Here is a 72,089-nt window from a genome sequence, read left to right on the forward strand (position 1 = left end):
TTTTGTAAACGCCAGGGAAAAACTTGGAGGTCATGTGACGTAAAGTATGCCCACAGAAATGACTAGAGAAATAAAACATAGCCATGCTACAATTTCAAAGCCCTTTTTGTGAAATGGCTACATTTTGCAATGTGGACAAATGTAGGTATTACACAATTTGAAGTGAGATAGCTTGTGAATTCAGACGCAGATCCAGAACAGGACTTAGATGCAAGGCAATGGTCAGAAACAAACAGGAACCAGGGAATCAGTCTGGAAAGGAATACTGGAAAGACAGGCATAGGAGCAAGGAGAAGTTTGTAGAGCATGAGTGAAATAAGTCTGTCTCTACACTGAGGTAATGAGATGGAAAGCAGTTGTTGTCTGCAGGTGGAAGCAGTTGCACTGATGAGAGGGAATGGCCGAGCCAGAAAGTGTGACACCATCTTAGTTTAGACATGCCTTCCCATTGGATTTAAAGGAAAAGTGTGTATAAACTTTCGACTGGTAGTGTATAGACATATATATATATATATTCATTCATTCATTCATTTTCTGAACCGCTTATTCCAATTCAGGGTCGCGGAGAAGCTGGAGCCTATCCCAGCCGGCTTTGGGCGACAGGCAGGGTACACCCTGGACAGCTCGCCAGTCCATTGCAGGGCCACACACAGAGAGACGAACAACCACACTCACGCTCACACTCACTCCTAGGGACAATTTAGAGTGACCAATTAACCTATCATGCATGTCTTTGGATGGTGGGAGGAAGTCGGAGTACCCGGAGAGAACCCACGCATACACGGGGAGAACATGCAAACTCCACACAGAAAGGCCATATATATATATATATATATATATATATATGTATATATATATGATTTTTTTTCTTTCTTTTTTTTCACCTTACAAGCACCTTACTAGCCATACAGAGCACTTATTTTATTGCTAATTTTAGGATGCTTTGTCTGTAGAGTTATTAAAGCTCTAAATCCTTAACCGTACTGAATGACTGACACATTTTTATGCTTTTCATGTATTTAACTCCCCCCTGAAGGCTCAGATATTTTGTGGTCAGCAAATAGCCCACACAATTCCATGTGTGTAATATTTGACAATATAATGACAAATTTAATCTGTTGAAGTGATCATTTTTGTCAACCACACCCAACAGCAGAACGTGAGTTTGATTTAAAAAAAAAAAAAAAAAAAATCCATATCGACCAATACATCTCATCTCAACGACAGCAAAAGAAATGTTCCTGGACATCTTGGCTGTATATTTACACATTTTCAAATAAAACTCAACTGTGACATCCTCACTCTCTGTGATTTCAGCATGATTCCGAGTCATATATACAACAGGTGCGAAACAACTTTGCCTAAAAGTTGCCTGAATTAGCAAAAGACAACAATGACCAAATTCACACAAGAACTATGTAAAATTTATATATTCAGAGCTTCCACAGTCACTTGCAGATTGATGTACTTTTGTTTTCTAATCAGTAAGGGACAAAATGATAATGATTCTTCTTTTCAGTCAGTGAAAATAATAGAAAAAACAAGACAAACAGCAAAAACTAAAATAATTTAAAGTCTAAAAGATTTAAAGCTAAGTCGTAAGACAAATTATAGTATAATCTAACATCTTTGTCTCTACAATCTTTTTCTAAGGTGATATTCATGATGATTTATTCCCCCCCCCCACAACCCGCCCTTCCACCACCCTATCCCCCCACTGCACCAATTAGTGTAGAGTACATTTACAAGTGTGTGGGACACATGGACACTCGTAGATCATACTGACTCAAGTGGGAGCTGTTTGGCCTGGAGCTCCATAAATGAATTATAACAGTTTCTAGGTCTAACTTGGAGGGGCCCCGCGTTCTGGGGATGAATCAAGCTCCTATACTGCCAAAATCTCCAGCTTTAAAAAAAATCCCCTCGCATTCACCCCATAACACATAAATCTCTGCAATCAGGACGCAAATGAGATGACACCCAGAATACTTTGCTGGTATTTGTCTAATTAAAACCTTGACCAAATCTGGATTAAAAGTCAGTAGATCAAACTATAAGTTTTCTCAGTTCAAATGTGTCAATTTATCAAGTAAATGTGGAGAAATTTCACTGGATGAGTAAAAAGTAAGATGTGCTGATGTCCTGTCTCTGACCTTAAAGATGCCAGGTGTATACCATCTTTTAAAAGAGGCTGCTTTTGTGTCTCCTTGTTAAAGAGAAACATGAACCTTTTGTAGCATGTTTTCATTCAGTGCCTCAAACTGGAGAAAAAAAGGAAAGGAAAATTATATGTCTTGGTGTTTCGTCTTTCAAGATTCAAAAATAGCTAACAACTTAATGACACTACTATGAGAAGGATAAATTTCATGTTTACAAATAGTTTTCTAATTGTGGGTGGTCTTGTAAGTGGTAAATATCTTCTTTTGGAATCAATGTCAATGTCAAAATACTCTGGCTGACTTCATGTGAGCTACTTCACATGACTTCTGCATCAAGCGAACATTCTCAGATTGTATTTGTAGCAGATTAAGCTAGGTTTCATTCATCAAAAGATGGTTTTGAGATGAAGCCTCGAGACATAATGGGACGTGAAGAGATAGGACAGCAAAGACACATAACCCTCTCTGGACAAAACATCCTGCTCTTCAAAAACCAAGTGGTCTTTGTCCTTTTTTATCCTGTTCAAGACAATTTGCTAATGAGGACTTTGGGTCAATGTAATCGTTGCAGGAAACCCTGTTCTCATCAGAGGTGCAATTTGAGGGAAAATGAGGTTCTGTCGAATGACCTCATCTCTTTGGTTGGGTAGGCTGAGCCCCAAGGCTTTACTGATTTGTCTTCTCGGGTCAGTAATATCACATATGTTAGATGTGTAAGTGTACATTTGTGTGTGTGTGTCAATGAGTAAACTGAAGTTCCCACAGGGTAAAAAAGTGAGGATGGGTCCCGGTGAGACCTGAGATGATTAGACCACCTACAGAAGATACAACACTGTGCAGAGAAGATTTACAGCAGATTTGCTTCTCTTTCTTATCAAAGTTCTTGTAGGGGAAGCCCTAATTAGGGGTCTTTGATTAAACAAAACTGCAGTGTGGTAGTAATTGATTAAGGATGAGTTCATGTGGATTTTTTTTTTCATTGCTTATGAAGAGCAGAGACCACATTCACACAGAATCATCAGCCCTTTATTTTCTTTTATTTAAAAAACATTATTTTAAATATAAGAATATTTCATGAAATAGTTATAGTTTACTTATGCTGAGATTGTCTTTGTGTATGTATATATATATATATATATATATATATATATATATATATATATATATATATATATATATATATATATATATATATCATATGTTTAGGGGGATTTGCAGAATTTGCAGAGTATCACTTACAGTCTCAAAAATGGTATATACATGGACTTTTATCTGGCTTTGTGTGTGTATGTGTGTGTGTGATTGTGTGTGTTTTCTTTTTTTAATGAATAATATTAACTAACAGAACAGATTACGCTAGCCTCAGATGATACCACCTAGCTCTGTGACACTACAAGAGACGTTCGTTTAAATATAAGAGTTCAGCACATTAGCATGAAATAACGCCACTTTTGAGGTTTAAAAATACTCTCAAGGCAATAAATGATCCTGTCCATCAACAGAAAAAGTCCATCTAAACGTTTTAGCCAGTGTTGCTTTAAACTATCACTAACAAGCAGAAGACTGAGAAGATATGTAAATGGAACAAATTAATTCCTACTCAGCACCATTTATTTCCACTGTATTGCACAGAAAACCCCTTATTAGTTATGAAATTCCTTCACTCATGAGCCAATGCTAAATGAGGCATACCATATAAAAAAAACAAGCAATGGAAGCCTCTGAAAGAATCCCTTGTCCACTTATTTCTCACAGAACAGCATGCTTTAGTTATCCTTTAATCATATCATATCTTTGATCCACCCACCCTAAATACTCTTGCAAATTCTCCATTAGCTGGGAAATGTGTGCACTGGACTGGTTTTTCTCGCCAGACTTTCACATTTACCATCTGTGACCAAGTTTCATAGTTGATGAATAGGAAACAATAGTCAGTGTGACTCTAAGTCTGAGACTGATTTTAAAATCTGGCATCTTTGATCTTTGAGTACAACAAACTGTTTCATATCATTAAGAGATAAACCAAAGTTTCTGTGATAATTTAAAGAGACACAGATGAGATGCAATGAGGATCAAAGAACCAATATAAATCCAGGATGTTGTGGTTATGTTTTTGCTTTTCAGTTAGTTGTTCTGAATGTAATCTTTGTGGGGTCTTTGCTTGTGTTTCTGCTTTTACAGACCAGTAAGAGATGATGATAGTGTGTATCAATTCAGATACCCCAAGTCTCCTTGTTGCACTTAATAGGCATATGCAATCAGTGATGAAATGTGCTCGAAGATGCTACTCAAGTTTAAGTGATCAGTTGCAAAAAAAATTGGATCTCACATGGTGAGATCGGCTTCTTAGTGGTGTGGACCCAGTTTAGTCCTGTGTGGAGATCACCTCCTGCTCAAACATTGAGAGCTGTGAAGTGTGCTTGAATGTAGTCACTTACTAAGGCAAGTAAGTTTCTTTAGTTGACAATAAAGAAACAGCCCAGTATCTTTGTTACTTGTATGCATCAATAAAGGGTTACATTTATCTGATCAGTCTGGTTTTAAATGAAAAACAAGCAAATGAAAAACAAGAAACTAATATGTTGGTATTAATGAGACCAAATCTGAATATTTCTACTGAATGTGTTAAAAGTAACAATTACATTTAAAGTACAGGTTACTTTGCAAATCATGTAGTCAGTCGTGCAGCCACTGCTGCCAGGTGATCGACAAGGACATGACAGTTTCCACATCTCAGCACTGAACAAACATGCAAAACCTCTGAGCCGCTAAAACTCAATTCCTGCTAATCCCTGAGCCTACATCACAGACCACAAAGCAGCCAGACAACCCCCAACCCAAAGCCAAGGGCAAGCATGCCAGCACACCTTTGACTGCAGAGAGTAAACAGAGGAAGAGGGGAAATCTACGTCTCACAAAGTGGGTCCCCACACTTAAGGCTTGGCAAAAGTAAACAATGTCATTAACAGGTCGATAATTGATGGCACCGTTTCTTTTTATACAGTAAATAGATGTCAAACAGTGGTGATATGAAGTAACCAGATAACAAAAGATTATCAACCCCCCATGATTTCAGAAAATGGGCTATCCTTTGATCTTGTACCATTTAGTCTTTGATTACCAATAATTACTCCATGTAGTTCTTCAGCAGAACCTGAAAAATGTGTGCACAGCTCTGTGTGCAACAAAACAGTTAGGCCTCAAACGATACCATCCATCCATTTTCTATACTGCTTAAAGCTGGGGTAGGTAATGTTGGGGGGCTAAAAAAGATTTGAAAGTGGCGCCCTGTCCTGGCTCCTCCCCCTCTGGTTTTCCTCCTTGCATGATCCAAGGCTTTTTTATTCACAGCTTTTTCTTCCAACAATTTTCTCTTTCTCGACTGTTTAGTGGGAGGAGGCAAATAAACCAAGCCTAGTCGGGGAAATCTTTCCTGCATGTTCTCAGCCATGTTTCTTTTTCACTACTTTGTGTTTTCATCCTAACACGCTGTTTATACGCAGGGTGTAGCTACTAGGTATGTGCTGCGAAGGGGGGGATTGTTCCGTGTTCTGCTTGGTTATAGTAACATTTAGTGGGAAAGAAAATGACCAATTTCAGCGTTGAAGTTTAATACAACCACTAGAGGAATTGCTCTACCACAATTTGTAAAAGAAAAACAGTGTATGTGAAGCAAACATAATACAGTATTTTTTAGGTGACCTCTTCCATGCTGTTGTTTGATACCCACTTGCAGCCAGGCTATCCCTTGTCTAGCCTGAAGAATCTCCAAATTTTAATGGACTGCCTATGAAGATAATGCTGTCCCAAAGGATATATTGCAATGATGGACAAGAACACGAATAATTCCACAAACTACTGCCACAGTACAATCAGTACACCCGTATCTTATTTTGATTAACATGAAAATTTTATCCACAGATTCATATGTAGCTAACCACTACACATGATGACCATGTCACTATGTGATTTGAAGGCTTAGGAGAAGATTTAATTTTAAATCTTTGACGAACCCCTGAATTTTTCACATAGCATCACTAAAACTTCAAAATGTCCGAACCTTTGGCTTAGAGCCTACTGTGAGTCTGTGTTCTAAAATGATAGGGTTTTATACCTAAATATAAAAAGAAAATGACTATATTTCTATTTAATTTACTACTTTATGGTATACTGTGTAATGTTGTAGATAAACAACTTAAAACATTTTAGCCATACCTTCAGAAAAAGCATAAATCCACAAACATATCATGCATAAAGTTTCGATTAATATGAATCATACACTCTGAATCATATGTGTGTTATAAAAGTGTGATGTCAAAACAGAATTCATGATCTCTTCTTGTGTGTGCCGGTGAGAGTGAACACCAAGCGTCATCGAGACTGTTCTTACAGATAAAGTGCTTCCTCCAGCAGCAAGAAGTGGTGGCCCAGCAGGTTGGCGATCTCAGTAGTCGCATGCTACGGAAGAAGATAGTAAAGATAGATGAAAGACCGCCTGCATGACTGGAAGAGAAGATGATGAGACGAAGGTAAAGTCTCCAAAACAATTCCATTATTGACACAGTGAGTGCAGGCAATAAGGGTCTTCTCTTCTTGGTCCTCATCAAAGTTCTTTACAGGAGCTCAAAAAGGAAATAATTCGTCAGAAAGCTTGAATGAAATCACTTTTGGGAATCAAAGGATTTCCATTATCTCACATAAACACACATGCACGCGCACACACATTCTCCTTGGAATCTTGGTATAGTATATTGCTTTGATGTGTATTTATCTGCACGCCCTGCTGCTAAGGATCCACCATCCCTTAAAGTCGGCCAAATGACAGATGCTACTAATACTGATATTTCCCTGTTTTAAACTTTTCCCAATAACATAAAAGTGTAAGTAAATATTCTGTGTGCTCCTATTGTTTTTTAATCTATGGCTGCATTGTTTGATCAAACTCCCTTGGTGATTTCTTGTTGGTATTGATCAAGTGTTGTCATGTCATGTCATCGTTAGTAAAAGCATGGCGTAAACATAACATCTGAAGTCTTTCTATACCAGAAAACATATTTAGTGGACCTCTCATATGCAGTTATTATTTTCCATATTAAAATATGCTGACCGTGCCAAAAAACATTCAGTGGTTTATTATTTATTAAAAAAGTATGTTGTTTTCATGAGAAGGGGAGAATGTCACTTGTTTGAACAGAGCGCTTAATTTATTTATAGCGTGATCTGGATGGCAACACAGTGGTTATTATGCACTGTCTGCTCATTTGTTGGTGCATTCTATTTAGAAAACATGTTTAAATTGATAGACAAAATGTTATTTAAAATGTGATCCAGACATTGACATGGGGATTGTCACACACAACTGGCCAATTTGTCAGTGGATTTCATTCTGAAAAATCTTTTGTGCAGTTCCAGAATACAACTTATTTAAAAAGACCTGTGATGGACTGCCAACCTGTCCAGGGTGGACCCTGCCTCTCGCCAATGATTGCTGGGATAGGCCTTGGCTTCCCTGCAACCCTTCATTGGAACAAGCAGTCAAGAAAATGAGTTGAGGTGGCCTAAGAGTGGACCCTGCACTGCACTGGAACTGTTCAGGAGAGAAAATAGACTCAATGTTATTGTGTGTTGTCCTATGATTTCCCTGCAGTATAACTTAGTGTGTAACTTTGGGCACTTACAGCACCAGTCAAATTTGGACACACTTTTCCATTAAATCCAATGGAAAAGTGTGCCCAAACTTTTGACTGGCAGTGTATTTTCAAATATACCCACTGCTGATTATGGGACTGGGGAACGAAGAACAAAACTGAACAGGGATGGTGATTCTGCTTAAAAAAAAAAAAAAAAAAATTACATATGTTTATATATATATATATATATATATATATATATATATATATATATATATATATATATATATATATATATATATATATATATATATATATATTATACTGTGTTGTTCTATTGTATTCTATTCTACAGTCATTTAGCAGATGCTTTTATCCAAAGCGACTTACATATGAGTGAGAACAACACAAGCACGAAGTCAAACAGTAGAGGACATCATAGGAAGGTGATAGTGGACTGTCCAGTTGGACGCAGGTCCTTCCATGAAGTGCTACAGGCTATTTTTTTTTGTTTGTTTGTTTGTTTGTTTGTTTGTTTACTCCCATATCTTTTTGTTTTTTCATTGTAAATTAATCACATTAAATATGAGAACAGTACATGGGTTCAGGTGGGTGCAACTTGGTCATATTGGACTTGTGCAGGACTTTTCCTAAGTTTATTGTGGTGTTCAGAAAAACCTATATTTCTCTGAACACATACTGCTGACTTTGTTTTTCCTCCTACCCAAACAATAATCTGCATCATTTCCGTCATCTTCTTCTCAATGTTTTGGTTGGCATTTGTCACTTTTTGTTTGGTCGCTAGATATTCTGTTTGCAAGTGAACTGAGACCTGAGGCAATCAAGCAGGCCAGAGTCAGCTTCTTTGGTTGGCATCATAATGCAGTTGGTGTTCACAACACCAGATGAATGTAAAACTACAGTCTGTTTAAAGCGGACCAAACAGCAGCAGAGAGAATGTGCCCCTACAGTGTAAATTGAAATAAATTAATTGGTGAACCAAAGAAGGAAGCTTCTCCTACCACTCATAATTGACAGCTGCTTTAAAAAAAAAAAAAAAAAAGTACTTTACTCATTTCTGCCTATTGTTTGTTTTCCGCTTTCTGTTTTCCTTCTTGGTCAATGGTCTTTATTGATATACTGTCCCAAATGCTGTTTCAACTGCAGGATATTGTCTGGGCAGGTTGAGCGCTCAAGATGGCACTATATATATATATATATATATATATATATATATATATATATATATATATATATATATATATATATATATATATATATATATGTTCAGTACATTGATGTAACTTTGCCATAAAAAATAAAACAGTGAAATAAACAGGGATCATATAAAAGCCATCTTCATAAGTATTTGTACTATTGTAGACTAAACTGCATAAACTGATGTCAAAACCGTTTACCATATCCTCAGAGAACATTTGCACTGAGCTTTATTATATATAATATTTACTGTAAATATAATACAATCCAATGTATCAGTCTAAAACTAGTGTGAAAGGCTTCTGATTGTGGCACTCAACAAACCTGCATTCTTCTTTAGGGTTTAGATGATGCTTCCTCTTTGCTGAGTTTGTTATCCCTTCACCCTTATTCTCTTAAATGCCCGTGAAGATAAGATGGCTGTGTGATTAGAGAGCCTGTACCTCCCTGCACAGAGTAGATACAGTGGAAGACAAGAGTCACAAGTGTGCCCGTAAGAGCTTTGTGGGTCTTAAATTTCAAAGGAAGATCAACACGGGCAGTGACAGTTCGGGAAAACTGCGTGGATTGACGTACTTATCACTGCAACATTTTAATCATGTCGTGTAAGAGATGAATGGTCACGAGAATCTGAATTCTTCATAAAGCTACTGACATTTGTTGTTACGCAAAATGCCCCTATCCATAAATAACGCAATTTGTCTTATTATGAGTGTGTGGATTTTGAATACAAGCAAGAAATCACCCTATCTTACCATGATCATGATTATGTGTATGTGTGTGCATATGTATTTGTGTGAATGTCAGTGAGATTTCTTTTTATTTTACACTTTAAAGAGGCCAAGAGTAATCATGCCAAGTACAAAGTATCAGACAAGGTACAAGGTTTTAATTGCTTTTCTTCACTAAATCTGTCAAATGGCTTGTTAATTGAGAAACATTACATTATTAACATTTGTAAATATAGTTTTATATTACTTTTTTTCACAGTTTTAAACAGAAAGTGCTCCCTGCGGTGAAGAAATTAAGTCTAATCCTGACATAACCAAGTTGCTCTAAAGTTATCACGTCTCACTGTAGTTTGTGTGTGCGTCTGGGTGTGCCTGAGACACACATGCCACACAGCCCTAATCACACATACACAGTCCACAAAGCAGCAGACATGCACACGCACATGCAAGTAATGAAAATTCAACAGATGATAGACAAAGCTCTATTGTGCCACATTAATAAGATTTAATACGGGGCTTTCTTTCCCTCCGACATTGGCAGACTAACTTGTTCTTATTGGCAAACTAATCTTGTGTCAGCATCTTCCAATCATGTCATCCACTAATTAACCTCTGCAAAAAGTCTTGACATAAACAAAAAGAGGGCACTGTTTGTTTACTTCAGTGTAGCAAAAGCATGAAACAACATCTGATAATGAAATCTTGATAGTGATCAAAGTATCACTGAAGTGCTGAGTGCACTTAAAACTGGACCGCTTGACAAAACAGAAAAAAGAAAAACGTTTTTGACCAATATAAGGCTATGCAACAACATATATATCATTTAACCAGGTAAATCTGGAAGATTACAAAACATTTGTTTCTCTTCTGGAGGCAGTTAGCAGTTTTAATCATGCTTCACTTTAATGCATGTCTGAGAAGTAATTGTCAAGTTTTTAAAGGAGTAACTGTTTGCATGGGTTTTCCTTCATTATATTTGCATTTTTATATCAGATATATCCTTTCAGTTATTTGTCTTCTTAAGCTTAATTGTGAAAGTAGATTTAATCTGTCTTCATGCACATTTTTTAAAGTGAATCTGAATAACTAATGTTAATCTATATAATATTTACAGTATCCTTCAAACTCATCGGGGACAGTATGCTGCTTTTTAAGCAATCTGAAACATCTAAATATTCACTCTATACATGTGAAGATTGCCTTACACTATGTAAACTGTGAACTGAAGTGAAAATAAGTCAGAAAAATGATCGATTTGTGATTTCATATAGCTTTTCTGTCAATCAAATGCATGAAAGTTTTGCATAGATCTTTTGGATGCATCACGAAAGATTTTTTTGAACTTATTTTATGTCTTGCATCAGGTTTGTCGGTACAATGCAGTCCTGCAATCTGCAATGGATGTTAGCACGTCTTGGCAATGCTTTCTCATTGAGATAAATTCCTGTGTAGTTTTGAAGCATTTGAAGTAATTCAGATTCCAATATTGGGGGTTCTGTGCCAGGGGGAGGCCTAAAGGCTTGCCCTACATCATTCATTATGCCTGTCCATCAAGCAACACAAGCTGCACTGCTCTGGAGCCATTCCAAGAGGGCTCTCGTCATTAGCTTGCCACTTGGTGGCCAATTGCTGGAGACAAAAGCTGCAGCCCACCCTTGCATGCTCTGATTGCCCTGGGAGAGAGAGAGTGGGAGATAGAGTGAGAGAGAGAGACAGAGAGAGAGAGTGGGAGAGTGAGGGAGAGAGAAAGAGAGAGAGGGGGAGAGAGAGAGGGAGAAAAAGAGGGAGAGGAAGGTTGGGGGCCTCCTTTTTGGCATGGCAGAACGTAGATTCCTATTGCAGGGCAGTTTTTGCTCTGTGTATCCAGGACAGAGATAAATGGGGTCTCTGTCAGTTCTGTATGTTTTCTCTTGCTCTATGTTTTGATGCATCTCCCTTTATTGTGATGGTTTTAGTCAGAGTAACAATTACCATCTATCTCAGACACCAAGAATATGCTGAAAATAAATTCTTAATTTTGCATATTTATTGTGTGTATTTCATTGTGTGGTTATCACATTCTTCATAGTTTTGCAATCCTTTGCGGATGACAGGTGTTCAATCCCTTAAATAAAGTAATCATTTCATGGTGAAGGATGGAAGAAATAACTGTCAAACCTGTAGACGCTCTCATAAAATAAGGGATCTATTGTCCACAATGCTAACATGACGTAATGACAGTCATTGAAAGGCTTGGACTCGTGATCATTGCTTTGGCACTTTTCTCAGTCATTCATTCTCGCTCTCTTGACTGGTGGATTTTGCCATGCTGTGATCCTCCTGCGCCTCCAAGGCCTCCGGTTATTTGGATATTGCATGGAGTCAAAGCTCTGTCAATCAGATAAGCAGTGACCTCGTAGACCCAGCAGATAAGACGTTACATGGCAAGAGGAAATGGCAGACAGCAGGGGACACAAGGCCTGACTATGAAGGCTCAGTCAAGCGAGACTGATCACAATTGTACCTCATACTCAAAAAAGGCTGCCAAGAATGAGAATTATATTGCTTCTGCCTTTTCGGCCTTGCAGTTTATATTGATTGAGTGATTGATTGAGCAAGGTGTTCCACTGATAAATGGCTGAAACTTTTCAATTAGGATGTTTTATAAAATTTCAGCTCCTACAAACCAACATTAGGACCCAAAGTTCTCAATATACTTTTAGCTTGGATTTCTCAGAAATGTTAGTAATCAGAGAAAACATCAGTTGTGAGTCAATTATCGCTGAGAAACCCCCACGTACAAAGCATTCATGCCAGATTTAACAGTCTCAATAAATTTTGCATGTAGGCTTTTTCAGAGTCGCTGTGATGGTAGGAATAAGACAAACTTACCACTCATTCCATTACACTGGCAAATTACAAAAGGATGAATGAAGGGGTGAGTTCTTGTTTAGGACGGCAGCTTTTGGGTGGTCCACAGGTTGGAAGCCCTCTGGGAGGGATCAAGGAGACCTCCACATGTAATACCCATAAGAAGACTTGTTGAAACAGGGTAGACACTAATTCAAATGCAACTCGGCCACAACTAGGAAAACAGTTTCTTTTCCACTGAAAACATGTCTTTCCACAAAGCTATTGCTTTTTTATAAGTAAATGATTGTGAGCTTCTGGAGAAATAAACTGTTTCAACCATGTCTGCGTAATATAAACTCCAGTGATAATTCATGTCTCACCACTGTTAAAGCCTAAAAATCTGAAAAAAACAAAAAAAAAATCAGCAATACACAATACAAACTGTTGATTTTTTAAAGAGTATCCCAAATACATAAACCACAGACTATGTGGGGGAAAGTTTGTTTTTATATCAACGCTCTGCCTCATATTCACACATACTTAGGTCTGGGAGCTGCCCAGGACGACCACAGTTCTCTGCTGCTGGCTACTGAGCTGATGGTTCAGTTCTTTTCACAAGAGACCCTTGGTGGTCATTGTTCAATCTGGGGAGAGAGGTACTCATTCAGCCCCTCCCCCCAACCCCCAAACACTTCAGCCACAAGTGCTACTCTCAATGAAAGGGTTACCACTCGGGAGAAAAGCCCATTAAACTCAGTTCACCTGTTGTTTTAAATCATGACATTAGGTTTTCCAAACTAATTCAACTCCAGTGTGATTTTTATGTCTTTATACTAGTTTGTATACTTGCATTTACAAATTGTATTCAACCTTTTGCTTCTTAACTTCTTAAACACTCAGTCCAATTAAGGGTTGCGGGGAAACTTAACTTATGAGAAACGATAAATGTATATTTCAATTGCTTACAAAATCTAATGGAATTATGCGTGGTGACGAGATCAATTTGCCCTTGACAAAGCTATAGTAATGTACTCATAGGATTCAGGTTGCAAAACGTAGTTCTGTAGGAATGCTGTCGATTATTGTGGTGATTTCCTCCCACTTCTCATCTTTTTTTACCAAAACACTTCATAATTTATAAAACATAATGTCTCAGAACTATTTACTTTGTATCTGTCTATATCAGTTAGAACATATGTAGGTGATCATGTTTCTAACTTACCAGTTATTAGTAAAACATTATTAAACACCTCCTGAAAAACAGTCTTTATTATTCTGTCATGCTACCATATAAAAAAAACTAAATCAGACTTAACAAAGGAATAGTGCAGTCTAATGTGTGTTAACAGACTTAACACTTGGGGAGTCTCTAAGTTCAAAGTAAATCAAAAGTAATCAAAATTAAGAGCTCACAAATTTCTCCACTGTGAGATCAAATAAAGTCTAAGTCTAAAACTGCAGGTTATTGAAGATTTCACTAAATTTGATGTCATATTCATACTGTTTTCAAAGACTGCATTAAACCTTGAGATTATGAATGACATTTAGAACGTGATGTTGAGTAAATATAAGTCTGCTTAGGCTGCAAAGAACCAAACGAAGTGTGTGCCTGCAGCGCCCTCTATTGTAAAGACTAAAGACAGACAGGTAGATGATGAATTACTGAATTATTTGGAAGGCTACATATGAAGAACAGATTGAGTTTTAACAGAAAAAAATGCGAAGAAAAACAACAACAACATAAGAAGAGAGAAAATAATTATTATAACAATATTAACATTATTAATAAAATAAGAAGAAGAAGAGACTTGCGAGGGACTGGCGAGCTGTCCAGGGTGTACCCTGCCTCTTGCCCGAAGGCTGCTGGGATGGGCTCCAGGTTCCCCGCGACCCTTAATCGGATAAAGCGGTTTCAGACATGAATGAATGAATGAATGAGAAGAAAAAGACATTCCTTTTTTAATTTCAGATTTTCCAAACAGGGACCACTTTCCCTGATCTAAAAGGTGGCACTTTCACATTTCTGATTGTAAAACAAAGTCAGTGTATTTCTATTTAGTGTTGTATTTTTAACTCGTTCCTTCTCATTATTGCTTTTATATGTAAGCATTTCACTTATGTTGTTCTTGTTTTACTGCTTCAAAACTTGTCCAGCCTGCTTTGTTGTTCCATGTCTCATTTTCTTTTCTTTTCCTTGTTTTTTTTTTTTTTTGTTTGTTTTACATTGACTGTATTTACTGTATATAAAATGTGCACATGAGTAATACCATTTTTGGAGCTGCTGCAAATCATATTATTAGCAGTATGATTAAACATATGTAAGTCATAATAAATATAATAAAGTATAAAAACATTTGTAAAGATTCCTAATTTACTTTAACTGCAAGTTTGAGTTTAGTATATAACATATTGGCAAGGGTTTATATCAGGGTGTCCAAAGTCTGTCCTAGAGGGCTGCTGTCCTGCAGGTTTTCAATGTGTCCTTGTTCCAACACACCTGGCTCACACTGAATGGATCCAGCAGACTATGAAGTTCTGCACAATTAATGATTAATTTGAATCCGCTGTGTTAGAGCAGGGATGCATGGAAAACCTATAGGACTGTAGCTCTCAAGGACGGGAGCTGTACGCCAATATTTATATGCAGAGGTGTATAAAGTAGAAGTAGAAGTAAAGAAAAAGTCCTGCTATGTTTTTTTTTATCTACTGATGCATTCAGAACAGGTTTTTTTTCCCCCACTAATAGGCTCATCTACCTTGCAGTGGAGCTGAGCTAAATAAATTAACCTGCTTTAGTGACAAGTTGGAAAGAGCTGCCAGACAGGACTTTTACTTTCTACTTTCACTATTTACACTTCTGATTATATATAAATTTCACTGCCTTCAGCACTACATGCCAACTTATGCATCCATAAGTGCAGCAGTCCGATGTCCCATATTATTCTATTTCTTGCTTGTGCTGTTGTCGCTCTCAGTTGCTTTGGAGAATAGTGTATATATATATATATATATATATATATATATATATATATATATATATATATATATATATATATATATATATATATATATATATATATATATATATATATGTGTGTGTGTGTGTGTGTGTGTGTGTGTGTGTGTGTGTGCGTATGTGAGCATGTGAGTTTATTTATTTATTTTTTTTAGTTTTTAATTAAACAGTGCAATTGGAGGGGTAAATAAACAGTGTCTTTGGTCTTTGTCACATCACAAGAGCAAAATGTACCACTTGCTCCTGCCACTTCACAATTTCAGGTCATGTAGTAATGCTGTTTAAATTCACTTTATCTGAAATATTTCAAATGGATAAAAATGCAGCTTGGCAAGGTACAGTTGTGCTCATATGTATTCATACCCTTTCATTAAAGGCTGAATTTACAACAGTCACTCAAATAACTGGGGGAAAAAAGGAACAATAACTAAAAATTTGCAAAAATATAATTTAGTAATATAAGACACTCTTTTCTCATTTAATTGAGTTTAAGAAAGAAAAACAAAACACAAAACAAATTGGTCCTTGACAAATTAGAGCATTTTCTGTTGAACAGTGGGACAAAATACCTGTCAACAGGTGCAGAAGTCTGACTGAGAGGAACAGAAAACACCTGACTGTAGCGGAAACATTAAAGGATTGTTCAACAAAATATTAGTCTGAGTGATGTAATGTGTAATAAATTATCTTATTTGTTTGCTTTAAAAAAAAAAATCTATTGAACCCGAATTGGAAAATAATGTCATGGTATTCATAATTTTTTTTTATTTATCATTACTTTAGTCAATTTCAGCTTATTTTACAGGCAGCTGTTTTTCCCTTCTTTTATGAAAGGGGATGAATAAATACGAGCTCCTACATGTTTTATGTCGTCTCTTATTTTCTGTTTTTTACCCGCCACGATTTGCAGAAAATGATACTTCCGGTTTACCCGGAAGTTAGCATAATTCCCAAAGATGGCGGAGCAAGGTCCGATGGCCATAGCGATGCGACTACGAAATCAGCTACAGTCCGTTTACAAACTGGACCCACTACGGAACGAGGTGAGTGGCTGTATTAGTCAAGCTCGCCTGGGCTGGAGGAAAACGCATGGGGCTTGAAAGATGGTCTCCGCGGAGCCTGGCGGTGAGGGACGGAGAGCGATGCTGAAGCGCTGCGAGGAGAGACGTGCTTGAGCATGCGTAGATATGACGAGCTCCAACCGTGTTGTTCGGAGCAACGTGCATAAAACCTCTCAACTAACACTTATTAGCCCTTTTCTGACCATACTGTCAACATATCTTGAATAAAACTGGGAGTTTTCTTGTAATTCAGGCGTGATTAGAGGGATTTGGGGCGGTAAAGACGGCGGCTCTGTGGTGGTTCTCACTCGGTTTGTTGTATAATGAAGTAGCGGCGGTCCGTCTGGAGCTCCCGCTGTTTTGCGCTTAGTTTCATCATGTTGGAGTTTTACGATTCTTTAAGCGTAGAGTTTCTTCTCGTTTCAGATCCAAATGTGTAACAACAGTACTTTATCTCAACCAGCTCTTTCATAGAAAATATCAGCAACCTTGTAGCTCATCTTTCATACGAGAATGACTTTATTTTTGGGTTGTGTAAACCAGTATTTTTCAGCCTTTTTTTGAGCCAAGGCACACCTTTCCTCACTGAAGAATCACACCACAAACCACAATGGTTTTTTTTTTCTTTAAAAAGTCCATATTATTAACATAAAGTCCATCTCGTCAAAGCCTTTTGAATAGAAATCAGATAAACACAAGAAGATGGACTTTTATTATCTTTCACTGGGGCCTGTTTGGATGAACACAGAGCTGCTTTTTAGACCAATTAGGTGAAATTGGGTAATTTCTCAGGGCACACTTAACGTTAAACTTAAAGCTGGGTTCTCAAATCCTGAATTATAGAAAAAGATCTCACTGGCTGGGCTGGAAACGAAATGGTGAGAACTTTCCTTGCAGTAATCACAAGGTTTGGAAGTGCTCCTGCATGGCTTCAAGTTAAAAGTGAGCCCTGCACCTCATCAGTAAGATACTTGTCATGTCCACGAAAAGAAGAAAAGAACAAGAGAACATCCTGCGACCCACTTACACTAAATAAATATCCATCCATCCATCCATTTTCTAAACCGCTTAATCCAATTCAGGGTCGCGGGGAAGCTGGAGCCTATCCCAGCTGGCTTTGGGCGACAGGCAGGGTACACCCTGGACAGCTCGCCAGTCCATCGCAGGGTTAAATAAATATCCACCTGCATGATATTTATTTTATGTAATTATTACCTGCAAAACGTTGTTTTTGAGGTAGTATGGCCCCAAAGCGACATTTTTGGTGTGCTTGCTGGTGTTTGGACATTGGCTTTGGGTTCTGTCGGCGGCAGTGTGAAGCCCCTGCAGAGCTGGCACTATTGGCAGCTCAACATGTAGACGTGTGATCATCCTGACATTATTTTTTTTACATCTAACTGGTGCTTTTTGCTGAATGTTGCCATTTGAAGCACTAAGTGGCAAAGTTTGTGTGTGTGGGAGGCAGAATGCTTCGCTCTGCAGGGTTAAGTCACTGCCTTCAAAAAGTGTCATTGTGCAAAGGAGTTTTCTCATATGTCATGTTTATGTCAGTTTTCATTGTATAAAAGTAGTATCCACATGAAGTAGTATTGTTATATTAAATCAAATATGCTCTTTTAACTGGTTTTAACCAAGGGATGCACCAATACTAGTCACAAAACCAGTACAAGTATGAAAAAATAAAAACCCAAAAACTAGGGCTGTCATACTTATCACCTTCATGCAAAGAAAGTAATCAGTTGAATTCATACATTATTTGTATTTAATACATTAATATGTAAAAAAAAAAACCAAAAACAAACATTCATTACTCATACAACAAGTCTGAATTTGGTTTTATCTCAGGGAGAGAACCTTATTTTGATCATGTTGGTCCTCTGTGAACCCAATCCTCCAAATAAACACTATTTTTTAATTAAATTTATGATGCTTTTTAAGACTTAAATATATAACTTTTATTGTTTGGTGTCCAGAAACATTTATAGCTTCTATCTAAATTATACAAATTTTGCATTATCTCAGCAAGAAAAAGCGCATTTTGGTCACGTTATCAAAGCTGTGAACGTAATCCACCTAAAAACACTATCATCAAATATGTGAAGATTCTGCACATTTTCAAGTTTTGCATTTAGAAGTTGGCCAAAATGATACATTTTAGATATTACACAATTAACTACTCAGTTGTACTCCTTACCAGTGAACTGTAATGGACTTTATTAATCCTAATATTGGAGCTGGGTATCGGCAAGTATTCAAATGTTCACTCAGTTTGAAAAAAAAGTGGTATTAATACATCCCCCTTTCTAGTCTTGCAGCCTATTATTTTACGTGCAATTGGACTGAAGAAAAACATTTGAAAAGGTAGGGTAAAGGTTTAATTAGACTCAGGTGATGTTTCTAGTTAAATTTCAGAACAGGTTTGTTAAATGGGCCTTACTTCTGTTTTAATTTTGTCTGGGTTTTACAAACGCCTTTACTGCGTGTTTCTTATTCATATACACACTCATACAGTGTATTGACCAACGGATACTTTGACACATGGCAGGACCAAGGATCAATAAAATGAATCTATTAAGTGAAGTGGCTTCAGAGGGTATAATTATACTCATTCAGCATAAGATATTATGCACATGATCCAAAAGACACACTCAAGTGTTAACTTATAGTTAACACAAATCATGTTCTTCAAAATTTGCATGATATTCTCTCTCTCTCTCTCCTTTTTAACAATAATTTCTACTTTTTATCTTTAACAGGAAGAAGTGAAGATAAAGATTAAGGACCTGAATGAACACATTGTCTGCTACCTCTGCGCGGGCTACTTCATAGATGCCACAACAATTACAGAGTGTTTGCACACCTGTAAGTCTATGAATCTTATGTTTTAATGTCATGTAAAAGAAAAACTAAAAAAAACATGCAACACCAGATTTGGCAACGTGCCCAGCAGGGTTGTAAAAAATCATATCTAATTTAAACATTTCTCTATCCTCAACAGTCTGTAAAAGTTGTATTGTAAAATACTTGCAAACCAGCAAATATTGTCCGATGTGCAACATCAAAATCCATGAAACGCAGCCCTTACTCAACCTCAAGCTGGACCGTGTGATGCAAGACATTGTCTTCAAACTGGTGCCTGGACTACAAGAAAGTAAGTTCTCCGCTTGTCGATCTGCTTGGTTTGAGTTATTTTTGCTAATGTACATTTTGGCTTGTGGATTGCCTGACTCCCTTGTCATGTTTGTACATTTTGTGGTTGTATTTGATCAGGTGAAGACAAAAGAATAAAGGAGTTTTATCAGTCACGAGGTTTAGAGAGAGTCATTCAGCCAGGAGGAGACGGTAAGGCTTCATCCCCGAATCATGTCTGAGTGTATTTTAAATTTGAGCCTACTTTTGACTGCTACTGGTAAAGCCTGAACTATTTAAAAAATATTTATAATTAGTTTATTTGAAAAATATCACGATGGCATTTGCTATTTCATCTTATAGATGTAAGCTTTCACTAAATAGTGATAGAGGAATATATGTATAGCATGAGATAAAATATTACCACGTGAGATGACATTAAAATATGAATTGCCGTATATTTTACCACAAGGAGCAAAGTTGAGATATTAACAGCTTCTCCTACCAACAGCAAGATGCAATCTGTGGCCAAAACACTGAAGCCTGAAGGTTTCGTTTCCTTTAGAACAGGTTTATACTTTGGCCCTGTCTTTAACACTAAACAGCTTGTTGTTAATCGTCTTATTTACACTACTATGGGTCATTTTGCTCTACATGCTTTCTTTATTTAACACATCAGAGTTCTGGTCCGATGCACAATCAGATATTCTAACAGAAAACACATGTTGGAAAATAGGTCTCAGGCAAAAAATCAGTGTTTATAAAACTTTGGTAACAGCTTCATGTCCATCACGGGTATGCAGCGACACAAGCTGAATCTACCCATTACTGTAGTAGTGGAGATGTATTTAGACCTAAAATGGATTTGGTATTCTTTGTAGGTTTTATTCATATTAGCACATTATCAGAGATCTGAACATTTCAGTCATTTATTGCAAATTAATGTGTGATGACATTTAAAAAAAGAGATGCGACTTTAGGGCTAAGTGTGTCGGTCAGACATTTAAAAAAAGAGATGCGACTTTAGGGCTAAGTGTGTCGGTCACATGATGTCGCACAAGAAGGACGTCAGGGATTATGACTGTGGATTTGTACAACCTGAACATTTTTAATTAAAAAACGATTAATTAGCTCTACTAGTGGTGAAAAGTTTCAGTGCCAGGTGCTTTAACAACAGCGTGTAAATGAATTACTTTTAAAGTTAACCCTTTCCTCTTTTTGGTCCAGATGTATCAGATGGTACTGGCTTGCCTTATACAAGCTTTGACCACTCAAAAGCGCACTTCTACAGATACGATGAGCAGGTCTCGCTGTGTTTAGAAAGGCTAAGGTAAGCTGGGCTTTCTTTATTTTGTTTTGAAGTGGTTATGTTCAAACTTAATGATTTTTTTTTTAAAACGACCAATTATAGAGTAAACATGCAGAGAAATAAATTGGAATATGTATTATGTTTCAAGATAAACAAAGCACTCTTTAAAGCCTCAGACTTCTCTGGTTTGTCTTTGCAGTTCTTCACTTGCTGGAAAGGATAAAACAAAACTTACTCTTCAGGTAAGGCTTTCCCTTAAGCTGTGTTGTGGGAATTGTTGTTGTGGAAGCTTTTCGCAAAGAAAAGAAAATATACAGAAGATATTTTGAGTGCAGTTTTGAAGTAATTTCTACCCTTAAATTCATAGTTTAAACACAAACAAAAAACACTTAGCTGAGTTAAAACTGCAGCAACAGCACAATCCAGCTCTGAAGATCTGCATTGTCTGGCTAATGTTGAGGCATCATGCCTGCAGATGAACAAGGATAACTGGGAGAAGCACATAACCGAGGCAAATAATCACTCTTCATTTAACTAAAAGCCCTTCCAGTGCATAGTAGCTTGACGTGCCACAGCTGTATTATGTGTGTCCATTTAGGTAATAGCAGTTATAATATAAAGCAATAATAAAAAAGAAAAATCGCAATTAAATGTTCTTCCCATCTTGTTCAGCACCCACCCTGCGCTTTGATGAGCATAGAAAGTGTGTTTGTCAAAAAACATGTTGACCATCTGAAAATTAGACACAAATATGAGAGTTTTTAAACACACTGATGGAGTTGAACATGGAAAGAGTCACGCATCAGCAAGGAGCAGCGGGAGTATTTCTCCTTGGTAAAATGCCGAGATCGTCACGTCCACCACAGGATCACACACGGCTAATCAGCAGTCATGGGGGTAATTGTTGAGTTGTTACAGTTTAAAATTGATCCAATATTTGACACATCAATATGTTATCTTAGATCTGACTTCCAAAAAATATTTAGAACGACTCCACTCATTAAAACCGTCCTTCGAGACATTTTAGGAGTTGGACTCTTTCCTCTCCTCAGTGCTTTTTGTTTTAATGTTTCTGTCAATTATGGAAAATTATTCTGAGATCAGGTTTAAAAAGATGTGACTTCACAGCTGACAGTAGCTGCTCCCCGACAGGTGTGAAGCCCATCCGAGAATATGAGGAGGGAGAGTAACTCATACTTTCTCTGCACCTTTGCACAGCCAGTTATTCTGTGGCAGCTGCTTCTCGAGTGGATGATAATATGTCAGTTATGGGAATGAAACGCAGTGTAAATCTGATGTAAATAAATTTGAGACTCAGAGCAAAATCATGGCTGGATGCCTTTTTGTTTTTCTTTATACTCAAAAATAGGACCGTATAGTCGTACAAAATAGACTACAGGACATTTGTCTGCAGCAAGTGCATTTGGAAAACCCAGATCCGGCCCATGTAAAATGTTCAATTAATGTCATTCTTGGTGATTGGCTAATCACAGTGACTTAAATTGCTATTTTAATTTCAAAAGGATTTATCATTTAACACTAGGGTTTACCTCTACAAGCTCACATTCATGTATAGAGGATATAGTTCCTGGAAGCAGCTGGCTCAGGTTTCAGGCTCAGGACTTTTGGTGTATTTTACCCTATTATTGTAGCTTTGCATCCCAGCATTTCAGAGTCATCGTTTTATTCACTTTGATATTAAGGGTTAAATCAAATCAAGAATAATCCCTTTCTCATCAGAATAAATCAATGGTGCATGTATATCTTTTTTTTAAATAAAAGAATCAATGTTTCTTTTATTTGAGTAGAAATTTGACACTTATGAGCCTGTAACAACTAGAGTAATATTGATTCAGAATTTAATACAAACTATTATGTGAAAAATCAGACTAAACCGATCATTCTTATTTGTCTTTTCCCTTCACCTGCTGCAATGATTTTGTTCCTCCAGCAGATGGCGCCCTTGTTTAACCTGGTTTGACCTGGGATCCTCCTAAACATGACAGAAGCAGAATTGTACCTTATCAGTTGTCATTGGGCGAATAGCTGCTTGTATGGTGCTGCTCGTCATCAGACCCTTTGCTGTCAGTTCTTTCCAAAATATCAAAAACAGATGTTTAAAAATGGAAATGATATCATATTTTACAGAACGCACATGTTGTTTAAAACAAACTTACAGCTTTGTGTGTTTTGGTTTTTAATCTGGTTTTATTGTGTGTGTGTGTGTGTGTGTGTGTGTGTGTGTGTGTGGTTTTTTTTTTTTTTTTTTGTTGTTAAAGAATATTCAGAACCAGCCAAAAGCGAGGACCGGGGGGCGTTAACAGCATAGACATCTGGTGACTCATAGAAGCGTTATTACACTGTTATATACCCACCTCCTCTTTGAACACTATGCAAAGTTAAAATGTTTATTGTAATCTTGAAATGTGTAATAGGAACACACAGCTCTTTTTGTTCCATTCCTGACCCTTTTATATGCAGTTGTTTTTCACTTTAACCTCTTTGCAACCTTATAAATCAGATTAGTTACTGATGAGAACCCTCATAAATACATAAAAACAAATCACACTCTTGGGTGTAATGTTGAATCAGTTTGCTAAAGCAAGCTGTGTGCTTGCAGGGCTCTGGATTTCAATTTGACTTCTTTGTTGCCTGCCATCCTCTACACTGCATGTCCAAATTATACTCACGGTTTTTACTGAGGTGTAAATTCACTAGAACAAATTTGAGCCCATGCATTAAAAGAAATATTGTGGTCTTGCTGTGCAGGTTTTGGGGAAAAGGAGGTTTAGTTCGTACGGCTTAGGAGTGTGTAATAAGTCAGTCGGGAGCGGAAAACATCCAGCAGTAAGCGCGGTCTTTCTTCACTGTAAATCTAATTTTAACAGGAAATTACCACACCCTGGTCGTACAGTTACCTCGTTGTTGGGTTTGAGTTTCTTGGGCTGGAAATGTGTTTTGTCATTGAACTCTGGGCTGCAGTTTAACTCTGAATGGACATTGCAAACACTTTAATACTTGAACATTTAATACTTTAATGTAAAGATTTAAGAAGGCTTCTTAAAGACATGGCAGCATGTACTTCTAGTTTTACTGGGACATTTATAACTTCTGGGCTTATTTAATTATTTATTTCAGCATTTTCTTTCCAGGGTCTACCATATTTTAAACTGTATTTGATACTGTTAAAACACTGTCTGCACGTCCAAAAGTTAAATGAGGGATATTCCTCCATGGTACGGTAACATGTTAAACAGCTGAGTAAATTGGACAGCTTATACTACAGTATAAACATGAAATTTTCAGTGAAAACTCTCCAGTGAAAACAAGTTGAGGCAATAAATTTTAATTATGCAAGTAGACATAATTTAAGATCCTTCTCCCTCTTGAATGTGTCAGCTATGATCACATTGCTTGTCTAAAAGTTTGCATCTCCTTGTTTAATCTTTTCTCTGCAGCAGAAGTTTGTGCGCTGTTCTGTTCGAGCGGAGGTGAGGCACCTGCGGAAAGTGCTTTGTCACCGGTTAAACGTAGAAAAACATCAGGTCAGTATCAGATTTTTTATAAATATTTATTCATTTTATACTCTGCTGCAAAAATTTAAATCTGTTACAGCCAACATTACTTCATGCCACAGAAATACAGCAAAACGGAGAAAATTTGGTTTTTATTATGATTTACTGGATAAAAGTTTGTGTTATGTGTCTTTAATTGCCATGTGCAGCACTTTGAAAGAGCTTTATTACTAACATTATTATTATTAGATGTCAAGCTAAAACTTTAGTGCATTGTTCTTGATAATCTGTACAAAACGGCCCTAAAACATGTTAACAAGACAGATTCTTTGTTATTAATGAAAAAAAAAAAAGAAATATCTACTTGCACAAGACATGTATTTTGTTAATAATTTATCCAGCATTTGTAAGGGGTCATACTTATATTTATGTAAAGATGACATTGTTCGCTCACTTGTAACTTCTTTCTCGAATGTTGCTCTGTGTTGCTGACATGCTGCTGTTCTGATTTGTCATGCAAAGGCACTTTATATAGCACATTTGTTGCTCGGCTAGGCAACTAAGTAAAAATTCATCTAAACCATCTGTTTATTTGATGCAGTCTTTTCCATGTAGATTTTTTTCAAATGTTTGGAAATTTAAGTTTCTCCTAAATAAATGGGAACACATAAATTAAATTACTATATTATTTTAAATTGTTTGTTTTTAATTTCACTTTCATAATAACCGCTCATCAATTATAAAAATATCAGTAACAAAAAATTCAGTTAGCTCCTAGGGCTAAAAATGCTAATTAATTGTAATCAAGTAATCGGTCAAGTAATCGTAATATAGATTTGAGTTCATATTGCCCAGTCCTACCCTAAACTAAATATATGTTATGCTACCATGTTGCTTGCTGAACAAGATATTTTCTATTCTATTCTATTCTGTAGTCATTTAGCAGACACTTCTATCCAAAGCGACTTACATAGGAGAGTGAGAACAACACAAGCAAGAAATCAAACAAAAGAGGACATTATAGGAAGCCACTAGTCAGATTGCTGCAGTCCAGTTGAACACAGGTGTTGACATCTAGTGCTACATGCTTTTTATATATATATATATATATATATATATATATATATATATATATTATAGTCTTTCTTCAAAAGAGCTGGATATGTAAATTAAAAACATTAAAACTGATGGCTAAAATGTTTTTAAAATATTTATATATGGCTACAATTTAGCCATCAGTTTTAATGTCTGTAATTTACATATCCAGCTCTTCGAGAGAGAGAGAGAGAGAGAGAGTGAGAGTAACATTTCAGAAGAAGCATTTGGTTTTCAGGTGTATCTTGAGCTTTTTGGCATTTTTAAGCAGTAAGCAACTCTATTCAGTCGCAGTCAAATATTTAGAGCTGCTGGCATTCCTTCTTTGTTTTCAATTAAAACAAATAGAAATGCCTATGGACTACTTTTGTTTGTCATCTTTGTTTTTCAGTTAATGGCTTAGTTGTGTTTTGGAATCATTTCCTCTTATCAAACCTTTTGTTAATCTCCGAGGAGTCTGTCAGATCATGCTTTAAAAACTCTCATATTCTAAAAAGTTAACAAAGAGTTTAAAGGATCTGCAGCCTTTAAATAAAGTCCCGGGTTTTCTGCCTGGACTTATCTCATGTGAGAATGACTGGACTACACAATCCTTTTCCAGACGGTGGATATTCTGTTGAGAATTGATAACTTCCTGTTGAGGGTCTTGCATGCAGTGGGGCTGTTTTGGATAACCTGTTCCAGTAATTGAGTGATAAATATAAACGTGCTGAGTTTACAGCTGTGACAGCGCCATCACAACAAAGATGACAGAATTTGTTTTAAGTGAAGAAAAAAGGTCCTCTCGCTAACATCAAATAAGTTTCACTGATTAACATTTTCACAGATGTTCTGTCAGATTGCCCTTTTCATCTGCTTGTGTGGTCTTCTTATAGGTCCAGATGTTGTTCAATAACGAGTCCCTGCCTGATCACATGACCATGAAACGGTTATGGCTCTCACATTGGTTTGGCAAGGTACAGTACAGCTACTGTCAGCTACAGTGCCAATAAATGTCATATATTTCTTCACACTTGAGAAAACTTTCTTTGTGCTGTGATTTTATTTCAAAATCTACTAAATAATCACCAAGTAATGAGATGTGGAGCTGTAAAGAAGTCACTTGTCACATGCATGCCCGTGTGAGTATTTTCATCACGTGTAACGTTTTAAATCTGTTTCTTTCCCCAGGCCCAACCATTAGTTCTTCACTACACCATCAAGGATAAAAGGACCAGATAGGACTTGTTTTCTGTTAAATGGCAGCTGTACATATTTTGTACAATACATATTCTATTTTAATAGTGTTTGTGTACATATACTTATTTTCCTTGTTTTGTATTTTTGAAAATAAATTTTAAATGGGAAAAACAAATTTGTTTACTGGGTGTGCTTTCACTGACGTTAGTCAAAGCAGCTTAGATTATTGTATTTGTCACCTGATGGGTCCTGTATGGTGTCATCCTTTTTAAGGTTCTTTTTCTGTCTTTAGTTAACATAATGAAATTATATACTGATTATCTCATATTATGCTAATTCTATTAATGCTCATTTTCCCTATAATTTAATTTTTCATTTGGGAATTCACATAATATTTACTCAGAACTACAAGATGGTTGCATAAAGAACATAGTAAAGGGTTTTTATTCATGTGGCTGCCGATGCGTTCACTGTTTCCGTCAATGAAGGGAAACTTGAGTAACTTTCCATGCATGTGATATGTCATAAGAGAAGTTACTAAAACAGTTTGGTATCCTTTTAGTATAGAAGGTAGTGCAAAATGTTACAAAATTTTTACTGCAAGTTGATGCTGTGTAGCACATAATTCTGCTATAAAACAATATTTCACCCGTTGGCAGTGTCAGCTTCCTGAGATTAGATCATTTTTGCAAAGTGTTGAAATTCACCACATTTTTTCACACAATTTGAATCCTGGAAGAATCTGCTTGATGAATGAAAAATTTACATTAATATTGTTAACAAATCCAAAAAGAAAGCGATTGCAACAATATTTTCTTCCAGCCTATAATTAAAAGTAGATGCCACTAGCAGTAGTTGCAGTTCTGATCCTCTACGGAAATGTCTGTATCAGTTTACGCATCTGGAAACTACATAGGTCCCCGTTCTTCCCAAAACTGCTCCGGTTGCATGAGGACATGAAGTCTTTTTAAGATCCTGCTACACATTGTAGGCTCTGCCCTGACCAGTCACTCTTTTCTAGATATTTTCGGCCTTCTTGTTTAGGGGGAAGTTCCCCTGTATATGACGCTTATTCTAATGTGCTATTGGTTTATGTCCTGCAGCAAGTTTCCTTTTGGAAGCTTCCTTTAAAGTCTTGCTGTACTGATTTTAGTTTCAACATTGTTTTTTAAGTTTTATTTATTTTTTTTATTTCGTGCTAAATGAAGTTTTGATGGAACATTTTAAATGTCCTTCAAGCCCCGTTATGGTCTATGTATTTATGTATTTATATGGAACTGATGAAAAGCTTTTACTGATAAACTTTGGCAGCAACAGTTTTACAAGCTTTTTTCCTCAACCATGTTGCTGCTTCTGGTCCGTACAGATATCTTGATTTCCTCCCTCACTGACACCCAACGGCCACGTTAAGCTAGATTTACGGCTGTCCCTTGTCCTTTCCATTTTTGTAATTGACCTTACTGTAATCTGGGGTATTCAGTGGCACAGAAGTGTCTTGTACTCCACTATGGAATTGCAGGGCTCTGGATATTTAACATGATCCGTATTCACTCGTTCAGCCCCTAGTTTATTAAAGGCTGCTTTAAATCCAGCTGATCAAAGTAAACCTCACATTGCTAACTATTGTCATGATTTTTAGGTCAAGTTAAAGCAGCGTTTCTCAATTCCGGTGCCCAGGCCTCCATGCCTCGCATGTTATAGACATGTTCCTCTTCCAAAGCACCTGAGTCAGATGATTGAACTTCTTCATCAAGTTCTTTGCAGCCTGTTAATAAGACCTTTATTTCAATCAGGTGTGTTAAAGTAGGGTTTCCTATAAAACATGCAGGGCAGGGGGGGGCCCGAGGACCAGAACTGAGAAACACTTGAGTTAAAGTGAAAGTTGCCAAGGCAACGTTTGACTTGTTGGACTTTTGTACTAAATGAAGGCAGTTTTTTCTTAATTTAAAATGAAAAAAAAGTTATGATTAAACCTGTAAAATTAGGTTAATGGCAGCTATTTTTTTTTTTTTTACCTTTTTGACACTGTGATGTAAATTTTTAAAACCAAGTCATAATGAACTCTGCTATGTCTTGACTTAATTATTTGTATTGGCCAAGCAAAGAAGATAACCTGTATTATTATTTTTGCAACTTGATAACATCTTTCTAAACTAAATACTGTTCAAAATGGAAAATCTGGTCCACAAACCTAATGGAGTTTACTCTGCACTGCTTGTTTTCTTTCAAAGAGTTTGTGTCAGAGCTTCAGAGTTCACGCAGGTGTTTTCACTGCAGCTGTAAAACATGTTCAGACGCCCAGTCTGACCTCTGTGTAAAATCAGTGCTGAGAGTTCTTCTTGATTGTGACAGGATGTCAAATCTGCACCTGGTTTTGTTTCATTTCATCTGTGCTGTGAACACAGGAAAAGCATTGCTCCTTTTGGAGCTTCTGTCTATCCAGGCCCACAACTGCTGCAGCATTGTTTGTACTCTGAAGCTCTTGTAAATAGTTTTTCTGGACGAGCACTAGGTGGCAGACTTTGAGCTGTTCAGGCATCACACAAATCTTTGATGTTTGTGATCTTTTCCAGAGTGAAAGGAAAAACTGATAACCTGACTCGGACTGATAATATATCCAAGCCTTGTATCTTATTCTGACTTGACTCTAATTACATTGCAGGGCCACAACCAAACCGCCTCAGCAACATTTCAATGGACCTGAAATTTCTTAAATATCAATAGGAAACACATTAAATGTGTTATTTGGCATTTATTACAATTATTTAATAAGACAGAAATAGGGGTGTTTGTATGCTTAAAATGCCAGAGGTTAGAAATAGAGTTTAGGTTAATATGGAAAAGATAAGGGATTGTGCAGCTGGAAGAAAATCCAGCTGTTTAATGATTCATTGACAAATGTAAGTTTTTGATATAATTTTTTTAATTTTTTTGATATAATTATTCTTATTCTTCCAAATTCTGCGTTTGAAAAAAGAAAAAGATGGGGTTTGTCACTGCAAATCCGGCTTAAATGCAGAATAGCATTAATCCAAATGGAAAGACACATTCCTGTCATGGATTTCCTCAGTGCCACAGTTTCAAACCCCGAACATGGCCTTTCAGGCTCCTCATGTTAAAATAACATAAAAAATGGGATAAGGTTTTTTGAAACTGTTACCTTTATGCTAAAATAGGTTTTCTTAGTTAATACAGCCTGTATCATGGCACTGAGAAGGTTTGTTTTCTCACAAGTGAAGCTAAAAATCCAAAAGTGGCTCTCAGGAATAGAAAAGTGGGGAAGCCACGTGACTGGTGTGTCTATAATTCATTCCCATCTTTCTGAAAATTGCACCTTAAAGAAAGGAAGCAAAGAACAAATGGACTGTAGCTATAAAGGTGAAAAAGGAGCAAGAAGGAGTGATTTAATACAGCTCGCATGTTAACAATTAATGAATAAATATCAGTCATCCAAATGACGAATTATTTGTTCAATCAATTAATAAAAATAGGAATTCTAGAAATAACAGATTTCTGGAGAAAAAGAGGTGGCAGTTCTATCAAATTCTATAGTTTCCAGACGGTGTTTTTCTTTTTCTTTTTTTTTTTTTTTTTTTTTGAGATTGAGGATGTCAGGGGAGGAAGTTTTCCTCTTTTACTTGACGGTCCTCCTGCCAGACCAGAGGGCCTTAAGAGAAAATCAAAAGCCCTGCTTGACTTTTCAACCTTCTTCATTCCAGCCGATTACGTCTATTGTTTATGCCAACCTGCTCTGCTTCTATAAAGACAAGCCTTTAGTTGTCTCTTAGTCTTTCTCCGTTTTCTTTCCTTTCCCCGTCCATATTTCTTCTTTAGACCCGAGTCTCTCACACCTTGGTCATTATCCAGAATGATTTTTTATTTGTCGATAAAGATCGTTGATTTGATAAGTATTTGTTTTGCGCAAAAAAAAAAAAAAAAAAAAAAAAAAAAAAAATCACAGGCAGCTTTTTATCAGGATTATAGCGTGAGAAATACTCGTATAAACTTGTTTAAATAAACATTCTTTCACTAAAAACAACAATCACACCCACATTTCCATCCTCACACACACACACACACACACACACCAACTAAACTTGATCCCGTTACAAAACTATTGCAAACTGGGAGCAGCACGTCGCATTTCCACTTGCCTCCCATTGAGGTTTATTCATTAGGACCCTCACACTCACCCATTTGCCACTCATGAATGACTTTTTCTCTCTCCCTCTCTCTCTCTTTCTAAACAAACCCGAGTGGAGAGTGGCAGATGCGTGCCATTATTGCCCACACTGCTATATGGAGGCTGTTTTATGTGAGCCAAAGGCGGGTTAACCTAATCAATCATGTCGACTAGTTTGTGTTAAAGACGATTCATAGAAGGAGGAAGAAAACATATGGCGCAGGGGTGGAGGCGAGCTTTTCTTAACACCGCAGCCAGACCGGGACCTTCTTGTGACAAGATGTATTCAAAACCAAGCGAAAGAATGGGAATAAAGGCTGTCGACGGCTGCTAATTGAAGTCGTGGCACTTCAAGACTGAAAGCAGAGGTCAATGAATCAAAAAGTCACATTTTTTACCAAGCAATGCTGATTTTAAATTGAATCCTGAATGCGTTTCATTTATCTTTTAGGTTAATCCTGTTTTGTTTTTTTTCAAAATTCTATTCTGTGACTTTATAGCATATCTATAGAAAGAAATGTGTTTTGTTTCTTGTATTTTTTAGAAAGGCTATTATTTCTGAACAAACTCTTACTCTTAAACTCCAACAGTCAAATCATACACCATTTCTTCCATCTATTATTTTTTTATATGAAATTTTACAATCACACATCCATCTCGCCAAAAGCTTCTTCAAATATTATATAACCTTTATTTACATAGATGCTGATTAAATAGAATGTTACAATAAAATTATCGCATAGGATGTTTGATCTATATACAGAAGTCATAGCCTGGGAAAGGTTGCAGTTGATACTACTGTCACATGAATGCCTCATTTGCGCAGCGAATAGGCCTGCATGCTTGCAGAGACATCTTCCTCTTAACAACGAACAAAAAAAAAAAAAACAACGTCTTTAGGCCTTCTAGATGTGCGATGACCTGTCCCATCGACCCCATGTAAAAAAATTAAAAAAAAGTGGGGGAAATGCAAAAGGTAGTGGAGGTGAAATTTAAATATTTGTCAAATCTGAGACCTTTAGCTGAAAAATCTGAATAAATGGCGAAAAGAAAACTTCCAAATTTCTTCTCCTAACTTCGACCACGCAGTTAAAGTTTATAATGTATATTGAATGTTTACATAATATTTAAGCTTTCCTGACTTAAAACCGTGACTAATGTCTGCCTGCAAGAGAAGCAGATATTTCTGGGGGGGAAATAAACTTGGACAGATTTTACAAGTCCGAATAATAAATAAAACGGTGAATGAAAAACAAAGGAGGAGGGGAGGAAACTTTTTTCCGAAATGTTCATTTATGTGAATATTTTCCTTTTTCTTTTTTTTTTTTTTTTTTGAACCAATATCCGTGCAAAAGTTTGGGAAGAAAAAAAAAGTCCCTCTTTAATATTCTTGAGAATTTTTTTTTTTTGTCGCTTATGAAAAACCACAGATAAAGCCCCTGGGCCGTTAATCGTCCACCTCAATCTCCTCATCATCCTCCGAGAATTCATCCGTGGTTTGGTCTCTTGACGAGGAGGGGGACTGTGGGAAGGCTCGGTGTCCTTGAGAGGTCGGGGAGATACTGGGCGATCTGGCCCCGGGACCCCCACCCTGCGGATCGTCAATGTTGTCCATGCTGACCAGCTTCTGCAGGGTCTGTGGGGTGATTTTCTTTAGCGACTCCACGTCCGCTTTCATCTCCTCGAGGTCCCGCTTGAGTTTGGCCCTGCGGTTCTGAAACCAGGTGATGACCTGCGCGTTGGAGAGTCCCAGCTGTTGCGCGATTTGGTCACGGTCAGCCGGAGAAAGATACTTCTGGTACAAAAACCTCTTCTCCAACTCATAAATCTGGTGGTTCGTGAAGGCCGTCCGCGACTTTCTCCTCTTTTTAGACGTCTGCCTCTGTCCGAAGGCGTTTAGATGCTCTCGACCTTGGAAAAGGAAAACATGTGAGAGGGATGAAACAGCTGCAAGGGTCACTTTCCCCCAAAAGTGCAGTTGCAACAGAGGGCACTGTAACAGGCCTGTCCTTCCGCTTTTTACTAAATATCTCTTTTATTATTTAGATTAATTTCAAAACATATACTGATAAACGTTTAGGACGTTTAGGAGATATAAATGAGCTGATGATCTGGAAATGCTGTCACACCAGCAAAGAAAAAAATATTTTCAAGTAGGCTATAGCCTACTTTATACGCCTATTGAAGATTATAGGCTATATGTGCACAAAATAATACATTAATAACATAAAGATACAGGCTGTTACATTATTATATTTAATTTTATTGTTTAAAATTTGTAAACATACCTAAATGTATGCCATTCAACTTTCACCCAACTTTGCACTGTTTACAGGAGCCTATAGGCCACTAAGCCTGATGGATTTTTGACAGCACCGTCTTCGGTCATAGTCATTTTAATTCAGTTTTCATTTGTAATATTTTTAATATGCATTTCATTTGTAATATATTTAATATGCACTCCCGTTTTCAGACTTCTACGGTCGTTTTGTCTTGCTACAAACATGTCCAGCTGTCCTAGCATGTCCTCATTTACAGTCAAAACAACACTGCTAGCACTGATGCAATGGTCTTACTTCCACATGTTCCCATTAAAAGTAAGTTTAAAATAAGTTTTTTGGGTTACATAAGAAAATAAAAGTAATAAACCCATCAACAAAAAGCGTGTAGCCTACCTTCTGCTGCTTGGATAACGCTGACTTCCAGACCCTTGAACGTTTTGCTGGCCAGCTCCTCCAGAGCGCACAGCGGCGAGGACGGAGTTGTGATCCCGTTCCTTGAGGAGTTCGAGCCCGCTACTTTCTCCAGCACCCTCGGCGGACAGATACTGGCGACCGACTTCTTCACGGAGGGTTTGTTCAAGATATCCTCAATACTGAACGGCGTCAGCGGCTTGTTGGAGTTAGCCGGCGGCGGCAGCTGGTCCAACGGAGCCCGTCTCCTCTCCTCGCCGCTGGACTGCAACACAGACCCTGCCTTCATGTCTTTACTGGAGGTCATCGCAGTCCCGGAGATTCGCTGCTTTCGGAAAAAGTTGGTTATTTCATTCAAATGGCAGATTATAGCGTCCCCCCAAGTTTTTTTTTTCTTTTTTCTTCTTCTTCTTCTGATGGTCGGCGCCCTGGCGGAGCCACACGATATTTCTGACACTTTTAGAAGCGAATGCTGCAACTTAGGTCGCCTGAGAGCCTTCCTCCAAAACAACCATGCTTCGGGCGTGTGTGGGGTATGTAGAGGCAGCCGGACTGTATCCCCCCCTCAGAGACTCTCAGTTCCTCTGCCAAGCTCCATGTAGATCTTTAGAAAGTGACAGACTGAAGGGGGTGAATCCCTGCAAGGAGAAAAAAGCTTTCTCAGGCACCAAGAAAAAAGAAAGCGACTGCTAACGAGTTATTGTTGATTGGGCGAAGTTCAATTAGAGAAACCCTACACCACTTGGTGACCCGCTGCTGCGTCTTAAAGGGCCGGACCGTAAGAACTAATTGGACGTGGGGAATAGGAGGAGTCTGTTGCTGCCGAGGAGAAAGATCCTCTCAAATGTTTATGCATCTGTTTCCCTCTACTGGTGCATTTCTTTAGATATGAAGAGCCAGTGGCCAGTATAATGCTTTTTTTTTTTTTTTTTTGCTTCATGGGGGAAAACGGATTTAAATCGATCTGAAAAGGGGGTTTCCAAACCGTGCTGCTCATTTTTAGTCACTTCTGTGCGTGTAACATAACGTTTTGAGTAATGTGCACTTTATTGGCACCTGGTTGCGGTGAAGTTAGCTTATGTTAATCATAATTCATGAGAGCTGATTTTTTTATTTTATTTTATTTTTTTTTTTTTAAAGTTGCCTGCCTATAAATAAATAGAAGCTCTTCAGTTTTATACGGGAAACGGTGGATATTTGCTCACAAAACGGCAAAAGTAACAAGTTTTTTTAAAAAGATATTTTTAATAAGCAGATGCTCGTATGAAGATTCGCCAAATTAATATTGGAGCTAAAGCAATAAAATGTTTAATATAAAAGGAAACAGAGAGACAAAAACAAACAAACAAACAAACAAAAAAAACCTTTCAGAACTTCTTTATTGTTCTTTATTCCTTTTTATTTTAATGGGTTCGTTTTTGTTACGTTGTCATTTGCACGTGAGACAGGTTGCAGCATATTCCTGCAGGTAATCCAGAAATTCAGTGTAATATAAGGCGCGAGCGTGAAACGAGCCGGTGATAAAGCTGACGCCGTGTTGTGGTTCACAGTCTCACAGCGGAGGATGTGACTTTTCCTCAAGGAGAGTTTAATGTGTAAAGAGAGAGAGGGGAAAAAAAAAGGGATTAGAAAGAGAAAGCGAGTTGGCCGCGACGTGTTGGACATGAGAGAGAAAGCAGCAGGTACGTTTCTTCTGAGGAAACACCTTGTTTTATTTAAGCCACAGTAACGCAGTTCTTCTCTATTTGTTTTTGTTTTTTTTTTTATAATGGCTTTGGTCATTTATTGATTAATATTAGCCTATATTTATTCATATTTGACAAATTTCTGATTTGTTTTTATTTATAAAGGCCTGTTGGTAAATTGAAATGCGTGTTTTTCCAGATAAATAATCGCTTGGCTGAGATCAATAAATTACAACCCGAAAAAGGAAACTTCTTTGACAAAAAAATGCAACTAAAACTCAGTGTTGTTTCTGTTTTAGCCGGTGAATAATAATTGTAGGGAATAGGCCTACTGAGGAAAATGCGGTAATTCCAAAGAATACAGAGGCATTTTTTTGACCCTGCTGGGTAAAAGCCTGCCGCTCCACCGTGCAGTCTTGTGCCAACAGAAGCATATGGTGACATTGGTTTAGGGACAGAGTTGTAAAACAGCAGGAAATTCTATTATCTGCCGTGGAGGTCCACCCTTTGTGGCTGCTTTGAATACATATTTCTCCATAACAAGCAGGAGCTGGTGGGGATAAATTCAGTTAGGGGATTTGGACAGACACTCGTATAGGTTTTGGAAACAGTTCATGAAGATGAAATTATATTAATATCACAGTGAAGGTAATTTATGTTGACAATTTTAGACTCAAATCCTAAACCGGAAAATTCAAAGCAGTTAAGGTCAAGTTTATTTTATTCTCCTGGTAAAGTCATAAACTAATGAACAAACACACACACACTCTCTCTCTCTCTCTCTCTCTCTCTCTCTCTCACACACACACACACACACACACACACACACACACACACACACACACACATATATATATATATATATGACTATCAATATTTTTTGTAGGCCTTACTTACTTGTACATGTAATTTTCTGGCCTATGAAATTAGGCTCACGCTTTTTTCAGGTAAATGAGCTTTTAAGCTCATATATCATATCATAATCGACCTGCTTTGGTGTGCAGATCGTCTGAACCCACACTGCTGATAACAAACAACCTAAATTTGTCTCAAGCCTGAAAAGCCCTGAAATCTCACAGTTAAACGGACTTTAAAATCTCAGAGGTAGTCAGACTTTTATCCTTCTTCTTATTGGAAACGTTAATTAGAGGCAGAAATGCTGACATCATCAATCAACAGATCTTGGCTGGTTTTATTGGATGATTCGCTTTGCTTTTACCTCCAATCACAGAGACCTCATTCCAAAAACACGTTCTGTGACATCTCACCTCCAAAAGCGACAAAAGCTGCCAAACTTTAGGCCTATAATAACATGTTTAAATAGTAACACGGGTCAAGTGTGCAATATTTCTCATCTTTTTATCAAGAAGCTAAAGGGAAAACTCCCAGTGGGGTTAAATCCTGTCATTATTTAGCAAATAAAATCACTGCGCTACAGAAAAAATGTATCACATAAAGTCTCTATTGGAGACTCAGTGATGACAGCAACAAAACTCCGGAAAATATGGCCTTGTTTGTTAACGCTTTAGGCTGCTTCTCATAATTATTCCTCAAGTATCTGTACTGCCGGATCTTTTGTGTTTAATGTGAGCAAATAAATAAATAGATAACGGTCTCTTTTCGATACACATTAGGAGAAATATTTCTAAATCATAGGAATTAGATTTAGTTTGAAATAAATAATTTGAAAATATACGTAAAATGACACCTCTTTCCATTACTAATATTCTGTTTAAAAGTTCTTTCTCTAAATGAAAAGCTCTGATTAAGATTTTCACAATTTCCACTCTTGTTACTGAAGGGTATTGGTTGCTAAACTCAATTTGGAATAACTGTAGTTATTGTCTTTTCTTTATATATTCAATTTAGTTAATAAAAGAAATCAGAGACATTTTGAATAAGACCATGGATGGGAGATTTTTTTCTCTCCTGTGCTTTTGTAAAGAGGCAGCTCTCAGCTCAGCGTGTCGTCCTGTATTATGAAAGAAAACAGCTGTAAACGCCTCTCTGGATAACATGATACAGGAGAAGGTTGCTCGCAGCGCTGTGGGTGTGTGTTTGTTTCCATTCTTAACTGGCCTGTTTCCACTATAAAACACACAACACGCCTGTCTGAAGGAGCGCGTTGATGAGGCTCCACGTTGCGTCTAATGATGCTGTTTTACTAATTTATCAAGCAGTTTCCACGTTTTTTTTCCCTGTTCGTGTTATTAAAAATAATTTTATTTACTTTTTTAAAGCGTTGCTAACAATTGTTGATCAAAATTTCTCATATTTCTGTACAGGTTTATGGAGCGAACCGAACAGAATATTAAAAAAGCAAATTCATAAAACGATACATGAAAGTGAAACATTAAATACAGGTTTATTTAGAGAGCGGGAATCATAAGAGGCATCACCCATTTAACCGACTTATCACACCTGCTCACTTCTGTGTCAATGCGCACGAATCCCTTAGACCAGCTTAAAATATTATTATATATATATATATATATATATATATATATATATATATATATATATAAATGACTGAAAAATGAAAAATAAAATAAAAACAACAACAAATAAAACAAACAAACACTGACGTCGGTGAGTATTGGGTGCAGACTCACAGGTGTTCATGTGGCAGTTTACAGAGAGCTGGTGCTCGTGCACCCGTGCCACGTCGTCTCATCTTATTGGTCATTACGACACTTTTCATCTGAGACATGGCATTACAGCATTTCTGCTGAGGGAGCATATGTTAAGTCAAAAGCTGGCGTTGATTGGATGTCAGACAGCGGAGCAATGATTGAAATTTCCTCTTTAGTGTCACTCGGTGCAAGAAAAGCTAAACCAGACACAGATGGTGCTGTTTATTTTAGAGAAACATGTTTCCTTTTTTTTTGTAGTCCCGTATTTTTTTTAAATTTTTTTTTTTTTAACCTTTTGATCATTTGGCAGAATTGCATCTTCATATGATTCCAAGATTTTGGGTTCAGCCACCTCACATGTCAACAAGATATGCTGAATCTGAGAATAATTTTGGCTTTGGAAAACTTTTAAAAATTATTTGCTTGGTAGCAGAAAATGTGTTTAGATTTCCGTGATCATTTCTAAGATGCACAGCATTTTCAAAAACCCTAGTTTTTTGCCTAAAACTCCACCAGTGCACAAAAAAAGTCACTGTAGTTCAGGATATCAAAATAAACTTAAAATATGTCCAAAGATTGGCTGAAACAGCCAACACCACCCTTAACATCACTGTTTTTTGTTTTTTTTTTTCTGGTGCAGATTGGTCTCTGTGAGATTTACGCATGAAGGAGACAGCTTTGAAAATCTAAAACATTCAAATAAATCGTCACAAAATTAAAAACCAACACTATCACGATCCTATAACTCTACTTGAAGTTCAAGAAATATTTGAATGAGCATTAAAATAATAAGAATTACAGATAAACACACAGCCTCCACTCCTGTTAAACACAAACTACAGCAGTTCATTGTTTTGTAAGTGACAGCATCAGCGCACAAGGCTTCTTACAGTGTTAATAACTGGGTCACAGACAGAGTGAGCAAGGTTCTGCAGCGATGATTGATGAAGAGATCAGAGCCAGTGCACCATGAACGTAACACACCTGTTTTATTACAAATGGATGAAGGGAAAGAGCCGAGTTTCTGTTGATCCACCATCACTCAGTCATCTCCTCCAGCTGACTTAACTGTACCATCATTTACACTCAGGATTGCGAAGATTCCCAAACAGAGATAGTGTTAAAAAACAAACAAACAAACAAAAAACAAACAAACTAACAACTCTAAACATAAAGTGGCTTCATTTTATTCCACCCCTTCAGTCCCCGCACCCCTCTCCTGGGATTGGACTGTGGTCGTCCTTGTTGCTCTCTAATGGCCCACTGGGGCCCATTTAAGATCATAAAGAAGGATGTGTGGGGGTTTTAAGCAGGATTACAGCATTATGGGTGAATGTTTCCCCTGTTTAACTCCTGACTGGCTTCATTATTGTGCAATTAGCCCACTGACCGGCAAAACAGAACATGGAATCTGATACTAGACATTAGATTTATAATGCTGTGTGTTTGTGGCCAACAGCCAATTTGTTAAAGAACTGGAATTAATATGACTGAATCCACAGTACTGCAACAATGACACTATTATAATGACTACAAATGAATATATTATGTCATAAAAAAAAGAAGTATTGTAAATTTCTCCTTTTGGTGAGATTAAAATCTTTAACCAGACTTTAATTCAGTAGCCTATCGTCAGCTAACTTGTACATATGCAGTGCAGTTGGTCAGACCTATTTATAGGCAACAATGGGACCCTGCTTCTGAGTTGCTCTGTGATCCGGAGTGACCACAACTTGAACGGTTGACAGACTGACGTCAAGAGGAGAGCAGTGTTTAAACTTCCAAAACTTTTTATGAACAAATACAATAAATTGTAGATTTCCACGATGAAAAAAGAGGAAAATTAAAGGATTTTTTTTAAAAAGCAGACTTCCTGTGTCATAAATTTGTCTAAAATTTTCCTTTTGATGTTTTTGATCTGCTCTGTGTGTGACTTGATAGGAGGACTTAATAGAGCCTTGACTTCATTTTATACCTCTTTTGTTCTCAGATGAGTAGGTCAATATTTTTTCAGTGTATTTGATTTCATTTTTACTCTTTCAAGCTCAAAACTACTGGAAACATTTATGCCTCTGCTGTTGTTCACTATTCTGTCCCACAAAACCTTCCATATAAAATCAAAACAGTTAATAATAATAATTTACAAGTATACTGACAATTCTAGTTTTTTCTTTATGTTCCTTTTTTATTTTACTTAATGATTCTTGCATTGAAAGTGGTAAAAAAGAATTTTTTTTAATCTTATCTTATCTTATCTTAACTTATAGACGAAGGCACAAAATGCACAATCACACTCAGTATTAACCAGAGTGACACAGATACAAACACATTCATTTTCTGCATCACCAACAGACTGGAAATTGTTTGTTGCAATTACAGAAGGAAAATACCACCCTGACATTTTATCTGGAGAAAACCAAACAAAATCTGTGTTCTAGCATTCATGACATTTGTTATTTAGTCATAAGTTTCCTGGTTTTAGCTGTTAAATGGATCAAAGATATCTTCTTCTTCTCAGGCATATAAACATTGTAGAAAATTAAACTATGTACAGATTGCTAAACCAAACCAACATGCTCCCCCCCCCCCCCCATGAGAGAACGGAAAAGGAACCATATTCATGACTCGGAAGGCCTATCTTCTCATGTCTCACTACATATCTTGGCAAATGAAGACAAATTCTTGTGTGAGCACACCAAGTTCCAGGGGAGCTTTCAACAAATTAATCTCTTGCAATTCTATCCTTGTCCACTTGGGCGCCTGGCTGGGTCCCTGATGCAACGTCCACTACATAATGAGGGGCACATCGTCAGACTCTCTTTACGAGCCACAGCTTCGCCTCCAAACAAGAGAAAATAAATGAGCAAGTGAAGCCTCCTCTCTGGAGGCACGTCATTTTCTCGAGATGGTGTGGCGCCTCGACCTCCGAGATCACCCCTTTACCCCTCGCCAAGTCTTCCTCTCCTTCCTCACATCAGGATTTCATTAAGTGGTGAGACAACCCTACTCTACCCCCCCTCCCCAATTCACTTCACTTCACTCCATCACCACCACTGCAAACCCCCCTCTCTTCCCCCTTTGCTCTTTTCTGCACCACTTTGCTCCCAAACCAAATGAGGAAATGGCTCGTCTGGTCGCTGACAGACTCCGGGTTTGGCCGTAAAGATAAATGACCCAAAGTATTAAAGTTTAACACGTTGACAAAACCCACCTGATCTGTGGGATTAATGCAACAAAAAATCCATCTGTGGGGAAAAAAAAAAGGTGGAAAGGAGGGCGATGGGGTTTGCTGGGAGCAGTGATGAGGACTCGCAGGAGACGACTGCCCGGGCCTTGGAAAGGTCAAACAATATTTTGGATAAGTGCATATCCAGTACTGAGAGGCAGAAATTTGCAAAGATGTAAGCCAGGCCTCATTTTTCTTATGGCTAAGGAAGAAGGTGATTCCATAGAAACAATGAATAAAACTGTTAAATGCACACACCAATAACACATACACAGTTAAAATGTCTGATACTTTATTGGGGCACATTAAAAATATAATGAGTACCTTCAGTTAAAACCGCATTAATATTCTGACGCCATCCAGAGCTCGAGTCCAAGCACAACAGAGAAAGAAGCAGAAACCTGCACAGTCCTGCTGAAAATAAAGATATCGGTCAAAACACTGATGCACACAATTTTCATTTGCAGCTTTTAGTCAGCTTTTATTTGCATGCTATTTTCAGGTGATGAATGTGCCTTCTTCATAGCAGCTGCACTGCAACAACAATTATAAACATATATTTTATACAACAGCACATCAGTATTAAAATGTATTAGAATCACTGCCAAATACTGCATGAATAATACATCTGTATTAACTCTTCATAAACAAAACTTTATGGTTTATTGTTTACAGTTGCTTCAGTGGTATATCTATTTGCAGATTCCAGCTTTTCATCCAGGAAAAACATGCTCCAGATACAACGCTAAGATGCAAATAATCTTATTTGCCCCTTAAAGAGGATGTGAGATCATTTCCAAAGTGAATAACGGATGTGAATGCGGTCATTGCCTTGCGATCTTCTCCCTGATGAAAGTGGAACAATCCCCAAGAGGCGGCTGTGTGATTGACCTTGTTATCTCATGTTCAAGTTAGTGTTAAAGGTGAAGACTCTAATTCACCAGCTCACCATCAATCGCAGGGGGAACATGGTGGGAAATTTTCTAAACTGTGATGAAAATTCATCTTGGTCTACTTGTAGAATACTGATTGTGTGTGGACACAATTTTAAGTGAACATTTAGAGGAACTTTTGTAATAATGTATGTGAGTATCAACAGGTAAAAAAAAAAAAAAAAAAAAAAAAAAGCTATTGTGGTTCATTATATTATACGTCAAGGTGGTTTTTGGCCTCATATTCTGTCATATGTTACTTATGTTTTTCTGTTTTTGCCAAACAATTAACTTTTAGTGTGAACATACCAGCCTTCAGACCCCATACCTTTCTAGAGTGAATGCAGTTATTATGGTGTTGGCTGTAATACATTTACTTATTGTGTATAAGAAATGTTTGCATAGTCTTTTGTCAGATCACTGTTCCAAAAACGCAAAGTAAGCATCAACTCAAGCACTGATGTTATTGTTGTTGATAAATACAGTAGTTTTAGAACAAGCAGTGGCAAGTTACAAGTGATTTATGAAGTGTTTGCTGAAAGTCCTTTCAATGCTAAACAGCGAGGGATAAGGGACTGCCTGTCATATGAAAGCAGCATGTATGACTGATTTGTTGCATGTACTGCATGATGGAAGCTATTAATATGCTCAAAGTCGAAAACTACTTATTATTTTTCATTCATTCCAGAGGGATAATACACTGACCTCAGATTACACTTTCAGCACAGAGCAACAGGTGTAAAAATGATTTGTTGTAACTCTTGCTCTTTGCTTTGCCTCTCTGGACACCTACAGGGATGGGGATACTCACACAGGATAATCTGGCTGCCAGAAGGTGTAGTCATTTTAAAAGTGAATGTAAATGTATGCATTCCTGTGATTAGGAGCGGGTGTAAAATATGCAGAGTCTCGATGCAGAAACCACCAGTCAAAGCAGCAGGTTAAAACAAACAGAAATATTGGCAAACATGTTGCTGTCTGGCTCAATTGTTGAGTGCTTTGTGGAATTATGAATGCGTCCGTATTAGTGAAATATAATCCATTAAACTCTACTGAGGAGTGCTGGAGCATGTTGAGATGTTTCTTGCCAGCTGTTAAATCATTATTATTGGTACCTATTTTTCATAGAAGTTTGAAATTGAAGTTTCTGTCCCTGGTTGACACCCACGGCTTGTATTGATAATTTATTTAAACATAGATCAATGCTGGATTATAAAAAAGCAAACAAAAAATCTGTACTGATGGCACTACTTTTGGTAAACTCCATATATAATTTTCCTTCTTACAATAACCTAACTTGTGTAACAAATCACACTAACTGTAGCAAACCTCTTGATATAGCCAGGACCTGGAAAACACCTTCATTCTTCTGGGTTTCTTCATCTCTCAGATGAAGGTGAATGGACGGGAAAACAGGAAAAGTAGCAAGAGGCAACAAAAATACAAAAAAAAAAAAAAAAAAAGAAGAGTCATGAAGCATAAATATTAAGGGAGTGAAAAATCTAAGCGCAGTTTTGGCTCAATCTGTGTCCATAACTTATTTTGTTTCAGAGGTTCATGAATATTAAGAAAAAGGCTCACACTCCATCACAGCCGTGAGCAATGAATCCATGGAGAAAAACCTCTGCAGTCTCCAAAGTGTCTAAGCTTTTGTGTCTGCATTCAATTTTTCTTTCCTAAATCACAGTAAGATGGATGTTGAGCACTAAAAAGCCAAACTGTTGTCTGTTATATTTCAGGACATGATTAAAAACCTCAGTCATCAACATTTTAAAGTTTTGCATTGTATGCAAAATGACTTCTCTATTCTTTACCAATCTTTCTTGCATTATCAGTGTAAACTTAAAGGAGCCTCTTTCCTCTTTGATTTAATATCCTGCAGTGGATCCATTCCAATCCATACGTCTGTTTAATCTTCATTTTACTTTTGCTAACCTTGCTCTGGTTGACTTTTTGCTAACTTAATTTTCCTCCCTGGTTCTGGAGTTACAGGTGATGTTAGCTTTGATGTCATGGGCTCTTTATTTCTTATAATTATGTGTACTTCTACTTAAAAGTACTAATAATGTGTAACTCACCAGTGAAACTAACCATACAAACAGGCTATTCTACTTTTTAAAGCTTAGTCAAACTCTGTTTATGTTTTATGCAAATGTGTCTGGATGTGAATATATCTCAAGTGAACACTTCTAACAGGATTTGTGAAGAGTGTGGCTGACCAATCTGCAAGTTCTCATTGTGGGCAACTTGAAATAATGATTGCACTGCGATAGACTGGTGACCTACATATATATATATATATATATATATATATATATATATATATATATATATATATATATATATATATATATATATATATATATATATATATATATATATATATATATATATGATATATATATACATATATATAATGGGACACCAAGTTGACTGATGTGTTCAAGTGCTTTTCTTTTTTCCTTTGTTGTCTGTGGAAACTGTTTCAAACATTTCAGGGGCCTTGTTCACTTTTAAGACCAGAATATTTTACAAAGCGATCTGATCAAAGAATTAACGTTGGTCTGAATGCAAATATGTCCAAGATGCAAAAGGTTTAAGGTTACAGAAAGTTAAAGCAGTGTGTGTGGATATACATATTTATATTATATATATATATATATATATATATATATATATATATATATATATATATATATATATATATATATATATATATATATATATATATATATAATATAAATATGTATATCCACACACACTGCTTTAACTTTCTGTAATATAAATATACATATTTATATTATATATATATATATATATATATATATATATATATATATATATATATATATCTATATATATATCTATATATATATATATATATATATATATATATATATATATATATATATATGTATAATATAAATATGTATATCCACACACACTGCTTTAACTTTCTGTAACCTTAAACCTTTTGCATCTTGGACATATTTGCATTCAGACCAACGTTAATTCTTTGATCAGATCGCTTTGGAAAATATTCTGGTCTTAAAAGTGAACAAGGCCCCTGAAATGTTTGAAACAGTTTCCACAGACAACAAAGGAAAAAAGAAAAGCACTTGAACACATCAGTCAACTTGGTGTCCCATTTTTTGCTTCCAGAGGATCAACAGTCTGTGTGCAGCATCCATGACACACCTCTCGGTGACCACATCCGCCATAAGCAGTCGCAGATGAAGTGATATGGAGATTATCAGGACAAAAAGCCTCCCAGCTTGTCACGGGATGCAGAGCGTATTGTACATCCACATGTATTGAACACAAACCTGTCACCGTCTGTGACAGCCCCATTCATCACACACAAAGCCAATCCTGTCAGCAGCACAATGCATTCTATCTGTCCCTCCTCCCCCTGCACTTCTAAGTGACAGCATTGAAATGAACATTAGGACACCGGGGTATATATTGAAATTATTTGTTTTTCCACCTCCCACTGAAGCCAATTTCCAGAGGCTAATAAACTTGGGAATTATTTTGTCTGAGGTTGGCTTTTCTCTCAGCAAAACATCATGAGGTCCCAGCATGGGTGGCTGTCACTGACGTTGGTCAATCTGCTTTACAAATCTACATGAATGAATTTACAATTTTCGCCATGTAAAACTCTTTCTCAGTTGAACTGGTGAGGAGTTCAAACGTTATCTGAAATGATCATCTGAATCTTTACACAGTTTGCAAAGACCAATGACACAGCGTAGAAGAAAAGGCTATTTTTGTGTCTTGGTTATGTTTTTGGGCCAGTTAAAGGTATTTACTTTACCTTCTTCTGACCAGAATCAACCAGCAGAATGATAGACTGGTTGCCAGTTCATGCTAAACAAATGTGTTTTGCAAAGAGGCTCTTAATGATAGAAAGAAAATGAAGCTCACTGGGTGTAAAGCTCCTCTTGATGATTGAGTATTGTTCTTTAATTTGATAATTGCTTAGTTAAGTGTTGATGCTGGACCTGATGGAGGGGACTGGGGGGGGGGGGGGGGGGGGGGGGGGGGGGGCGAGTCAGGAGAGGAGAGAAGGAGGACTTGAAGGCAAGAACAAGGAGACAAAGATATTAAAGGAAGAAAACAGCAACAACTACACAACCAAAAACCTGAAAAAGGACAGTCAGAAACTTAGAAAATATTTTATGGCCTCTGTAAGAAAACAAAGTAGAGAATCATAAGGGGCACCTACAACAACACAACCCTAGTAAAGCTCAATCCACAGCAACAAGTCGATGGAAACATAGTTGTAGAGACTGATGATCAAACGTCAGGACAGTATCTGTAGATCTATGTGTGTTGTAATAAAGTGGCACTAACTACCAACATCTACGAATAACATAATAGTTTATTATGGTAACCATGCTCATTTATTCTCCACAACAGTCTAGTTTAGTCAGTCAAACTGGTTGTTGCTGGATTACATCTTAGTGCTTAAAATAAGCAAGATGAAGATGAGGATAAAAACACACAGTGTATATTGTTGTTGTTGAAGGGCCAGAAAAGGTCAGCACTGATAATAAGAACAACATATAAAATTAACTAAGCTACTGTGTTCCACAACAAGACCATTAAAATGAATTAGTCATGATAATTTATTATTATGTCATTTGTATACCTTCTTATGAATGATTTCATAGTAGAGCTTGCTTTAAAGTCATCAGAACAAATCTGAGTTTGACACAGCCAACAAATATACAATCAATCTTAGTGTTTGTTCCGATCTTGGGTTTGCTAAGCATTTGATTTAGTCTGAATTCATAACACTTTCCCCTCTTTTAACACCTTCTCCAAAATGGGAATTGATGATTATCAACTGTATACATAAATGGAATATTTAATTGGATAGATAATGGATTTATTGGTTCACAACTCTTTTTTATATGTATGGTCTTATTTTACCTTTATACAACTAAATTTGTATTTTTATGTTAAAGATTTCCACAAATCCCTACACATATGACATATTACTGAACAATCAATTAATTATATAAAATGAAAATTGATTTGATTTAAGATACAGAAAAGTCCTTTATTTTATACAATATTGCAATATCTTTTGACACCTTGGTTTTAACAATTTCAATGTGATTTCCAGTTGAGATTATGTTCCACAATAACTCCTGGAAACTTAATCTCTGTAACTTTGTCAATTCATGATAATTTTTTAAAATTAGTTTTCATAGTGAATAGATCATTTGTTGACAACAAATCATTGGCTAACTTACTTAGATATTTTTCAGCTGTATCGAGAAGCTGTTTTAAGCGTCCCCACAGAAAAAAGTGTCATCAATAAAATGAAATGCATCTTGACTAGTGGAAAAAAGACATAAATTCAGTCAATAATAACACATAAACAATAAAGAACCCCATGCCACCTCACATGATACCTTTAAAAACTGAAAATCTGTATTATTTACATGTACAAATTGACTTTTTAAAAAAATTTTTAGCCTTCAAAGCAAAATATTTTATTTTCAGTTTTGTGAAACTCCTCTGATTCTGGACCCATGAATGTTATCAGAAAGTAAAAATTTTATCAAAGGTTTTCTGAAAATTTCCTTACAACATTGTTTTGAATCATAAAATCGCTTTTATAAAAAAAAAAAAATATGTGTCATTTCAAACATGGAAAGTGGCTGCAGTATCTTTTAATTAATGCAAAGTCAATGATAGTAAAAAAGCATTTTATTTCTGTTTTTAGATGTGATTTTTGTCATGCTGGAATTATTGAAATAATATATTAGAAATAAATTCCAAATTAAATTGCTTATCTGTTCTCATTTGTATTTCAGGTTTCCTCTGTTGGATGTATTCTAATATCAAGCAGATTGTGGCTGCTTGAAGACATCTTTCCTTGTGGAATTTCTTTCAAGTAGTACAAAGCTTGGGAAAATAGCAATAAACAGCCTGAAAAAGAAAGGAGTAACAAATTGTTTTCTTTTGTAAAAACCTAAATAAACATGCACAACCAACCTGCTTTCACAAAAATGAAATAGTCACAAAGAGATGGCAAAGCTTGAATATTTCAAAAAGCATTTTTACACTATACTGTGAGCTTTAAAAGTCATGTATTTTATTGAAACATCTGATTTATGTGTCCAACAGACTTTGTCTTTCATTTGTTTTAGCTTGTAAACCAGAAAAAGAAAGTTTTGTGATTATATTGTATGCTTTACTGCCATCTGTAATGTTTTGTCACGTTAACCTTTTTAGCTACAACTTTCAGCTATAGCATTTAAACCAAAAAACTTTCTACCACCAAACCTTAACCAGGTTAAAAAGTTTAAATAAGTAACAAAACACTAAGTACAAATGTAGGGAAATAGAGGCTGAATGTAAAAGTAACGGTGGCTCTATTATGCACATTTCAGGCAAATTAATTTTACTATTTAAGTCCAAAAGGACAAGAATTTATTATGTATTTTTCACAAACCCCTTCAGTGAAATAAAATAAAAAAATAAAATAAAAATGTTATTACAACACTGTGATTGGCTCCTAAAAACAAACTTTGTCCATTGCTGTCTGGTTGTTGTTTCCTTCAGGAATTTGAACAAATAAAGCCGTCCCTTATAGTCGAAGAAACATTTCTTAAGCGAGGTGTTAGCACTAAAAAGGTCCCAGTGTCTACCAAATTTTTAGCCTCTTCCATCTTACACTGAGCAGTGAAAGTGGCTGTGGCTTTGAGCACAACCCAGAGAAGATGACCAATCACTGAGTCCCACCCCTGGGATGTCACAAAAATCTAAATGGAGAAAAAAAAGCTCTAAAATCATTTAAGTGCCATGGAAATGTTTGTTTATGTGATTAAAAAAGAAAACAAACAAAAAACAAAACTGCTCCGCTCCCTTGTCTGATGGGTATTCAACACTATAACACTGTAAAAATACACTCAGAAACTCAAAATAGCGAAAAAAGGCCAGTTTTAGATAAAGTTAACTGCAAAGACTAAAGAAAGAGAAGATCCTGTGTCTAATAAAGTTTTCCCATGCAACAGAGTTGGCATCAGAATGACTTTCACTCTTATAGATTGTTATTTGAATAAAATAAGGTAGCTAATTCCACAATGAATTAGACACAATTTATAATTTTAATTCATGTGAATGCTGCGATGGACTGGCGAGCTGTCCAGGGTGTACCCTGCCTTTCGCTAAAAGACTGCTGGGATAGGCTCCAGCTTCCCCGTGACCCTTCATCAGACTAAACGGTTAGGATAATGTATGAATGAATGAATGAATGAATGAATGCGTGAGAATGTTTTTTCTTCTTTGTGTTGGATCTGGAGAAAATTGGTAACCTGCGTAGGCTGCACCCTGCCTCTAGTCTAATAGTGACTGGGATAGGCTCCAACCCCTCGTTACCAAGTGGCAACCTCTGTTGGAGAAAAGCGAGGCCTTTGTGGAAGTGCCAAAAACTGCAGTTCACTACAAGCCAACTTCACAGCAGAAATGAAAATGTTCACAGCTTGGTACAAAAAAACACATTAGGTTTATTAGGTCAGGTCTAGAAGTCATGTATTTAGAAGTAATTCCTAAAATTTGGCATAATTTGAGACGTGTCCTTTTGATTGACAGGTACCCATGTCCAGCTGCAAGAAAATAATGTAGCAGGACACAGCTGTGTTGCATCATTTACCTGTTTTTAGCTGGCTACCACGTGACTTAGTGTCAGCCTGCCTACCTCTGTTAGCTTAGCTCCTGTTAGTTCTGGGTTAGCTCAGTTAGCTCTTAGCTACAACCATGTTAGAGTTTGATAGATGTCGATCATCCAACCCCAAGTTCATAGCCCCCCTCTCAGCTCTACATCTCATTTTTATAATTACCAGGAGCGAAGGCAGGCACAAATGTGATAAACAGTTGCACTTATGAGTCTGGCGATGGTAAGCTCCTTCAGTTCAGCTTTTTGATAAACCTGCAGGTGTTGTCATGGAGGCTGTGCTCATACTTTGCAAAGTCTATGCTTCTGACCCTGCATTGGAATAAGCAAGTAAAGAAAATGGATCATTAAAAAAAAAAAGATAATTTAATAGGTAAAAGTGAAAGAAGGATGTCTGTTTTCAATGTATGATAGAAAAACAAAATACAAATGTACAAATCTGTCTGTTTGTATGGTTAAATATTTATCCTCTGAATAACTGTTCTTATTTCAAATGTTGCATGTGCAATGTTTCCTCAAGCCATTATGCATGAATGTGATAAATAGTTGCACTTATGAGTAGAACTTTCAACTGAGCAATGTTTGTGAGAGAAATTAGGTAAACTAGAAAAGTCAGTAATTTACATAATTCTCAAAATGTTTACGTGAAAATGTGTTACTATTATTATTTCAGCTTAACAATTATAATGATTAAATGTATGTAAAGTGCAACACGACATGCATCATTTACTTTATGTATGAGGCTGTCTTGTTTAAAATGTTCCTTTAAAATACATTTTTAAAAAAAAAAGTACTTGAACAATTTCAGGCATAACTTGAACAGAAATCAATTTATGCTTCTTCTTTGTGTTCACAATCTTGAAACTAAATTATCTGGATTAATTATTGTTTAAAATAAACTCTTAGTGGAACAAACTTCTCCGTTCTTACTGGCGGTGGCAATAAAGGTGTCTTGTCTATGTGAGATATAAGCTAGTCTATGTTTTTGCTTTCATGTGTGAACGGTTTCCTCTTGTGTAGGAGTTTGTGTGCTGATATGAGCTCGTGTGTGTCTCCTGAGTCAGCAGCACCTCAGTAATTGCCCATAGATCCAGAGGCAGAGGGGTTTTGTAGCTCTGACAGGGGGAGCATCATTTCCCGAGTGTTCCCGGGAACTGCAGACTGCAATAACACCACTCAACAGGCCCATCAAGTTGATCCACATCACATTTTCACACAATTGCAAACACCTAACCTATTTAGTCTGTAAACAATAGCAGCAAGCTAATAAAACAACTCATTGCTGTGTGTGGATGTAATCCAATGAAGTGCCTTCTTAAATAATGCCTGTGGTACTGTACGCAATATTGGGTAAAGGAACAATGGTCTCAATATGTCTTTGATGAACATAATGAGACTTTCAATAACAAATTCATAAAGAATGCATGAATTCACCCAGAACTTTGGCCATTGCTGTCGACAAGTTCTGCCAAAATGTTCATCTCATTTTGCGTCACACTCGTGTGAAACTGAAATACTCTAAAAATGTCTCAACCGCAGTTGCATTAATGGTGACTCTCAAACCTCATCACATGGGCTCATTTGACAGCTTATTGACATCAGAGCATCAGCCGTTATTTGTCCTGAAGCTGTCACACCTACGGGGAACTGACAGATGCTAGAAGTCTCTCCACTGAGTGGCATTTCATTGGATAAAGTCTGGCCACCGACAGTTATTGCTTGCATTTTGAAGATATAGCATTTATAGATATCAAGGTAATCTTGTTTTGTGTATAGTGTAGCAGGAGTTACAAAAACTTTGCAAAAAGAATTCAGATTTTGGTTTATAGCATGTTTGATAAAACAAAAGTATTTAGTGATATTACTCATTACAATCTACAACTTTTCTTTTCACGTGTCTGCTCTCTGTTATGTAAATACTTTTTTTTTTTTTGTACAGGAACACTTTACAGTGTTGCAGATCAAAACCAGTGTTTGGGAAGCAGTTAACTTGTGCACCATCTTTTACATGATTATTCTGGATTATAAAAAACTATGTGCATGTTTGTAAAGACTGCCAGTGTTTGTTGTCTTTGCTCGAAGTGCTGTTTGTCCTTCAAAATCAATGCTATGTGTTTGCAAGTAGCAATCTGCGAGTAAACCGCTACAGCAGTGTCGGGACCATTTTGACTGGAAGTGTGTCTGAGAGAAGCAGCAGTAAGAATAATGGAAGATTTCAGAGATGGCCTGCTATTTTAACAGGTGAATTTACTAAAACTAATTCATGTTTGTTTGATGAGTGAAATCCTGATGTGTTATATCTAAAACCTGCTAAAGTGAATATTGTTCTTGTGACATCGATTCAGATTAAGCATCAACCTCCAGTGGTTGAAAATGAAACCTATGCAGAAGTGCCAAAACCCCTCATCTGTTCGGGTCTTCAAAATGGAATCAGTCCCGTAGACTCCTGAGTTAAAAAGGCCAGCTTCAGAGCAGAAATAATGTTTACAGACTAGTACACAAATGAATTTTAGGTTTAATCGGTCAAGTCTATCTTCATGAAAACTGTGGAGTGTTTACTCACCTGTTTAGAGGTTATTTCATTAAAGCAGATTTTCACATGAAATTGTCATAAACAAAAGACATCACATATCTAAGGAGATGCACAAATTTTCTGTTTTTAATAAAGAACATGTAGACGACATCGATTTGTGTAGAAAGATAATATTAGTCAGTTATATACTGAGGTTAAAAAAACAAGAATTCTGTACTGATAAAAGTGTCAGAAAAAAACAAACAGACAAATGAACAGAAATACCGCTTCATGGCTGAGCTGCCTAGGGAGTTTTATTTCCTCACCAGGCATCTCAGTGGACAAGAAAATTGTTAATGAGGTACCAATGCTGGTTACATTTAGTGGGAGCATGCATTAGGATTTCTATCCAAGTTGAATGAAGTGTTTTTCACACAGTGGTCTCGTACAACATTTTCCTGTTTATTTCTCTTTAACATCTGCCCCTTGGATAGAAACATCATTCTTGTAGGTCATTCAGATACCTGTCGTTGATAAAATGATAAATAGTCCAACATTTTGCAACTAAGAATGCTTGAATCAGACATGTTTTACAATCGGGTCTTGGAATTTTACCATTTATTCTCCCACAGTTTCCCAAGTCTGTTTTTCTGGACTGGAAGATAAAACTTTAGAAGCTTTTGTCTGAACCCACCTGGTTGTTCTGGTTCATGCAAACAGCTACTCTTCTTTTTATTATACTGACCACAGACATCCACAGTGGAGCAAGCTCATTTGGAAGTCAGTGCACTTTTCCCTGGTGAATACACCTTCTGCCCTTCCCCCTTGTGCTTTTATTTTTAATTAACCTCTCAAAGATACTCTGTTGTTGCTTCCTGTTTCTGTGCCAGTGAGGTTAATGATTTCACCAGTCCAGGGAGACTTTGCAGAGGACAGATCAATGCACCTCAATTCCCTGTGCCTCGTGTTCAGTCTCACTTGCTGGACCACAGTGAAAAGGAGCAGGGGCCGATACTGATTGTGCAGCAGTGAATGCCTTCCTTCTGACACATGCAGAACTCTGCATGCCAGCAAACAGGAAGGCACACAAACATTTATAGGACTTATTCAAGACAAGTATAAATAATAATAAAGCATTATTTTGAAGTTAATTTAGCAAAATAAACTCTCCATTAATGAAATAAATGAAAAAAGTTGATTCATGTAAATGCATGTAAAGGTGGTGTTCATATTTCTTTGTTTTTCAGCCATGGTTCACAGGTCTGGTGGAGGTATTGCACTTTTTTGGAAAAAAAAAAAAATCAAATAATTTTTTGTTAAAATGCTGAATGTTTATTTAATCCTGATTACTTATAATATAAACAACATTAAGTGTTTAATAGCTAAAAATTACATCACATCTAAGAATTTAATTACTACTTATTTTTTATGAATATGAAACAGATTGATAATAAAATATAATTTAGATATGAATGGAAAAAAAAAGATAGAAATTGAAGTTTTTAGAAATGACTGATTTTTAATTTGTGTTCTGTGCTTCATGCCTTTGACACATGTATGTAATGCTTTACTTTCCTTCTTGTGTCTGTAAAACTTGTAGTGCTTCTTTTTGTTGCTGCTAGTGACTGAGTAAAATAAAAGATCATGAATTTTACAAATGCCCTGTGATGAACTGGCGAGCTGTCCAGGGTGTGCTTTGCCTTTCGCCCAAAGACGGCTGGGATAGGCTCCAGCTTCGCCGCGACCCTTAATTGGACCAAGCAGTTAGGATAATGACTGAATGAATGAATGAGTGAATTTTAAAAAAGACATGTCAGACATAAACTACACAAGCATCACACACTTCATGGGGTTTTTGGACAGAAAAAAAAAGTTCTCTGTGCTGCATCCTGAAGAGATTCAGCAGATTCCCTTTTGGACCTGAAAACTTTAGCAAGGATTAAAAACCCCTAAATAGGCACAAGGATTTGGTTAATCTTCTCTATCAAAATACAAGCTTTTCTTCTAAAGTTGTGAATCCAGAATGATTTTCTGAATGAAATCTTGGATGAAATGCTCGTTTGAAGACTTGACTGCCATTCACATTGGCCCTGATTGCATTCTCACCGCACTGTTACAAATAATTGTGAAATCTAATGGTCACTAATGTGACGAATGTAACTATATATGGTCTAATGTAACTAATGGTCAGAAATGATCAGCAAATTGTAACATATTCTTTCATCTGCTTCCTGCAGTTGGGCTTGTTGTGGACCTGGGGCCGGGTGCTGGTGGGCACGTCATTTGATTTGTCATGATTTTGGATACAGCTGATGCACAAGCTCAACCTCCCCTTCAGAGATACTCTCAGATTCTGTTTCTGAGATGTAAGCTTCATTTTTAAAAAAAAAATTTCTCCACTATATGTCTTCTTTTCAAATATTAAGAGCAATGACCTGTCATCAGAATATCATCTAGTTCAGTTGTGATAAGGAACCACAATGACAAAGCAATATCTATTGTGTCTGACCCCCCATTTTTGAGCTTGGATATGTGAGAGCATAAAAATAGGTTTTTGCAAAACAGAGGGTAAAATGTACAGAAATGCAAACACAGAAAGTGTTGGATTTTTTCACAACCAATGCAACCTTATGCAGAAATAGTACACTTTCAAAGCTTTTTAAAAGCCGTCAATCCATCGGACCCTGATATCCTGTAATATAAATGTGTAGGATGTGTACAGTGTGTAGTTATTGAACATGTTTATTAATATGTATTCTTCACACAATATGAGCCAAGGCCAATGAGTCTGTAAAGGTAATTAGTCATTAAATTTTCATTTAGTTAAAAAACTGAAAATGAGTCTCACAGACGCAAAAACCAAACACGGATTAATATTTCATCATCTGCCATTGCCAGTAATGCTCATGATATCATCATGTATGTTATCTTTGTCAGTCTACATACCCAAGATAGTTATGCATTAATTATGAAATACTCAACCACTTGTCCTTCTCTAGTAGAAATCCAACTTTCTAACAGATTTCCAGTTCACCCTCTGTTAAGTCCCACCCTAGAACCAATCATACATTAGTAATGGTAATAAAGCTGCAGGGTCCGCCAAACTTTCTCTCCCTGCACAAAAAAGTGGTGCATGTGCTGATTAACAATATTCTGAGCATTTGAGGTAATTTTTTCTGCCCTCCTAAAACACAACTGGACACATGCCAAATATGACCCACACCAGGGTTCACTTGCAAGTTAACCAAAACCCCTGATTTTCAAGGGTCCCAAGGTTTGCTTCTCTGGCTTGCACCAGAATGGGAAAGTACTTTCAACCTATACTCCAAACAAAACTCCAGATGTACTATCTGTCCAAAATAAAGCAAAGATTAAACTTGTGCCATGACTGAGTTACAAAGAATATCAAAATATTTGTGTAAAAACACCAGTGAGGTTTTTTCCTCACAATAATAACAGTCCTGTTTAAATTTCCCAAATGTACCCAAATATCACTTGTACAAGAAAATAACCAAATACTAAGAATACTAAGAATAAATTAACTGATAATTTAAACAAATAACTTAAATAGTAATATGTATATACATGCCTATTATGACTTGTATGTTTCAACCTGGCCAACACACCCTTTAACCTCCATATAAATGTTTTTACCAAATAAAAAGAAAAAAAAAACAAAACAGTTTTGATGCTGTGAGATTGAACTCATTTATGTAGTTAGTTTTGTGTCGACTTGCACCTAAAATCATAGAAATGGTCAAAATAAAAGTACTTTAAGTTGTAAATATGCAGTGAGTTAAGCCTTAAAACCTCTCTAATCCTGTAATGTAGGTAAACGTAGAACAGGCTCTAATTAATTGAGATTCCATCAATATGGAGCTGAAAAGCATGGTGTTGTGTTTACTCATTTACACATTCAGTGAGGGGTCATTGACTTTGTGTCAGTGTGGATGTTTATTTTTAAATGATATTGATCCAGAAGTAATAATGAGAGCCTCTGGGAAACAAGCTATTAAAAAGTCACATTGATGAGGAGGTTTTTTTTTATTTTTTTATGTTTAAGCCAAAAATGATCATAAAATAATCCTTAATGTGATACTGTATTATACACTTTATGAGACCTTATGTTTCAGTCTTTTAATGATAAAATATACATTCATGTTCAATAAATGGAATTGAATTGCTTTTATTTGGAAACAAGCAACTCTGTAATGTTTTGAAATGGTGTATGATAGAGCCATTAAACCACAAGAGCTAACTTAGCTTGCTGACAGGAGCAAAGAGACTCCCTGCTGAGATTGCCTCAGCATGTCTCCATGACTATCTGTGAATCACTTACTCTTCGACTTGCTATAACCCTTTCCATTTCTCTTCTTCCTTCTCTTTTCCTTCAGCCTTGATATGTAACAGAACTCTGAGGGAAGATGGAGTGGACGTATATAATCAGAGCCGGGCCTTATCCCCCCATTGTGTCTCCATCAAATCAGGAACAAGCACATCAGCACCCATTCCTGCTTGTGAACACCTTTAAAACATCAAAACTGACTGACTGTAGGGAGCCGCAATATTAAAACCAGCACATTCACAGTGCTTCAGGTATGCAGCATATTGGCCTGAGCTCTGAACCAACCCCTTGCTGGGCTCTTTTCACATTTGGATGTCTCTATCTGTGGAAAATTCACCCCTTCTCCACCTCAACCGGCGAGCCATGCTCCCCTGCCTCCAACTAGCGAAGAGCTGGCAGCCAGAATGCATCAATCACTGCACGCCAGGGGGATGACATCATGGTGAATTGGCAGGGCTATCTAAGCGGGGACAGGGAGTTTTTTGGAGGGCTAACGGAGATAAATAGAAGTGCTTTAGGTTCCATCCTTCTCTTTGAGAACATTGTGTTTATTAGGGCTTCAAGACAATGAGGCTAACACAAGTTCTCAACTTCTCCCCCTGCTCTTTCCTTTTCTTTCCACATATAGTGTCTGTCATTTGTTTTCATCACAGACAATATTGTTTCTTCACTTAACCTACAGCTCATGTTTGTGTCATCCGTCTTAAAACTTAGTGCAAAGGTGCTGCTGACTTGTACCTTGTGCAACATGAATTCACAGAGAAAAAAAAAAAAAACCACTTCAAAACATAACCATCACTCCCCAGTGACATATATCTTCTGCATGACATAAAGATTTACTTGGATGTTCAAACATTTTGCAATAACTCTACTTCAATAAGAATAAATCTGCTCCTTTGGTGTAGATGCAAACTAACTGTAGAAGCGGAAATGTGTAAACAATGACTTCTGAATGTCATCTGCATGTAAATAACAACAAAAGCCACAATTAAGTTTGATCTACAAAGATATTCTTCAGAAAGATTATGCACATTATTTTATGAGTCCTAGACTGTGCCTGTGTGGAATCTCTGTAAACAGTATAAAGACATATATAAGAGCACATTTGAATTTTTTGTTGATTATCTGTAATTATGCAGCGCACGTTTTCTGTAGAGGAGAACTTGACGGTAAGAGGAGAAACTGATATGGGAGAGGAAATCTGGTTTTACTTTCACTCCTCGTCTCTTTTTTGGCCTGTGAGAGCCAATAAATCCCCCATCCAGAGCTATTAGATTGACAGAGCCGAGCACCTTTTGATGTTAAGATGTTTGAGAACTGGCTCTGTACATTCCAAGGGCCAAATGCAGTTTGGCTGTCATCGGCAGGCCTACTTCTGGACGGCATAGCATGCATGTCAATTATCCATTCCTTTGACAATTATGTGCCTAGATAATCCTTATCTTTTCACCTTTTCACCTGCGCTCAAATGCTGCATAACAGGGTTTAGATACCACGCAAAATACCTCAGTTTCGTCACACCAGCTGTCAGAATGGCATTTATGAGACAAATCTTTAAAGAAAACCTGTTAATGGAAACGCATATGTCCACTATTTAGATATACGGACAAAAATTATGAAGTTAAATAATAAGCAATGTCATTTTTTTTTTTTTTTTTAAAGTTAAAAATACACAAACTTAAACTTTAATCACACAGCAGAAAGTGAAATCAAAGCTCTAAGGTGGTTATAAGTGAGAAAAGTTCTTTCCTCAGAGGTGGGAAACTTAATTTTGTGCACACAACTTGTTGTCCAAGCTGGACATCATTCAGGATAATAAATTACCCGCTCAAGTACACCGCAGAGGGTTTAAAGCACAGGGATGAGGCCAAGGGGAAAGGGAAAATTGCGTGACCCCTTCAACCTACAAACTCTCAACCCCTGGCCCGAGTCCTGGGCGCCTCCCCTCGAGCTCTCAAAAAGCCTGAGTCAAACATCACATTTGGACTATGTCTTCATGACCCTTACACGTGCTGTCACTCCAGGTGCTCGCTGTTCCCCTTCATTTCAGTACACCGAGGGGAGAGAGAGACAAGGGGGAGTGAGACGGGGGAGAAACGAGAACTACTGAGGATGGATGGTCTTGGTGATTAAAATTAAACACACCCCACAGGAATTTCTTGCTTATTCTCATTATTTCCACTTTATTTTGGTTCCTCTTGCCCTCCTCCCCACTTTGCTCCGTATATGCTGAAGACCGAAGAAGTAGTGAACGAGTGAGAGACATGTTGACAAGAGGGTGCTAAGTGGATTTGAGTTATGGGCAGTTGGGCGATGTGTTTGTTTAACCATCTGGTAGCGACTCCCTCTTTTTTTTTTGTGATGGAGTGCCTGTGGAGGGAAGGAGTCCAGTCTCAATATGGATGCACACACACACACATACACTTGATTTGACAAGGTCAAGTTAAAGTAAAGTAGCTAATCTGACTGATGCACCCCTGATTAGATCATTTTTAGTACTATGCGGTATTTTGTTTACCGTATTGGAGAGGCTATAATGTTCTAAAACAATATCTCTCAAGAACAAGACCCTGTATCTCAATGACATTCCATTTATTATGAATTATAAATAAAAATTAAAATAGATATATGTATCTAAGGCTGTTCCTTTATCCGTAAAACTTTTTTTGGTTGTTCGTTTGGTTTGCAGAGTTATAAAGCAAACTAAGAGTTGCTCTTCCCCAGAAAAACTGGTCATCTACTGTCTAACAGACTTCGATGGCAGTTCAGTCATTTTCACCCATTACTTATCTTGACTGTGAGACATTCACATAATGCCTTCCAAGTGTTGAGTTCGACTTGATTTCAAATAAAGCTATGAGGAGAGGCAGGAAAGTGTTTGACGACTGGTACTGTGTAAACGTATGTTATGCTTTTGATGCTTTGGACCTCTAAAAGAAGATGAAGTGATGATTCTAAAAAAATCTTGCATTAAAAAAGTGGGATTTTAAAATGAGCTGTAAAGCTAAAATTTAAACACACCTGAGTACAGTTATATAAGGACGTTTGCCACATTATTTCAACTTTGTAAGATCCATATGTTTACTTTGCCTCATTGTCTGAGATACTCTGACTGAGGAAATGGATACTGAGGAAGTAACTGGACTTTAAAGGGCCTTTGAGAGACCACCTAAATGGAGCATTTCAGGCAGCAAGTAAAGAGTTATTGTACATTATGTCATATGATTATAGGGAAATAGTATGTTTTGAAGTTTTAAGAATGCAAACAAGAACAACAACAAAAGAAACAACAAAAATTAAATTGTGCTTCTAATTTATTCCATGCATGACATAATCATTGTTCTCATGAAAACAAAAAAGATGAAACAAAGAACAAAGCTTAATTTTAAACCTCATTGTAATGATGCAGGCATACAAATGCAGCTCGCCATAGACAGATATACACTCCAGTACTGAGATTATGCATGCAATAGCATGTTTTTGTTTTTAACACCGCGAGAAGGAAAAAAAATCAAAACAACAACAAAACATGCCAGATCCCAGTTAGATCAGTTGATCAATTTGAAAGTATCCTCTTATTGAATCCGTTGTGCTGCCCTTTGCAAGGAAGCTATTGTTCATTTTCTGCAATTACACATGAGGTGGCAGTAACCAAATTAGGTGCCTCTTATTGAAGCAGTGACATGGAGTTCTGGAGTAATTACTCTGCCTTTTAATAACACGCCCAGCAAAATTCACTTTTTAATCTCAGTCTCCTGAATTATTAAGCAGCTGTTTCTCCCTTGTTGATGCTAGATCAACTGGCTTAAAATGTTCTGACAGAGGTCTCCCACATCAATAGTGAGAACTAATGCAACCCTTATAGATCTTTTAAAATAATGTCACAACTCATGTCAGGAACTCATGTCACAAACATACTGTAAATGTTCTGTATTAAACACTTTTCTACATTTTTATTTTCTGATCTTTCTTTATATAAAAATACTTTAAAAAATACTTAAAAAATACTTTATGTACAATAATGTTCAATGATTTTCTTATGATTAACAATCTCAAAGAAGGCTGATCCTCTTATGTAAGCAGGCCTTTTGAAAAACAATATGTGTGTGTGTGTGTGTGTGTGCGTGTGTGTGTGTATAATGGTATGATTTTTGCAAAAGAACTTGTATTTTTACACATATACACATCCTTTTACACTGATGCAAATCCTTTTCTGCACATTTAGAAGCTTATATTTTATGTGTAAAATGCAGGATGAGAAAACTTAATTTATGAATACAAACACAGAAATGATTCATTTATAGCGACAAAATCTTCATGACCATATGTTGAACCTATGCTTACAGAGTCTGTTCATGGGTTAATATTTGTCAATGCCATTTCCTAATATTTGTTTGTATATCTTATATCCAGCAATGCACTAATGAAATGATTGCATTTGTGATCATTAACCAAGCTGCATGGCAAGCGGAGTGGTTGTCGCTGATGCCTTACAGTAAAAAGGTTCCTGTATTAAACTTCAACCTCAGAGACCTTACTGTGTGAAGTTTGCATGTTCTCTCAGTGCATGTGTCAGCTCTCGCTAACTACAGCTGCTTATTCCTGCAGTCCAAAAACACACTTTTAAGGTTAACCAGTGTCTACATATCCCCCAGCAGGTAGTGGGAATTGTTTATTTTTCCATGTTGGCTGAAGTTGAACTTGCAACCTGTCCAGGGTGTACCCTGTCTCGTGTCTAGTTGTTGCTGGGGTAGCCCCCATAAAAGTTAAATAAACATTTTAATGGTGTATAACAATTCATAACCATGATGTTTTCAAAATGTACTTGACCAAACACATCATTTGCAAAGATAAAATTTTGATTTTTAAAACAGCACTGTTAACATTGAGTTTCACAAGAGTTGCTTGTTAGTTGGCAAAATCACTGCATCACTTACTGCTTCAGGAATAAATGGCATCACACTGCTTTATAGCTGTTCCCCATGAAGCAGAAAATTGATGCCAAATTGTATCCCATGCATTGCAAACTGATGCTAAAAGCTCTTGGACAAGGCTCCGTATACAACAACTTAGAAAGCGATATTCTAGCAGACCCCCAAGATAAAATGGTCAAACTGAGGGAGAATAACATTGGCCCCTGAAATTAGTTCATGAGTTTATAATTGAGAGCACTTGTCCCTTAAAAAGAATTTAACATGTTAACATGGACCTGTTTTAATAATGGAGGTACGTATTTAATATACACTATCAGTCAAAAGTCTGGACACACTTTTCCATTGGGGGTAATGAGAAAGTGTATCCAAACTTTTGACTGGTAGTATCTATCCAAAATATCACTCACAAGTACACTGTGATCTCATCACACTGATCTGTGAAATATCTTTAAAGTTTTTTTTTATTTTTTATTTTATTTTGCTCTATCATAAATGTGAATGTGAAAGAAAAAAGTCCACTTGCCACTGAGAAGTTCTCAATTTTGTTCAAAAGAAAAAGTAAACAGCCCAGTGGGCAAAACCTTTTTCCTCGCCTTTCCTTTCCCAGTAACACTAAAAGTGATACAAAAGCTAATAAAAACTGTCACGTCCACAAAAAGAGCAGCCACAAGTTAGTTAGTGTTGGCAATCACAGCGCATCGACCCTCTGTGAAGTCTGAGAGCTTGGATCGATGGACTCTCGAACGCTGGAGTGGTGGAGAATGGGGGTTGGAAGCAGAAAATCCTGATTTCTGCTTTAGCACCTCATTCAGTTTTTCACCTCTTTCATCTTGGAAAAATGTCAGGAGAACAATAAATGTATAAAAGGTCAGCGGCATACTAACAGACCCTTCCAAGCTTTCATTACATTTGCTGTTGGCTGTAGCAGAGGCGCTTGGGCAACAGTGCTGACATTTGGTTTGTTTTTACACCGTGTTGAGTCTCACACAGTTGTAGCTCCTAATAATGTCAGAGGGAAAGATCCTGGGGCAGCTTGGTTGTGTTTATTGCTACTGTGCAGGGACAAGGATAGAATTGTGATTCATATCTCAAGTCTACCATTGACAACACGATCAATACAGAGGGTAATACTTTAAAAGTCAGGACTTGCATTACAGCTTTTCTGCCTCATGCACAACAACTGCTGCACCTTCGCTGAAGTCCTGTAAAGCTCCGACTACTTGCTTTTCTGTATTTGTTTTCTTTTTAAATTTTTCTTCACCATCGTGACAAAAGTTGTGAGAGCACATTTAGGAAATAAAAACAGATCTAAAGATTAGATGCAAGCTTATGCTTAGAAACATTAATAAAAAAAACAAACAAAAAAAAAAAACACCTACTGTGACCATATGAAGACATCAAAACAGTGTGATTCTATAAACCTACGACAGCCGTGAATCACAATGACAGATGATCAACATCGATGATGATCCATCACCTTGAGAACATTACATCCTAAATTAAACTCGGCTGTGTTTTCTCATGCAGTCTTTTAACCTCTCCATCATTTGCTTTAAATCAAAACGATAAAACAAGCACGATATCCTCCTTTGAATGCATGTAATTCAGATCTGAGAAGATCATTGCACCTCATTTTATCTGCTGATCTAGCTACTGCTTCAAACCATGGCACAGGTTAATAAAGTTTGGACTGCAGTATGTAAATTGTCAATTTACCTTGGCTGGGCGCTCAGGAGGTGAAGGAGGGAAAAAACACAGTTGTGTTTCTCAATTGACACTCCTTTGAGGTCAGAGGTTAATGAATGATTATTTCTTTCCCCCAGCAGGGGTTACCCACTCTCCTGTGACCAGGAAGGTGAAAGAAACTCAATTTCGGTAAGATAAATCCCAGGGAGATAATGTGCTGTGATTTAATCAGCAATGAACTGATTGCTGTAGACAAGGAAAACATAACCAAGAGGAATTGGTTTATTGATCCCTTTAAAAAAAAAAACAGCAAACAAACTTAAAAAAAAAACCCACACACAATGACCTGGAGAGGGTTCAGTAGGTGTTAATGGACTGAAAGCACCTTAATGGTCAGTGATTAAAGCTCATAATTTGTGAAGGTCTTTTTAGCTACAAGCTATTCAAAGGTGCTCTGCATGAATAGAAGATTAACAAGAATGAGCATTTATTCGCTGAAAAATGCAACATTTAAAAAAAAAAAAAAGCAGCTGTAACATGCTTACTTTTATCCCCATGACGCAACAGCTCTGAAACACATTATTGTGTGAAACTGGCTGTGAGTTTGACCTGAACTCAAATCCCTCCTCCTAACTCCTGACCCAGAACCTTGCTCATGGTAAACTGCTGAAGCAAAATGAGAGGAGAGACAGAGTTCAGGATAGATTTGATTTCACTCCAGGACCAGGTGTGGGCTTTGTACTTGCCACGAACCGTGTCTATATTATTTATACCCACCTTTAGAGGCTGCGTGACAATGTAATTGCTAATGTCTAAATCAGGAGTGCAAGAGATCTACTCGACTATGTTCAAAACTCGATGCCTGAATAGAAAACTATTTTAGAATTCTGTTGGGATTTTCTTATAATTCCTCACATACACAACAAAATACAAAAAAGTACAGAATGAATAAGTGAACTTAACTTACAGGGCTGTATGATTCTGTATAAAAAATAAAAAATAAAAAAAAAAGAAGAGAAACATTTAATAATTTTTCTTTGTGTGAAATAAGATCATGAGTTTCTTGCATGATTCTTTCAATGACATTTATTACACTCAAGTCATAACAGTAACGTGTGCTGGGTTGACAGGGCTTTCTTTAATAAAAACACTAAAATGTTGTACTTAATTTTTTCTCACAAACATATCATTATTTTTAAACTCTTTTAAAAACATCAGCAATGTACTGTTAATAGCAGGGGTTGTGTTGTTGCAGAGGTTTATATTTTGCAGGTCTTTCTCCACTGTCATTTATCATTAGCAGTATATATCTGACAATGCAACACTTAACCAATAGCTGCAAGAGGGCAGAGGAGCTGCACAACCCCAATTCCAATGAAGTTCGGACGGTGTGTAAATTCTTAATAAAAACAGAATACATTGAAATGCAAATCCCATTAAGATTATATTTAATTTATTACTATTTATTAAGACCATAGCAAAGGGGTCAGCAACTCTGGTCCTCAGTCCTGCAACTGTTTGGAGTTTCCTTGCTGCAACACACTTGACCCAATTCAATAGGAAATTAGAAAACTTGTGCCGAGTTTTTATTTCCGATTATTATCACTAATCAGAAATGAGATCTCATGTACAGTGTCAAAATTGTTCTTTTTGTTCAACCTCTGAAACCTTGAGTTGGTTTAACATCAACTGTTATGTCAAAATACTTCTGGATGATACAATCAGATCAGGTTGGTAAATGTTGCTTCTACTTTCAATGTGACAATATTACGGTGATGTAAAATCTGAAGACACAATTCATCTTCCTGAAAATATCTGCCACACACTGGTTTAGTAATTTTATTTACTTAATGTCCACTCAGTAAAGTTGACATTTATGAAGTTTAAATGAGACTTCTCTTTAACACATAATTGTGCTTTGACATATGCTTGAAAGACATCAATTCAAGGCTACGTTGTGCCACTGACGAAAGCTGAACAAGGAAGTGATATTTTATCTGTAGTGTAAATGCATCTAACAAAACCACCATGTCCCAATCAGACTTGTTGATGGCGACTGAAAATAATTGGGGTTGTCTTTAAAGACATGTCACACTTATAAATTCCAGTTTTGCAATTTTTCAGACTGGGAATTATCCAAAATTCTTAACCTTTACATTCTGTATTGTTAATTGGGTTGATGATTTATTAATTAAACTTGCCAAAACTGTTTTTTGACTGATAAATTTGGACAGTTCCCCTCAAAGTAATTTATTGTACATAAAACCCTGAAGTGCAAGATGTCAAATCATCAAACATTTTCTGCAGAACCACTGAAGAGCACATTTCTGAACATGCGCACGTGACCGCCTGTCTTTATCTGCTCCAAAGTTCTTGCCGTCTGAACTGACTCAGGGGAGCTTCATTTCTCACATTGGCGGTAGACAGTTGTCCTTTGGGTTAATGGCTCACTGAAGACCTGAATCAAACCCAGATGAAAGCGACCTTAAGGGCCCTCATTTTTCTCCATTAATCTTCCTTGTTTTCCTTACGCTGATCTTTTCACCCTGTTTTTAAGTACCTGTCGGTTCTGTAGAAAGGGGCTCGTCCAGGGTCCATGGGGCCAACTGGAGGCCTGTCCGATCCTCATCCCCTCCTCCCAAACCAGTCCCAGGAGCTCCAAATCAGGCCCCCAGGTTTAATGGCTTTTGTAATGGCAAATTATAAGCCGCTACAAGGGTAAGATTAATTGAAGGGTGGTCTCAGGCCAGTGCTTAGCTCAGGCTACAGTGTAACTTGAGACATTAGCGTCGCACTTAAAAAATGTGGGCGACTTCCCTGTCTACCAAAGGCATTACACACTCATGAACTTTTGTGACATGGCACTTTAGAGAGCCCTATATTTTGGTTGCCTGGAGGGGGCCATGTGACTTTTAAGAAAAAAAAAATCATTATCATTTGTAAAATTAACCAATTGTTTTGTCAGATTTTCAGCACTGCCATCATTCCTTTGCTAATAGACTGGCCATGAGTCAGTAACCACTCACTTCACTCCCAGGATATGCGGTTACAGAGCTCAGTGTTATAATTTGGGCCCGGAAAGCACAAAAGTAAAGATCCAAATCATCTTTGTTTCAGAAAGAGTAGTGATTTAAATTGCAATATATGGGAGAGTAAAAGGAAAAACAACTACAGGCTCAATTTGTCAAAATAACCGCAACTGGTCCCAAGACTGTTCTCATTAGTCTCAACGGGATATGAAACACAGCTCATGCTCTGAGTAAAGCAACAAAGAGACCGAGACCAGAGCATTTAAGTAGATAATGATTCCCAAATCTACGGTCAGAGCAGTCCAGTGCGCTTTTATTTTCATTCCCTTTTTACCTCTCAAATGTTATTCTTGGACAAAGATTTTGTGAAGTCCATGAATAACTCATTGTGAGTTAATGAGGTTATGATTATCTTTAATAAAGCCCTAATCAGGAAATAAAATGTCAAAATAGTTACAGATGCACTGTTTAATTTAAGCTACAATAGTATGCAGTGTTTAGTAAAAAGCTACCAAGCATTACATCTGGTGTTTTTAGCGGGATTACAGTGCTGCCAGGATACATTTCATTACAGTCTTTTTGTTATGGTCCAGAGGGCCCTTAACCCCCCTCAAAGTACTTTTCATGTCACTTGCATTTCAGAAATAGTATTTCTGCATGTCAGCATATCTGTATACAGTTTGGTTTTGGTTAGAACTTATATTTTAGTGTTATATTGTTTAACTTTGCAATAAGAGATTCAAATTTTCACTAAGATGCTATTTAAATTTTCATCTGGATACTCTGTAAATATATTGAGGCAGAAATTTTCAGTCCCTGATCTTCTGCATGTCAGTCATATATTTAGTGGAGCTAATGAATCGTCTCAAGCTGCACATGAAACAAAAACAGCTCTGCATGATGGCCACTAAAAACAGTGTGAGCTTCACCTTTTTAACACCTCTGCACCAAGCTCGAGCTAGTGTTAGCAGGGTGCAAAGAACACTACAACGGCAAAATCGACCTACGCCTCCCACTCATCGACTTTTATTTGGTCAAATCTGTCCACATGGATCAGATTTTCATACTGCTCTTTGATAAAAAACGACTGGATTCCTGGCAGTGTTTACTCCGAACAGCATTTGACCTCTTTCAAGAATGCAATGGAACTGAAGAAAGAAAAAAAGGACAGAAAGAAATGCAAACGAAATGGGAGGCCCAAGCGCCCCGCTCATATCTCATCTCTATTAACGGGTTTACGGTTGACCCCAGGGATCCTCATAAAAGTTTACGTGGAGGTTTCAGTTAGAGTTCCCTTTAAAAGAATGAAAGAAATTGGTTAGTTTATGGTTAGCCTTCAGAATTTTATGGCATGTTTTACTTAAGTTCCCATTTTTACAGATCCTGGTTCCAATTAGCGGAGTAACAGTGCTGCATTCTAAACTGAGCTCCTCTCTACTCTCAGAGTAAAACAACTAAAAAAAAAAAAAAAAATTAATTGACTGTTGATCTCTCAGGACACATTCAGGTCAAGTGCTGAGGCTTGGAGATGGGATTTAAAGATCTATGCTACCTAAAAGCTGCTGCAACTGCAGAGAAGTCACAGAAAACTGATCTGCTTATATGAAGCTCTAGTTTAACTTGCAGCCATCAAAGACAAAGTCTTGATAAATTGAATGAAACAGAAGTCAGTATTTTGGAGACTGAAATAATTTTAATAAATAATAATAACTTGAAATGATATGCAGTGTTAAACTCAGTGTTTTTCTCATAGTCCTTTGGAGAAAATGGACTATGAGTTTTACATTAAGTTCCTTTGTTCATTGTTCAGATGCTTATAAATATCTGTGCTCTATCCTATAATTCACACACAAATTTATTTCAAATACAACATCCAGCTGTTATCTGTAACCTGTACCTGTATTTCTTTTGCAGGTTTACAATATGCAGATAGGTTTCTGCTGAGTCCTCCAAATAACAAACTTTTTGCCACTGTGAATACAAACCAGAGCACAACAGAAAAATTGACTTGATCATGAACATTGTACATTACTCCTTAAGATTAAAAAGTGAACCCATCTAACAAAGAGTATCGTCTTATTCCTTGTCTTTTAGTATTTATAATAATCTGAGAGGGATTAAAGGATGCACCATTATGCTTTTAGAGAAACAGACTCCTAATGTCATACATTACGTTTAATTGCTGTATATGAATAACTCTGAGAGAATACATTGTTTTCATTGATAACTTTAACCTCATGTCTTAAACTAACCCTCATTACCATAAAATTAGGAGAGCGCTTTTTACCTTACAGTAATTTGGCTTCTTGCTTTAAAACTACACTGTAGAAGAGTCTGTAAAACCAAGGCCATGTGGATATTTGAAGGAATTTTTGCTTTTTAAATTTTCATGACAGTTTTATTTAAGCATATCTAGAGTGCTGTGTTTTAGAGTCATGTGGGACTTTTACATCTTCAAAGTCCTATTTATTTTATTTACCACTGTCCTGATTTCTTTCTATTGAGCAAATGAGTTACACTTAAATGTGTCAGAGCAAACACATTTTAATATAAGACAAACATGACCAGATTACAAAATGAATGGTGGTTTTATTTATTACGGAAAAAAGCTGTTCAAGCAGCCATGAGCACATGTGATAAAGTATCTGCCCCCTGAAACTAATACCTGATTGTGCCTTCTGTAGCAGCAATAATACAACCAAGCATTTGTGATAGCTTGTGAATGAGTCTTTCACATCGCTGTGGATGAATTTTGGCCCACTCTTCTCTGCATAATTGTTTTAAATCAACCACTTTGGAGAATTTCCTGCATAAACTGCCCATTCAAGGTCACATCACAGCATTTCAGTTAGATTTAAGTCTGGACTTTGACTCGGCCACTCAAAAATCTCCATTTTGTTTGTTCTTTAGCCATTCAGAGGTGGACTTAAAGGAGTGTTTCAGGTTCTTTTTCCTGTAGCATAATCCAAGTGCGCTTGAACTTGAGGTCACAAACTGATGGCCGAACATTGTCCTTCAAGATTTTCTGTTAGACAGCAGAATTCATTGTTTCAATCACAGGAAGTCATCCTGGTCTTGAAGCAGCAAAGCAGCTCCAGGCCACCACACTACCACCTTGTTTGACTGTTGGTATAATGTTCTTTTATATATTAAAAAAAAAAAAAAAAAAAAAAAAAAAAAAAAAAATACAAATTGATGATCTCCAAGACATTTCTTTGCAAATGTGAGACAAGCCTTTGTGTGTTTTTTTTGGACACTAGTTTTCACCTTGGAACTCTCCCATGGATGCTATTTTTGCCCAGTCTCCTCCTCATTGTTGAATCATAAACATGGACCTCAACTGAGGCCACTGAAGCCTGCAGTTCTTTAAATGTTGTTCTGAGTTCTTCTGTGACTTCCTGGATCAGTTGTCATTGTGCTCTTGGAGTAATTTTAGAAGGCTGAAAACTCCAAGGTTTCCTACTCTTCTTAGTTTTCTCTGTTTGTGGATAATGTAGCTATCACTGTGGTTCGCTGTCGTCCTAAAGTCTTAGAAATTTACCTTCGTATTCATTTCCAAACTGATAGATTTCAATCACTTTATTTGTCAATGGATCATGGCATGATGTTTATTTTGTAGATCTCACACCCTACTTCACTTTCTCACACAAGTTCTTTTTGAGCAATTTTGTAATTTAACAGATCTGGAAGTCATCAGGTCTAGTTGTGGTCAGTGAAATTAAGACAGCTTTCAAAAAAATGTGGTTGTGATGGGGTTCTTTGATGGACAGTAACTCAGGCTATATATATATATATATATATATATATATATATATATATATATATATATATAAATACATATATACACACACATATATATATATATATATATATATGTGTGTGTGTGTGTGTGTGTGTGTGTGTATATATATATATGTGCATAGTTTGGGAGAGCACAAGTACAATAAACCACTGCAACTAAGCCTTGACTGAGCCTGAGTTACTGTCCATCAAAGAACCCCATCACAACCACATTTTTTTGAAAGCTGTCCTATAGTTTATGATTATAGGCAATTGCTACGTTTACATTCATTACTCTAACTGCTTAATCCAGTGACAGATTGCAGGGAAGCTGGAGCCTGTCCCACAAAGAGACAAACAGCCATTCACACTCACTGGTAATTTTAGAGTAGCCACTTAACCAGTCTGCGGATGGTGGGAGGAAGCTGGAGTACCTGGGGAGAGCCCACGCATACATGGGAAGAACATGCAAACTCCACACAGAAAGGCCCCTGTCCAAACACAACCCCAGCAGAGGATCGAACCAGCTACCTTCTTGCTGTGAAGCCACAGTGCTAACCACAATGTCACCGTGCAGCCCTGCTATGATTACATGGGAGTTTTAATTTCTGTTTCATTCCGAATAAAAGTTAATTCCACTTTAAACTGATTAAAAATGCTTTGGCGTACAAATTAGCCCTGCCCACTGGTGACAGGAAGTGACCCATTTCAAAGCCAAGTACAAGGGCCTCCCCCACTGCTTTCAGCTTTTAATTTTAAGTTATGTTTATTACCTCCTATGTTATGTTTAAATTTAAACATACTTGATGTTGATGATGTTGGTATTTTTAATTTCGTTTAAATGTGTGCACCATCATTGAATGGGAGATGCATTTGGACTGCCCAACCTTAAGAATTGTCTACTGGGGTTATTTTATTTTCTAATGGAGGATAATAATTGATTAATCACTGCATTTTACTGCAAGTTACTAATTCCAATATTATGAAGGATGATGCACACAGATCATCTCCACTGAAGGAGGCAAGTCTGTCAGCAATTTAAGATGAGGGATGTGAATGATGTGTATAAATGGAGTATGAAAATATCCCAGAGAAAACATGCGATGAGTGATGGAACATGAGACACAAGACACACACAGAAGTCTGTCGATGAAACAGGCAATCACTGTTGAGCCCTTAAAACAATCTAACAGCACAGCACTGCCACCGCAGCATGTTTACAGCTTTCCAAACTGTCACACAGTTGCACTGGTCACAGTAAACAACCATTTAACAGGCTGATAGATTGTTGTAAAAAATAAAATACACTACTTTTCAATTGTAATATTTCTCAAATTAGTATACACAAGTCATTGGTTCTAAATGAAGCTTTGATTGTGTCTAATCACAATTTCAGATAAACAACCAAACATAACACTGTCAGAATTTATTTAACAAAAACTCAAGTTTCATGACCTGACTGTGTTTCTGCTGAGCTCTGAATCCAGTGACATAAACGCTAAATGTTTAAATGGCACAGCTAATTGTAAAACCTGATTTTCTTTCCTATTAGAACACTTGCAAGTTTGTTTACCTGTCCTGTTTCAATATCTACTTCATCCTGTTTCAGGTCAATCACTCAGACTCTTTGGGTCAACACCGAATCAACACTTGGGCAATTTGAGGAAGTCATTCCAACACTGGGAGCTCTTAAAAGTCCACATAAAAAGATTCATCCAGGAATCTCCACACTGAGGACACTAACCACCAAACAGCTTGTGGCAGGTGTAATAAACGTTATTTACACTATTGCTACTGTAAATTGTTTCATCCAGGATATGGTTCTACTCTTTAGTTTTCCTTTCATATAGAATAAAGCAGACCAACACATAAGAGAACTTAAAG

The 72,089-nt window shown here is 36.9% G+C and overlaps 2 protein-coding genes across 2 annotated transcripts; one reads left to right on the plus strand and one right to left on the minus strand.

Moving 5' to 3' along the window:
* The first annotated feature begins 16,539 nt into the window (after positions 1-16,539).
* On the plus strand, positions 16,540-26,940 carry pcgf1 (polycomb group ring finger 1). The gene is made up of 9 exons (XM_079250539.1): positions 16,540-16,629; positions 19,404-19,509; positions 19,646-19,798; positions 19,918-19,989; positions 21,004-21,106; positions 21,285-21,327; positions 24,544-24,630; positions 26,571-26,651; positions 26,866-26,940. The coding sequence occupies exons 1-9, from the start codon at positions 16,543-16,545 to the stop codon at positions 26,914-26,916; spliced, it is 783 nt and encodes a 260-aa protein (XP_079106665.1). The 5' UTR covers positions 16,540-16,542; the 3' UTR covers positions 26,917-26,940.
* Positions 26,941-32,031: 5,091 nt separating this feature from the next.
* lbx2 (ladybird homeobox 2) lies at positions 32,032-34,301 on the minus strand. Its single transcript, XM_079249529.1, has 2 exons — positions 33,733-34,301; positions 32,032-32,968 (listed from the first exon to the last, which is right to left on the minus strand). The coding sequence occupies exons 1-2, from the start codon at positions 34,055-34,057 to the stop codon at positions 32,505-32,507; spliced, it is 789 nt and encodes a 262-aa protein (XP_079105655.1). The 5' UTR covers positions 34,058-34,301; the 3' UTR covers positions 32,032-32,504.
* Positions 34,302-72,089: the final 37,788 nt, after the last annotated feature.

Source organism: Telmatherina bonti, assembly GCF_933228915.1.
Source record: "Telmatherina bonti genome assembly, chromosome: 12".
Taxonomy (NCBI): domain Eukaryota; kingdom Metazoa; phylum Chordata; class Actinopteri; order Atheriniformes; family Telmatherinidae; genus Telmatherina; species Telmatherina bonti.

Coding starts and splice junctions, on each gene's coding strand:
- pcgf1 (XM_079250539.1), top strand. CDS start 16,543: ATGGCGGAGCAAGGTCCGATGGCCATAGCGATGCGACTACGAAATCAG. Junction 19,990..21,003: donor CATTCAGCCAGGAGGAGACG/GTAAGGCTTCAT, acceptor TTTTTGGTCCAG/ATGTATCAGATGGTACTGGC. Junction 21,328..24,543: donor AAACAAAACTTACTCTTCAG/GTAAGGCTTTCC, acceptor TTTTCTCTGCAG/CAGAAGTTTGTGCGCTGTTC.
- lbx2 (XM_079249529.1), bottom strand. CDS start 34,057: ATGACCTCCAGTAAAGACATGAAGGCAGGGTCTGTGTTGCAGTCCAGC. Junction 32,969..33,732: donor CGTTATCCAAGCAGCAGAAG/GTAGGCTACACG, acceptor TCCTTTTCCAAG/GTCGAGAGCATCTAAACGCC.